We start from the raw sequence: 72,089 nt of genomic DNA, 5'->3' as shown, positions 1-72,089 counted from the left end.
TATGATAATACATTGTGACTGGCAATGCTAAGGTTGGTTTCATTTTATTTGCACTGGTGTCCCAACTGTGGGTTATTTTGCTGATGGACAAAAAAAAAAAAAAAAAGTGAAAAATTGAGAATCGAGTTGGAGCGCACACACTTTGCTACGAGGATTGTTCAACCTTGTCCTTACCAGACACACAGTCCACTACAACCAGGGCTCCATCAGTGACACGGAGAGCAGCAGTCACTTCAGAGGAGAAGTCAACGTGTCCTGGTGAGTCAATCAGGTTGATCAAGAAGCCAGAGCCATCCTTGGCCTGCTTAATGAACTCCAAGTCATTTTCGGCCAGCTCGTAGAATAGGGAGATGGCACTGCAAGTCAGGACAACTTGTTAAGATGGTATGTCACAATTCCAGTGTCACTAAACTTATTGATTCATAAATACTTTCCAGCCACCTCATGGCTCCTCCCAAATCCAGCAATGCTGTTCAAGCACAGATTGATCTGCACAGATCAATCTGCGCAGATCAAAGTACTATAGTATTTCCTTACAATTCTCAGCAAAATGCGTTTCGACTGGTTGAAAGGATTACTATAATGAGGGCGCCAAGGAAGGATACACCTACTTATAATGCAAAAACAGCAATGAGGGAGTGTAAGAATTTAAATAAATGATACTTACGTTGACTTGATAGTGATGCAACGTTCCTGTTCATCTTTGCGTGTGTCAGTGAAACGGGTCTCTCCAGCACGAGCTGAGGCGATGATGCCAGCCTTTGACACAAGCGAGTCTGTCAGAGTTGACTTCCCATGGTCAACGTGCGCAATCACAGACATGTTACGGATGTTGGCCTTCTTGTCCATGATGGCACGGATTTGGTCGACGGTAAAGTTCACCTGAGGATGCAAAATCAGATTAGGACCTTCCCCCCCAAAAAAAAAAGGACAAACAAGTGTACACATGGGTCGGAGAGAAACGTATTTTCAATTGATCTGTATGTCTGGCGCATATTGCAGAATTGACAATAAAGTTGACTTGGCAAGAACATTGCTTAAAATGCACTGGCTAACGTTAACTGCACTCAGCATATTGAAAATTGTTGCTGACAATGTTAATTGCTCTGCATCGTTTCCAAACAGGGCGTTATCCGCCATAATCACAGCTATGACGTTGCTGTTCTCCATTTAGACCTTCTATTTTAAACACAACCCCATGCATGTGTTCATCAATATCCACTGTAAAACAATGATATATTGACTAAATTGTAAATAACCCATGAGTCGTTGGTAAAAAGTAGATTTAACCAAGCAACACAAGCATAATATGTCGGCACGAATAGGCCACGTGTACAGACATTGACACTAGGCTAAATGCTAACATTAGCATGACAGCTAAACTAGCTAGCAGGCTGGGCCGGCAAACGCGAAATGCCGGTTTATTATTCCCCCAGCCTTTTACAACTGCAAAACAAGGCGATAATCCCACCACAGACAACATATTTAAAAGGGCACGGTAGCATTCAGCTACCATTCTTTTAAATGGGTATTGGCTGTATTTTCCGGTGTGAAGCGCAAAGAGCCGCAGTAAACGTTAGCCAACGCAACACCATAGCGTCACTTAATGTTAGCCATTTCAACCTTTACAAAAAAGTCGACTGGCACAAAACATATGAATGCGTTAGCCAACTTAAATGGCAAAAAAGCAAACAAATCTGTAAACAATTCAAAACGGGTTTTTCTAGAGTCTCAGTGACTCCGTAGGTTTAGCGGTACCGGTGACAGAATGGCTGCCATTTTGATCAAAGCACAATCCACAGAATTTACATGCAAGTACGTATATCATTCGTAAAATGTCCATAAGAATATTAATAATAGCGTTGAGGACACATTGAGTGCCTGATGGTTCATTAATAACTCAGAAAACTATTACAAACTTACCATTTTGACGGATGGTTTTGGATCCGCTTACTGGCGAAAAGACACAGGAAATTTTACGCTGCCCACCTCACGAGGTCATAGGCAGGGAAGAGACCGCTGACGTCAGAAAACAGGCATTTATACGACGTGCGTAAAAGGCCTGTGCGTCTTCACGTCCTGTTATTACGCTCATGACCATGTGACACGCTGCTGCTGGTGTCAGTACCCGGCCTGCACTGCACTGCAGTATAGTCCAGTCCACAAACGCAAGTTTACTTGGCGACAAAGTCAAATGAGCTTCATCATCATTCATTAAAGTAATTGATGAAGACCAGGCTAATTGTGAATTCTGCAAATAATTTAATAAAGTCCTCACTAATCATGTCTGAAATACCTTTTAAAATGTGTGGTTTAAAATAAAAGTATATCAGCAAAGAAAAGACCAGTACTGTATGCTGCACATTGTGGCATTCTTCACATCCTACAGTATCATATCCACATTGTTTGTACATTGGGGCATCTCTTTATGTGCTATTCTTTTTCAAACCTCTTATCAATACACCTTGTTGTCAATCATTGATTATTTACTTACTCTTTACTTTGTATTCCCATTTCCCCCCCAAATACCACTAAACCTTATCATAAATGAGCATTTAGTTAGCTTGGTGAGTGGCATCACAGAGCACCACAGAGGCCTTTCAAGCCTTATTTTTAATTACCTTTGTCATCACCTATAAAGAGAGTGTGATAAAATGGCGAAAACAATTTTTTTTAAATGAAAAATAAATACATAAATTAAAAAGACAAGGAAGAACCATGACATGACAGTTACCCATGAAAAAGAATGCCAAATCTATCTTTTTAATAATTTGTCAGATCATCAGGTGTTGGTGGACCACTGCAAGTCCGACGATCCAGTTTAAAATGTAGATAATTTTGACTTATTATAAGATCTGTTTTCTCAATTTATTGACAGTAGGCCTGATCAAGTCTCAGCGCTAAATGTGTAAAATTGGTAAATGTTACATTTTAAGTTGAGTGATTCTGATCTGCACAGCAATAATGGCACACACAGAACTCTTTGAATTATTAAAGCAAAGCCAGAATGTACTGTAGCCTACTTAAGTCAATTTTTAAAGTACATGTAGGCCTACTTTACTTGGGTATTTCTAGGTTATTATACCTATACTTCTACTCCACTACATATGAGAGGCAAATCATGTACTTTAGTTACTAGTTACCTTTCAGATTCATATTAGCCTATTTACACAAAATATAATCAACACATACATCCTGATGCATTCTCATAGATTAAGCTACCAGCAGTATATAAAGTAGCTCAAATTGGCCTCACCTTTACAGCTGCAACATTAAACGGATGCCTACACATGACTGCATCAATCATTACAATCCAATAATATATCGTGTATTATTATGATTATTAGAATACGTCATTCTGCATAATGAGAAGCCTACTTAGTGTTACTTTTGGTACTTCAATAAGTATATTTTTATTCTAATACTTCTTTAATTAAGTAAAAGTTCTGAATACTGCTTCAACTCCTTCAGAATGTTGACATGTGATGGCAGCATTTTAGTTTTTCATTTGGTCTGAATCATAATACAGTTCTGGTGCAATACAATAAATAAAACATTTTAGGGATTACATGCCTGTACAAAGCAATCTTCTCTTGCACCTGCTAGTCCCTGTACTTTGACTTCTCTGGGGGAAAAGGCAAACAAAAATAAAATTATTTCATAACTACATCAAATTAATATTAGAATAAAAATAATAACTAATGGATAATAATGTAGCATTCCAAAATAAAATATTGGCCCAAATTTGCCATGTCTTGTCATTCTAAGAAGTGGGCAGTGGACAAAAGATCTGAAATGTGATTGAACAGAACAGTCATCAACTATTTTTTTTTTTAATATATGCTGATGATAAAAAAAATACCAAGAACAGTATGTTTTCAACCATCAAAAGATTGTTGTATTTTTAGTGTTGTGTTGTGCTAGAGATTCCTCTGTATTGTAGTCTGATGTTTCACATCATGTTGTCTGATTATTATTTTTCTCCCTCCAGCAGATGGTGCTCCAGCTTCACTTCCAGAAACTCCAGCTTTCAGTACACCAGTCCCCAAAAAACACAGATAATACTCGACTGTGTTATCAAGATTCTCATCTCACCCTATACTGAATTAGGCAGTGATAATGTTGTATTCACAGAGATGCTTTAGGCTATAAATTAACATCACTTTTCTTTACCCTTAATGTCTTCTTTTGTAATGCACCGTTTGTGTCCAATTAAACTACCCCAACTACATTAAAAGACACATTTGATAGCCTATATTTTTCTTCTTCTGTTGATTTTAATTGAACCCTGTGTACATGTGCTTTATAGCCAAGGCTTTCTCCAACTGTGTGGCTTTTAAGTACATACGCAGAGAGAGAGAGAGACACACAGAGGGGGAGTAAGAAACAACAAAATAAGCTGTGAGAGAGCTAACATTTTGGTGGAGAGGGAAATCATTGAGCGCTGCTGTTCTGTTTACCTTCAAAGGACATGTTTGTTTTAAACTCTCTTTGGCAATGAAGAAAGGGAATGTGAATGATAAAGAATATTGTTCTATGTAAAAAAACCTAAAACATCCAGGGTTTTCTTCATAATTCACACAGTGTTCATGTGGATGGGTTTCCAGTACCCCATGTCATAATACTACATGTGTAGCTCCAAGGAAATATGCTTTCCCTTAACCTCCATAATACATATTAAGGATATGCTTATCTAATGAAAAATGGACAATTAAATAAATTGCAATCCATTTTTGAAGAAATATATTTTTATAAATAGATAAATACTGTATGGCTGCATAATACCCAAGGATGCATGCATGACAAAGGTCCTTGACTAAAATGCTGCCTAATTCAATAATAAACTAAATTACTTTAAAAATATTAATATATTATTAACTTTACTTGAGTCTGTCACCATGTAAGACTACCTTGCAGATGTGTTACTTTTCACTAAAACAGCTTCCGATGCCTCAAATTTAACCCTATAGCACATCCGTTTTAAATCCTTGTAGTTTTAAAATCCTACTTCACCTACACCTTTCCAAATTTCTAAAAAGTACACACCACTTTTTGCCAGAACATGTGCTCTTTTGTGTGACATTTCATTGCATCTGTCTGGTGCAGTTTTATATTAGAATTTTGAATGTCAGCTCTGTCAACATGCTACAGATGGATAGGTCCGAGAGACAAGATGACTCAATCCACCTTTCTACAAAGGGTATACTGGTGAATGCAGATCGTTATTATGTTGTCTGTACGTAAAGGCACACATCGCATTCACCTCCATCCCCACACTGTGCTGAAGTACCTTTTCTTTGCCTTGCTGGAATGGAAATTCTCAGTTTGATAACATCTTAAAGATTTACACGCAATTATGTGATGGATTGTATGGACATGTTAGTGTCACGAAATCACTCTCTAAAAAGCATAAAATTATTCATATTGTGGGTGAAAACTGCTGGTGGGGGTATGGGTGCATCAGGAACAGAATTAGAAACAATTAGGCCTATAATGAACACAGAAAAAACCACAGACACAGTAAATTGAACAAATTTGACGGTGTTAATTACCTGTGAGAACAAGAAGTAAACTGTGTTAAATGTTCTCATTTAACGCCATCACACCTGATCTGCTTGTCTAGCCTTGTGCTGTAGCTCTCGGTGTGTTGTCATATCTGAAAACACTCACACAGAAAGATTGACAGGGAGAAATGGCAGGCTGCTCAGCCTGAGTAATTGAATATGGATTGAAATGACACCAAACGTTTAGAGGCATATGATTTTTCCCCCAACAGCTATCCCTTGGAATGTGTTAAAATTCAAAGTTGTTGTGCTTATACTTTAAGAACAGTCCATGTTCTGCTTGTACTTTGTGTGACAGAAAGAGACAGAAGTCTGACATATCGTAGCTATAAATTTGCTTCAGTCTGATCCTCAAAATTTCTTGCAAGCCTGAAAATCTTCATCTGTGATTTATCCAGCATCTCCCTCTCCCTCTTGCCTTGATCCTTTCCTTCATATGAGACCCCAAACATCACACACCATACCCTATCATTGAAAGGGAGTGTTTAGAGGTAAATATATTATTTCTAATTAGTTTACAGTCAAAAATCTAACTCCTAAAAGCCGTAATAATACTTCACAACATTGCTGAAAGGATGTGCTACAAGAGCCCCTAAATATTTCATTCAAAACATTCAAAACACATTTGTATTATCTTGACTATAAATGAAAGAAATCCCAAGCACCTCGTCCCCTGGAGCCTCTCCAAGGTATTTACGGCAAACAGCAAGTATGTACTATAAATAATAAATGAAGAAAATAAACACAATTTTTTTCTTAATAAATAACAGTGTAATCCATTGTCATATTAAGTGCAATGTATGACTTCTTGAGACAAAAGTGACTCTTTTACCAGAAAACGATGGTATGGGTCCGTTATGCAAGCAGCTAACGACCCACAATTACATTTCTTGTTAGTTACTGTGAGAGCAAATGAGGAAGTGACATAACAAAGTAAAAGAGCGCCAGGTCGGGGTGGTGTATGGATTAAACAAACACACGACTTTCACCCTGGAGACCGGGGTTTGGGTCCTGTGTGAAACCAAAAGTCAAGTCACTTTTGAAATTAACTGAAGTTTACGGACCTTAGTCCGTGACGCTATGACATCTGTGACGTCACGTTACGTCCTTAATTTAGTCTCATATTTTTTTAGGTGACTCATTTTAAGCCAATTCCTGATGTTTTGACTAACCCTAACTGTATTTTTTCCTGTTTCACAACGTTTACTACTTGTTTTAAACTGCGCCTTTAACGTTAATGGTCGCATGAATACTGTCACATGATTAAACTGCCACCGTGCGGCAGTGAATACAACAGTCCTATGTGTCGCTTTGGGAGTCTTTGGAAATAAACCTATAATGTCGACCTATAAGGATGTGTTGTACAAAAAGAGTACAAAAGTATTAATATTATTTATGGGAATATCCAAATCAGAATACATTTTATTGCCCAGGTATGTTGACACATACAAATTTAGTTCAGTCACATAGCACCAAGAAGTAATACACAGGAGATACAGATATAGACATGAAGCTTAACAAAGTAAACATAAACATAGCACTTCTGTACCAGGAAGGTGGTTTATGTGTGTCTATAGAGTAGCCTATACTGTATGGGGCACTACATCACTAATACAGTTCTGTATAATGTTTAACTACATGCTTTAAGACATATATATATGAATTATAATTTGTGTCTAGCTCAAATATCTTGTTTAAAATCCCTCCTCCCTCATTTAAAAATCTAGAATCAAAAGAGTAGTTTACAAGATCTCTCCAACTTCAATGAAAAGTCCAGTGTGAAATGTGCTTGGGAGGATTCAAGTTTCCACATCACATAAAGCTGCATATCACTGCTTCCAAACTAGTTGTGATGACACAAAATCAGACTTAGGTAAATAAAGCAAAGCAAAGGAAAACTCCCCCCTGGAAGGCTATGTAAACATCATAATACACACATATAATACAACAATCTGCACAGTGAAGGTCAAGTGAAGTAACAATAAGCATAACACACATTTGACTTGAAGTCGTTACCTGACCATCTGCAGGTCATTCAGTAACACTCTCTTTGACCTAGAGCCAGAAAGAATTGGGCAAGGCTGTGCAGGGACCAGAATATGTTTATAAATTCATGCCATTACAGCTGTGTACAAGTACCTTTTGCAAGTAGCTTAAGGAAAGCTTTGTTAAAACCAGCATCCATCAGGTGCTGCTACCTCATGTAATTGGGGCACTGGGCAAGCATCACATTCATAGTTTCTGCATTCAGTGCAAAGCTCTAAAAATACAACAGGGCTCCACGAACCTCACCAACCCCTCTAAAAAACACTTCCCTAAGGAAAAAGACTCAGGCCCATCAAAACTCTGACATCCCGTTTCCTCAACAGGACTTACTACAGATCTATCCAATTATTAAATGGCTCCCCAATTCTGCACCAGCACTTTACGTAAACAAAGCACTAACTAATATTTTAAAGCACCAGACACTTTTATTTTGCACTAGACTTTCCTCTTCTAAAACACTTTGGGAACGATCTTGGTTATAGTTAATAGAAAAACAAATGTTATCACAAATAATTTTTGGTTTTGATAGGATGTAAACACTGCTTTACTGCATTTAAGTCAGATACACTACACACTCTTTAACCAAGTAGACCTCCACACCATTACTTCTGGCCTTGCTACATAGGCCTACTGTATGGGGCACAGTGATTCTGGCATTGGCAAGATTTATCCTGAAGATTCGGCAACCAGTTACAAGCTTGCTCTTCACTTCTTTCACAAGTTGACAAGCAGATTGTTGTTTTCTGTTTCTTATAATTGGTCTCAATGTTGTTGTTGACAAGTGTGCAAGGGTCCCTACCTCCAACTGCTTCTCTCTGTTGGTCACATGATGCATCTCAGAAGTGTTACAGCCTGGAGCATGTGTGGATGTGGCTCCTGTGACAAGGTGGCATCCAATTTAAAAACAAAAGGAAAAGAAAAAGAAACCACTCAGTATACAGCAGACCTCTGCCAAGACCTAATAGTGTCCTCAGTTAGCTGTCATACTCAAAGGCAACACTGGGTTGATGAAAGAATAGTTACTGTACATACTGTAAGTATAGCCAAAGTTTGCCCTGACAGTGGCACTGTGACTAACATGATGTTTGGGCTTTGGATGTATAGTCACAACCTACTTTATATATAATCTCTATTGTTGAATATCTATAAGATATTTTCACATCTAACTTTACCTACTTGCCAGAAGCCTTGCCTGTGGGCAGTCTTGGCAATTTGATTTATGAAATAATTTAATTAAAAACAGAGTCAGAATTTCGAAGCAGGAAACCTGAAGAACAGAGCTTGATAGACATTATTACCTACAGGAAAAGGCATAACATACTTACAAACTTACTTGACACTTGATATGTGGATTATTGCTTTGGCATGAAAAAAAGGAATGCAGCAGGACCAGATGCGGCTTGGTAAATGACAAAACTCTGGTCTCTGGTGTTAAAGTCAGGCTTTTTTGTCCCCGTTAGTTGGCTTAAGATGCTAGAGCAATAAACCAATTCTGTCCTCTGTCATTACTCAAACATACATAAAAGGGTACTTGTAAAATGTAAAAATGGATTTTTGAATAGGACTATCTGACTGTTTTTACAACAGTTTCTATTTCAGATAGACAGTAGATAATTATGTAGTAGTTATATTATAACTCATTTTATATACAGTTTAATAGTAGATCAATTATATCATTATATATGAAGAGTAGTTTAAAGTAAAACAGTGTACGTTTTTTTCAGAAAACAGTTCAATAATTTGATGTCATTGTTGAAGTCCTCTGATTACTCAGTCAAGCTGTAGCTACATCAGTAACTCAAATTATGATTGAGGGTCAGTGTGATGTTCCATTTAATCACCATGTTGTACCCACTGATTCAGCTTTTAGTGCAGAACAGCAGTTCATCTGAGTGTAGTCTATATCCTTCGCGTTCCACTTCCGGGAGTGCTCCGGTGCTGCAGGAGATTCCGCCGGATGCATGTATTTTCCGTTTCCTTCCGCTTTCTTTGTGTTGGAATTTTAAATTCGGTGGATTTATGAGGACTATGGTTAACTGCTCCTCAGATCTCTGCATAGTAAATTGAGACAGCTAGCTAGACTATCTGTCCAATCTGAGTTTTCTCTCGCATGACTATTTTGCAGCGGCTCTGTGCGGAGTTTAGCACCGCCCATGACGATTCTGATTGGTTTAAAGAAATGCCATTAAACCAGAGCATGTTTTCTTCCCATCCCCTAATGCTATGTGGAGTAGCCAGACTCTCCTTCAGCGCGCTTTGGAGGAGGGTCTGGCAAAGCGAGACTAACCTGAGTTTTACCAGCTTTAGATGTAAAATTATACACCCATGTGTGTTTTGACTGCAGTCATACCTACTCTGGTGTGAACATTTCTAGTATAGAGTGCATGCAACACTGCAGTCGAAGGCCCATTAAACTCATTAACATGTATCGTAAAGCCATTGATAAGGATGACCTTTAGGTTGCCAAATTCTCAAAACAGCATTTGATTGGTGTGGATATATCCTCTCCCAGCTTTGTCTTCTTAGCTTGCCCTTTATTTCATCCTGAAGACTCTTACAATGGACAGTTTGGCCATTTTACCATAAAAAAAGGCTACAGGGCATCAACTGCAGACGAAATGGTGTATAAGTCATTAATAAATGATATTGAATTTCTCTTATTAAAGCTGCAGTGGGTAGAAAGCAAAAAAAAAAAACACCAGAATTTCTTCCTGCAGCTCTCCCTCTCCCGTCTTCGTTGCACAGGCAATGCTTGCGCAGAACAGGCAATAGTAACACTTTCCCTCTCTGAAATGACCTGTGATTAACCAAAGTCAATGAAGTGCCTTCCACAGCTGGCTGTGTGGAGTTGGCATGTCCTTTCTGTGTTGATGTGGGTTTCTTCTGGGAGCTTTTATACCAAAGTCAAAACAGGTCAAAGATTTGAAACAGCCACTTTCATTTGGCTCTTCCTAAAGCACAGAAACAAAACAGTGAGATGATGTCTGATGTAATATGTGTTCTTTGAAAGAATGCAGATGTTGTCGTGACAAATGTTTTCATGGCAAATCATGAAATCCTGTTGTGGGATTGAAGAAAAATCCAATGAGAGAGAAAATGGACAGGGACAGACAGAGGATAGGATCAGAGAGAAGAGAGAGGATCATAAAGAGATGTATAGAGAAAGGGATGATCGAGAAAGAGGAGTGGAGAGAGGTGAGCGAATATAACAGCTGTTATGCCATGCATGTACTACCAGTTTTCATAAGTGTGATCAGAGGGAGAATACAGGTACTGGCAGCAGGTGGCAATGGTTGACAGCTTGTATTTTGTCACCTGGCTCTTTTATTTAGGCTTTAAGTGAAGTAACAAGCTTAAATAGGCAATGACATTTTGAAAAGGAGCCCAAAAATTCAAAATGACAAATGATCCAGGGCTTTTTTTTTTAGACAGCAGCACCAGCAAAACATTATTCAGTTATAGCTGTACAGCTCCTGGTAGTATCCCTCTGATAGCGGCAAAGGTGAAGGCGCTGCTCTAAATCACAGTGGCACTCACATCAATGAGTGTGAGGTCCAGTTTTATGGGGCAGGTTACCGATATGACATGTGATAGGGAAGTTTGATTAAAGAAGAGAAGTCATGGGTGTTGATTTTATTGTGTTGACAGTGTGTCATCATGATGCAAACAATGCCAACAGGGCGTTTAAAAAAAAATCCAAAAGCCAGCTTGGAGCCTGTTTCATTGACAGTAGGCGGCTTATTGAAGTGCTGGGGTTAACCATTCACACAGAACTGAAAGCTGCTGACATGCTGACTTTAAGCCAGCTTTTGTCAACGTTAAAACGGGCTTCGAAGTCATGGTATGCTGTGCCATCACATTTCTTTGACCCAATGTTTTTAAAGGTCTTCATGTGTATATTAACTTTCTACACTGATATAAACTTTGCTACTATTATTGCTGTTGATTCCCATATTCCACCTGTTTCAGTGCTATTTTTTCTATGTAGCCTAAAGGGTCTTTATTTTCAAGATGACTGCCTGACTGAGGGATTATTTGCAATGCCGCCTGCATGTTAATTACACAAGAGTACAACTGAACAGTAAAACTGCATCGCCATTTCAATTTGCAATATCTGCTCTAATAAGATGATTTGGCAATCTATCTTCAGAACCTTTTCCTCTGTTTCAAAGAAAATACATTGACCCTTGCCCAGCAGTAGCACTTCTTGGTATTGTGCCTGACTATTGGCTATCATTCTCAATTGTCTGAACACATCGGAAAAATTATTGAATCTGTTTAACTCCTGATTTCCACCAACTGCAGAACGTCTGCGGATCGGCTCCGCTGCGTGTCGGCTCCGTGCTCCGCCGTCCTTCAATACCCACCAGCTCTGGATTTGTTGCGCAATGGCTGCGGCCATGACTGACAGCTGAAGTCACGAGGACCCACGAGATCTTGCAAATTCAGGTATGGTGCGATATAACAGGATGTAGTTTCTATAAACAGAACCACAAAACCAACAGTTTGTTTCCATCCATTATGACTTTTTCAAGGTGTAGTGCAGGGAAATATGATCCGCCGTGAGCACAGTGTATTTTATTTTGAAAATGAACTGGATGTTTTATTTTGTTTCTGTGCTCGACTTCCTGTCCCGAACAATCTGCCATGTGCTGAATTGCTGCGGAGCTCTCCGGCGTCCAGCAAAAATAGAAGCTCTGCGTATCTGCTCCGTAGGGCTGCGGACCGCCGGAGCTGGGACGGAGTCAGTGAAAATACACACACTGACTTTAATGGAAACCTATTGACTCTGCCGATGTTCCGGAGCGGACCCGCAGATATTCCGCAGTTGGTGGAAATTGGGGGTAACTCCACTTAGGTAAAAGCTATTTTGTCTTCAAAACACGAGTTTATGTTCTCTGATTCCCCTGGAGAGCAACACTGTTATCATGTCTAAAACATCAAGTTTAAGTGAAACGCTATTGTCTTTTATGGTCTATATATGACGCTCAATAAGAAATTATCTTATGGATATCTAATTAACAGCAATAGAAAAAGAAGATCATCATGAAGCAGATTTTATCAATCTCTGCTACAGCTATCTGAACAATGTGGGACAATAACCTCTGAGGCATTTTCTCTCCTTTCTTTTTGGCCACTATATTGAAAAATAAGGATGATGGCACAAAATGACTGATTATTATCAGACTGCCAACATAAATGTAGAGCACATAGTTCTTTATCTAATGATGTGATTCATTTAACGTGTTTGCGTGGATGCGCACAGAAGCATACACAGACACACGCTACACTTCATTTTCATTTTCATATCTTGACAAGCAGATTGTTGTTTTCTGTTTCTTATAATTGGTCTCAATGTTGTTGTTGACAAGTGTGGGACAAAGGGTCCCTACCTCCAACTGCTTCTCTCTGTTGGTCACATGATGCATCTCAGAAGTGTTACAGCCTGGTGCGTGTGTGGATGTGGCTCCTGTGACAAGGTGGCATCCAATTTAAAAACAAAAGGAAAAGAAAAAGAAACCACTCAGTATACAGCAGACCTCTGCCAAGACCTAATAGTGTCCTCAGTTAGCTGTCATACTCAAAGGCAACACTGGGTTGATGAAAGAATACTTACTGTACATAAGTATAGCCAAAGTTTGCCCTGACGGTGGCACTATGACTAACATGATGTTTGGGCTGTGGATGTATAGTCGCAACCTACTTTATACATAATCTCTATTGTTGAATATCTATAAGCTATTTTCATCTATATATTTACCTACTTGCCAGAAGCCTTGCCTGTGGGCAGTCTTGGCAATTTAGTTTATGAAATAATTTAATTAAAAACAGAGTCAGAATTTCGAAGCAGGAAACCTGAAGAACAGAGCTTGATAGACATTATTTCTGCTAAATGATGATTTGATGAAATTATTGGTAGGAGCAAAGTTGGTCATCATACCCTTTGCTTTATTGTCATTGCTTCTCCCTGCCATCACACTGTAAGCAAAAAAGGAAAGTCGCTATCCAAAGAATTCTTTGAAAATTAACCTCAGTTTGCTTGACTACATGAAATTCAAGCGCCATTTATTTCTGCATTACGGAGGCAAGGCAAATGTTTGTCCATGTACAAGGACATGCATGCTATCATGGTTAAAACAGAGTAAAGTGATTCAGAGATTAAAATAAGAGAACACAGTGTCTGTCTTTCAGTGACTGTCTAGGTATTTGAACTCCACAGACGTTCAGAACAACAGCAATTTGTTTGCAAATCAGGCAGCGGGTCACACTCATCAATTTTCCTCGCCTCCATTCCCATCGAGGTAAGAATATGTTAACAATGTCTTTGAATTGCTAAAGAAATTGGTGATCCAGTCCTCTTGCAGTAAGTGGGTCCTTTCATACAAGCAGCCTTAAGGAAAAAAATGCACTCTCACTTTAGCACTATTTTAAACACAGCTATTTGCAAAGTTGGGTCCATTTGTTTTTTTATGCCGTATTTTTTATTTTTTATTCATTTGATTAAATTGTGTAGTTTAGACAATGTGGCTCCTGTGAAACTAGTCTGTACACTGGATTTGAAAAGCAGATCTTTTTCAGACTATTTGAAGCTACTCACTATACCAACAACTGAAGGCTTATTTCAAGACTTGCTTTAGTGTTTAACAGTCACCAAGGCAGAAATCCATTGTGCAGGCAGCAGAGATAACGTCTTCATTGATAATAGTCTCAATAGACTGTTGCAGGCTGAGGGAAAGTGGGCACAAAAACAAAGTGAGTACAAAAACACTTATTTTGAGATGAAGTGCAGTGAAAGCTGGGATGCACTGAATGTTACAAGCTGATGATTTCTAACTGTGGAGGAGGATGAAAACCTTTCATCATTTCAACATTTTACCATATTTTTGCATCAATAATAACGATGTTTTCCTGCATGGCTTACTAACATATCTTTTAACCCCAATAACCATCATCGTTATGTGATAAACAGTATTTTATAGGCTTCGTATTTGTATGCAGTCTGCTCTCTTTTGAAGCTGAGCTTTCACAGTGAAAGCTCTGCAACAAAAGAGCCATTCAGCTCAATTCCATTTGACTTGGCCTCTGATTTCACTCCAGTGATTTTACTGGCCACATTTGGATGGAAGCCGTGTGTTACTGGTAACACACTGTATTTTACCTGCTAGTCAAAGATCTAAAAATCCTTCATAATGAAATCAAATTAAAAACTGAAGAAATGCCAATAAGTGTTGTGAGGAATTTTAAACCTTCCAGATCCTTGTGATGTGAAGTGATAGCAGCGTCCAAATCTCCCCTCTTAGCTCAGTAAACAAACTGCAGGAGGACGTTTTCCACATTCCTCACTGCCTCATTTTTCACATTTTGTACCCCAAAGCGACGTATGAGAACTGAAGGGAGAGAACACATCTCATTACACAACAAAGATCAGGGTTGAATCAACACATCTCAAACACAGTCAGACACACACTGTAAAGAAGTTGCTCTTTGTGTGTGTAGTTTGAAAATCTAGGTGTAGGTTTTGATTAGTTGTCTTGCGTTTGATTGTTTGTTAAATTAGCTTTCACTGTTTTCCTCATAAGCTCAGTCATGTTTCTTTTTGGCACTGCATCTCTCGTCTATGATTACAAATATGTTCTTCTGGTCAACATAATTTCAGTGTGTACAAGAAAGCAGGTCTCAAACATTATCATGACCAGAGGGTTCAATTTTCTCCCATGCAGCCAGGCAGCCAACACCATCCTTGACAGGCTAAATAACAATTCTATAAGACACTTACCAAACACTTTATATAAATAGAAAATACCTACCTCTAATACTAGGCTGTACATGAAGAGAAATAACATTTGTTTTCATGTGAGGCACTCAGGGAAATGAAATGATTGGCTTCTCTTCAGATAATAGAACTTGTTAACACCAGGGTAAATTAAAGGAGTCAATGTTGATTCTGGCCATCGTAGCGCTATCTCCTTGATTCCTTTCTGTAATGACTCCATTTGCATTTAAAGTAAAGAATCATTCTTGAACTGCGGGAAATAAGGGGTTGTGAGAAATAATGGCATGTAGAGTGCCTGCTAGAGGTTGACTCACTGGAAATGTAGTGCTGCTGTTGATAAGTGGTAGTGTCCCTGGACACCCTGACAGTCGTTGATTATGGGTTCCTACTAACAAGGTATCAGTCCAACATGGCAGCACTCTGACGTTATCAGTTAAGACATTTCTCTTTACCGACATGCAGCTCACCACAACAGTTATCTGACAACCAAAACAATTCATCTCAGGATCAACTCTTCTACCAGAACACTGAAGACATTTGTCTTTATTTAATTAGCATTAACCAAGATTCCATTAAAACAAAAAGAAGGGCACTTCTTTATTGTATGGATTGTGCTACTTTACAGTATGTCACATAAATGAATCAGAAATACTGCAATATGCTTTAATAGGCTATTTCAATTAGCTATCTTTGCATTTCCAAGTGCACAAAATGAAACTAAATAAATTCCAGTAATGCAATACAAAACTATACTGTACATTCACTATACATACTTTTATTGAGGTGGGATGGGATTTATTTTGAACTCTGTGTAATTACTTCTAAATCCCTTTGACTGGTATTTATCCTCCTCCAGCAGGGCACTTGCTTTGTCTTTTATTGCTAACTCTTTACTATAATTAATCAGGAAGAATCCTGCAGTGGACAAGTGTTCTGGCAGCATCTGGGCCAAATTTAAATTATTAACAAGCTATTAACATTCACAACGGCAAACTTGATGTCTTGTTAGAAAGTGATTATTTATTAATGGATAAGAATGGTATTATTACGCTCAATGGTGTTTTAAGCTCCCAACGTCTCCTTCCAGGCAGCGCTGCGACCGTTGACTTCAAGGCACCTAACCCTAACCCTAACCATAACCATAACCATAACCATTGCCTAAACCTAGTGCCTTCCAGGCAATCTGACTGGAAGGAGACGTTGGGGGCTTAAAACACAGATAAACTATTATTACCAAATACAAAGGAAACACCAATCGAAGGAAGTTTTCGAAACCTGGCAACCTAAAAGTTGTTCTTTTTAACGGATTTTGACTTATCAATGAAACATGAGTAAATTATTTATTAACCATTTATAAAGCCATTAGTTACACCTTATAAACCCTTTACAAAAGGTGCCTTACAGTAAAGCTTATGACATTCTGAACATGGAGGCTTTGTATTATTCCTTACTTTGAGTTTATTATTTATGCAGATACTTAAAGAGTACAATAACACTGTGGATTACAGAAGTCATAGATGTCACTTTCTACAAAAAGGGTAGAACCACCAGCTGACCAGAGACAACACTTCGGATCTATGCACAACCAATTTCATGTCAAGTGACACTGGGGTGTAAAATAAAAAGTCTTCTCCTGTTCTACTGTGATGTCAGAGCTATCCATTCACTATACAGTTCCAACTTTGAAGGATTGCTTTTTATTGCATTGTAATAACTATAAAATAACTGTGTTACAGAGGAGGGATACAATAATGCTAAGTCTAGACGCTATTAAACAAAAACACGGTTTTACCAGAGATTTAAAAAAAAAAAAAAATGAAAGAGAATACAAATAAAATAAGTAAAAAAAATCTATAAACTATGCTTTCATTTTGCTATAGGGAAAATTTCAGATAACCTTTAATCTTCCTCTGTTGTTCCATGCATTTGCATTTTTGAACACAGCCCAACACAATAGATGAGATCATTACATTTTGTCATTACTAACCTTACAAACACAGAACAAAATTACGTTCTGTTTGTTGTTGTCTGTGAATCTAAATTATTTCTCTGATCAGTCATGCAGTCTTGCTGCCTGCTTTATCGCTTTTCTTTCTTTCATACTTTCGTTCTTTTTCATCTTTCATCCTTTATATCATGCTGCTTTACTGTAATCTTGTGAAATCTCATTTGCAAGGGAAAGTAATTTCCCACGTCTTCATATAGTCCTGGTCAGACAAAGGGGGGGAAGGAGGCAAGGGATATTTCTCTGCCATGCTGGTCGGTTACATTTCTGTCTTTTTGTGTTTTACAGAATACTGACTGTTGTCAGAAGGTGGAGGATGTGTTGAGAATGTTTACATTCTTAAACTTATGGGATGCTTTAATTCAAAGCATAACGCCAAACAAAGAGATTTAACAAGGATGAGAGCTCCCGCTGGATTTACAGAGTTGACTTGCTGTAATAAAATGCAAAACAGTTGCTCATTAAACTTTTTTAGACCTCTGTTGCTAGTACTAATCAGCATACAAAAACAGTTCACACAACTCTCTCTAGACAGATATACACTCACCGGCCACTTTATTAGGCACACCTTGCTGGGGCTGGAAACATTCCTCAGAGATTTTATTGACATGATAGCATTGATAATCGGTTAATCATTACTGTAAGGCTAAAATGCCAAAGATTCTAAAATGTGCTGAATATTTGCTTGTCTGCTTCAATGATACTATATATTTGCGTTTTAGACTCTTGGTCAAACAAAACCACCAATTTGAAAATGTTAATTTTGGGCATTTTACCTTGTTCTGATTTTATATGTATAAAATGATTAATCAAGAAAATAATCAACAGATCAATTGATTACTTGTTTATGAATCAATCCCTCACATTTAGATGTTGATATAATTATATAGAAATCCGACTGCTCAATGAAACACTGCAAACAGAATCAGCCCCCGGCTAGAGTGAGTAATGTGAAACATCATACAGTGACTGACATTTCTGTAAAAGAACACCCCCCCTGTTCTTGTAATCTCAGTCCACATCAAAATCCTTTTGCCTTTTGAGGTGACCTTGTTTTATCCCTCTAGCCAGTGAGCTTGGGATCTCTCCAGTTAAAATGCATTGCACAGCATAGTTGGTTGATCTGGTTTCTCTCAGTGACTGAAGATAAAACAGAGCGCTCTCTGGGTGCCTCTCAGTGCTCTGTGAGGTCTCTCTTAAGGCAAGGACAAACTGAGTTGACTCATATGTGCCCACTGAAAACCAGTAAGCTGTATTTTTAATCCACCTGAAATGTTTTAGTTTGAGTGTGTGTGCATGTGGTTTTTTTTTTACTATAATTTTTTTCCTGTAGGGAATGCTGATGTATCCAGATATGCTTTATATTGTCTTTCGCCAACAGAAAGGAACAGTAAGGTTTTTTTAAGCTTTTTCTTTTGACACTATAACATCTGTCCCACTACTTAGCTAGCTAGATAGATAGATAGATATATATATAGATAGATAGATAGATAGATCAATTTGTGCTGCTGTGTCCCATGAGGGAAATTTGATTCACAGCAACAAAATGCCTGACCTACATGAAAGTGCTTTCAGTCTCTGGAGAAATCTGACTTGTGAAGTGTTCTCTATTTAAAAATCTCATGGAAAACCTCATGTAGGCTCCCGTCGTCTTTTGAAAGGTTACAAAATAAATGTTAGGGTGAAGGTTAGGAAGCTCAATTTAAACTGAGTCAGTATGAATTCCATAACTCTCTCCAATCCTCTTGTCTTTCAATTTTAAAGATCAGAAGCGTATGTCTCGTCTGGCAAAGTCGAGGATGATCAGTGGGAAAATGTGCTCATTATTTTAGTAATTCATATTCATGATTCTGGGGTTTGGGATTTTCTTACTGGCAGCATTTATACATTACATTACACCAATGTAATGTATATATATTGGTGGATTAGTTATTATCAGATTCATATCAAAACCAAAACAGCTTCTGTTATATATCTGGAAATGAACAACTTCCACAAGTCTCCACAATAAAAACATTATATACTTTATGACATAATTAACATAATCAACATCTGTGTCGGAATGATAGGATGTGTGATACATTTCAATATTCTGTCAACACCTCAGTTCATCATGCTGTAAATATACAATAGGGTTGAGAGTGGCGAGAACATATTGTACAGTTATTTATCTGTCAGTCAGTGTCTGTTTCCATTTCTTGAAAATCTGAAAGCACAAAACTACAATTGAGCCACTAGGTAGTCAACATCTTTGACAAAGAACACATGCATCTCAGGACTGAAGATAACCTTCAAATGTTCAGTCAACAGCGCTCACACCTTGAAAAGTGCTGTGTGTGTTTGTCTGTAAATCCAGTATTAAATTCGGACCTTGACCCTTAACATGTTCACTAGTAAATAACATTACTATTACTACTGATAGCAGAGGTACAGTTACAAAATCAGGCTGTTGCAGAACATACATTAATTTGACAATTTTTTATTTGTAATTAAAAATTAAATTTGACTTCTTTTCTTTAGGTGCACTTAATACAAGTATGCGTTTTTTTAGGCAGGTACAATAGTGATGTCTTCTGTGGGGTGTTAATTTTACATTTACTGCAGTTTCACAGAACCAAAAAGTTTTTTAAATTTAGCTGTGTTGAGTGAGATTTAATCCCAGTTCCTTAGTGTCTAGAAGATTCATATTTAGGGTCTTGAAATAGATCACAGCCCTGAGGAATATTTTAGAGGCAGGGTACTTTTCAAAGTTTTCAGCTCTGCACTATAAGCAGCAACTTTTATTTGCAGATGTAGAAAGAGCAGCCATATCATTATATCTCTGAGAGGTAGCAGTGACCCGTGGTGCATAATGATGATGATTATGATGATGTTGCAAAATTATGATGACAGTCATCATCGTTAACAAATGCAATGCCTTGGTAATTGTGAGCCCTTGTCCTCATTTTAAAGACATTTGAGCACTGTGATGACATGGTTATTGTAATATAAAAAAGAATAATTTATTCTTAAAAGGCTGCATGTTTTAAATGACAAGACTAAAGGCCAATTTATGCTTCTGCGTTAAATCGACGCTGTGAGTGTGTAGGTAAGTGGAGATTCAGACCCTACGCACTTCCCCATACTCAGTTCCGGGTTCTCCTTCTTTGTAAACAACATGAAATCAAGGAGAGGGTTAACTTTTCCTACTACAGATTTCTGTCAGAAAGCACAGGGGAGACACTTTGTTTCTCCCACTATGCCTCTAGAGTCACTACTCACTCCAAAGCTAATCACTGTCACTCTCTCACTCGCTCTACCATACAGACTCCCCATGCACACACACATGTCGGCCATGCTATTCTCTTAAAGAGATCAACGCACACACCAATGCGCAAGTATAAACCTTAGGCCTCTTACATAGGCTACGGTGAAAGCTCTGCGTGGAGCCTTCGCGGAAGCATAAATCTCTCTGTGAAGCTTTGCTTGAATGCTAACATCAGCATGCTAATATACTCACAATGGCAATGCTAACATATTTATGTTCACCTTGTTCATCCATGTTGTAGTTTGGAGTGTTATGCTACCATTTGCTACTTAGTGCTAAACACAAAGTACAGCTGAGGCTGATGGGAGTGTTTTGCAGGTATTTGGTCATAGACCAAAGTATTAGGCCAACTGAACATTTTACCTGATGATGGTGCTAGAGGAAATGTCAAAGGATCCCCAAAGTTATTACACTTCATCCTAAGGGTGTCATGGATTTCTGTACCAATTTGTTTTTGACTCTATCCAATAGTTGTTGAGATATTTCAATCTAGACCAAAGGGTTGGACCGACTTGCGACACTGCCATCCATAGAGTCATGCCGATAGCATAGCTAGAAATATATTAATCTAATTATATTCCTTCATCATCATAATAATAATAATGCATTTTATTTATGGGCACCTTTCTCGACACTTAAGGACACCTTACATGTACAAATAATAAAATATAAAAACAGATGAAAGCAAAGTAATCACTTTCATCAACTGTTAAATAGTGCACTGATACAAACAGCATTACAAAATTACAAGGTGTAAAAAATGAACATTCGTGTTTCACAGCTGACAACCACACCTCCACGCATATGAGGTTGATCTGTGCTTAATCCACCTGCCTTCTCAGCTTAGCCTGGTGTGTGTGATAATAATGGCCCCAGATATGGATGACAGAATCTGTCCCGTTCTGGCTTGGTGTATCTAAAGCTTTCTTTGTCATGACCTGTGTTTCATTACATGGCAAAGGGACAACAGATAAAGGTTGAAACACTGGCTGGTATTTTAGCTAATCTATGTTCTTTGTGGCTGGGCGAGATGATCAACAACAGGGAAAGGTCAGCAAGACCGCAGCAGCCGATGAGGCTGATTTCATACCTGGAGCTGTTGCAAGTAACCCGAAAAGACTTATGTGAAATGAGCGCAGGTCACTGGAATATTGCAAAGGAACAGGTCTGATCAGCATCAATTAAAAAACTTCAACTTGTTTTATCTCTACAGCAATGTTGGTCTATCTACCTACCACTTTGGTCCACACTAAAGTATCTATTAAAGACAACTATCACATGGATTGCTATTACATTAGACATTTATGGTCCCCAGAGGATGAAACCAACTGACTTTGGTGATCCCCTGACTTTTCCAGCTGCTCAAAGTTTTCACTTATTTTGCGAAACCTCTCAACATATGACAATTTGGGAACACCGTGAGGTATACTGTACATTTGTTGTTTTAAGTGAAATGTCCCAACAACTATTGGATGAAATGCCATACGATTTGGTACAGATGTTAATGTTCCTCTAAGTATGAATTATAATAACTTTGATGATTCTTTAACTTTTAATCTCACGTCATCACCAGGCCAACATTTTTAATTGTTCAATTCTTTGGTTCATGACCAAATACCTGCAAAATTAATGACAGTACCATCAGCCTCAGCTATACTTTCTGTTTAGTGCTTATTAGTATATGATAGCATGCTACAAAAGCTAAACCAAGATGACGATCATGGTAAAGATACACCTGGATAGCACCAGAGTGTTAGCATTGTCATTGTGAGCACGTTAGCATCATGGGTGTGGTTAGTTTGCTGACGTTAGCATCAATCTTAAAGCACCGCTGTGTCTCAGTACTGATTCACAGAGCTGCTAGCGTGGCTGAACAGTCTTAAAGACCATGTTGCAGGTTAACCACCACTGTTGATTAATGGGTACATAAAGCACTCAACATATGTATATCATTGTTAAAAATGTCTCCAAATAGTGTTAAAGGCCAGTTTTCGCCGTTTTAGTCGTTTAGTGGGTTTTTTAACGCAATTCGGTGATGACGTCACGTTGGGGAGACGTGCCTCAGCCTAGTACTAGAACTATGGTGACTGACTGGGATGAGGAAGAGGTGTTTTTACTGTCAGTGAATAGCACCGAGTGAAAGTCAATGTTTTCTTTATATATAGTGACAATGATCATGTCGTTAGTTCAGATAAGTACCAGTAAACTTATCTAGATCTAGAAATAGAAGGCATCATGCTAGCTATGGGCTAACTTGCCAGTCAGTCTCACCTGTGAAATCCCCCGACGTTGTAAACACATTTTCAATTAGATAGATCACGTTTTGATGGTAGCCTACTAGCTCCAGTAACAACATATTTGCCTAGTGTTTATTTATTACTTGGATGGGGATGCTGTTCGGCTTTTCACAAGTTTAGAAAGCTAGCTAGCTAACGCTACGCCGACGTTTTGCTAACGTTAGCGCAACAACGTTAGCCTAGATGGCTATATCTGCGTCCACGTTGTCAATATAAGACATGTGGCGTTAGTGCTCCTTTTGTACCATAACTGTATTGAATGAAATGGTAAGCTTCGCTCCTACGAGATGGGTGGATTTTTGTTAGCTACGTTACACACAAAGTTAACTGGCTATAGTTAGCCTGTGCTGGCGGAATTAGCTAACGTTGCGTAGCCAGCCAGCAGCTTCGGCAGTAGTTTCGGCTAGTGATGGGCGAATGAAGCCTTGTGAAGCCTCTGAAGCTTCTTCCTGATTGTATCGCAAAATGATCCGAAGCATCAAAGCATCAAAAACAACACAGTGACATCTGGTGGTCAGTCAGCAGAAATGACAGCGGCTATGAACTCGACACATTCGACCGAAACTACAACATGAACATAGGAGAGACAGAATGGACACATGCATATGGCATGAGATGACCGAACTTGAATTAAATGACATGAACACGACATGACTGAATTAAAAATATAAAGCCTATGTTTGAATATAACATAATATAATAATATAAATTACTGTGATCAGGATTTGAATGTAAGTATGTTTAATTAGGCTAAATATGGATTCAATAAACTGCAGCAACAATTCCATCTTCTATCGCTACGTAGAATTATGTACAGGTGTATGTAAGTAGGCTAATTTCCATTAAAAGGCTAATCAAATAAATTGCAAGCCACACTCATAAACCCTGCGATGTTCCAGTGAATTGTAATGGGCCGTTGGTAAGCACCCAGCGACATGAATCCATGAATACAGCCAACCCTTCCGGAGTTTCAGTGACGTTCGAAGCTTCGGACGTCATCAGTCACGTGCTTATTTCAATTCGATACAAGCTCCAACACTGCTTCGAACCAGTGTGCTTTGCGGGAGTGATACAAGCTTCGGTGCCTCTGTGTCAAACGTCCCATCACTAGTTTCGGCGAGCTAACCACGACAGCTAACACATCCACAAGCGTCTCTATTTCAAATATCACTGCAGGTTGACTGCTTTTAGCAGCATAGGTTGATTGTGGGCAACAATACTGTCGTGGTTAGCTCACCGAAACTACTGCCGATTGCCAAAGTTGCTGGCTGGTTCCGCTAGCATACAGGCTAACTATAGCCAGTTAGCTTTGTATGTAACAAAAACCCACCCATCTCGTAGGAGCGAAGCTTAACATTTCATTCAATAAAATTATGGTACAAAAGGAGCACTAACGCAACATGTCTTATGTTGACAACGTGGATGCAGATATAGTAAACTCCGAAGGCAGTCGTAATATTTACCTAGCTAGCAGTCTAGGCTAATGCTAGCTGTTGTAGTATATGACCATTCTATAACTTTCTATAAACTTTGCTTAAAGGTTTGTTATAAGGGAGTCCTATGAACTTTACTCTACATTTACTGAGAACATCTGGAAATTGTTAACATGAGTAGGGGTCCCCCCAAGACAGAAGAGACCTTTTTTGGAGTTGTGCCAGATAACAGGCATTGATTGGTTAGTTATCCGTCCAATGATATACTTACAAAATTACGTCCTATGTTGATACAATGCATAGGATATATACGTTGCTCACACAAAGAAAAGTCAGAGCGACAAATTTTGAGGTTTGGGTTGGTCGTTCTCCAAGCTCTCTGCAGGAGTCTGTAAAATTGATGCTGAATCTTTGTTTGTAATAAACCTTTTTATAATCAAGAACAGTGTCGGCGGATTCCTCTTCATACAGCATCACAGCATTACTATTTAAGACACCACAATTTTGGCGACGAGGATGGGATTGGTTGCATCTCCCAGGTCATCGTTTCATCATGGGCACTCAGGGACTGACTCCCGCTTCATTGGTCGACTATGAGGTGAGCTTTCTCACTATTTGGGCGCTGGTCAGTTCATGTGTGGCTCTGTGTGTGTTTTGTGTAGTGATTGCTGTGTGAGGGGGAGGTTCGTCCTAAATTTATTTGCGTTAAAATCAACGCAGACAGAGGGAAGTGTGAGTTAACATATGAGAAATAAGAAGAAAACAAAGCAAATGCTTTAAGGAAGCTAAGAGAAATAGAGAAAAAGGAATATGAGACAAATGAAGCAAAGGCTTAAGGAAGTTAGAGAAACAGAGGAAAAGGAAATTTAAGTGAAGAAATAGAGAAAAGGGGAGAAAAAAGTAAGGGATTAAGGAATATTCACATAGACGATGTGAAAAGAGTTTAAGGAATAGGCAAATTGGATTAAAGAAAACAGTTTAACCCTGGCCAGGGCAATTTGGCTTAAACAACATAAAGAAAAAGGAAACAAGAGAAAATAAAAACAAGAAGTAATAAGGAGAAGATAAAAGGAATACAGAGAAAATAAAAGGAATACAGAAAATAACAGGAACAATAAAGAGAAAATAACAGGAACAATAAAGAGAAAACAACAGGAACAAAGAATACAGGATAACGCCGTTAATCTGATAAAAAGCCCTTTGAAAAAAGGCGATCATAGGATGGGCCGTAGTCTTGAACTTTTATTAGATGAAAAGTTTGAGCCAGTTCTGAGAACTGAGGTGTAGACTAACAGTTCAATGGTAGGCTTCCCAATCGATTCATTGTTGACGAATAATGTCCGAAGCAGACTTCCCATTGGACTTCTATACCTAGGTAGCAAAATAATAACAAAAAAAAACCAAAAAAAAAAAAAACCAATACGGCGGAAAGCAGACTCTTTTTAGGAATTACATGCATGAATGATGTCGACTTTTGTGTGTATGAGAGAGAGTGTGTGTGAACAGCGGTGTGTGTGAACAGTGGTGTTTCTGCTGTGTGTGATAGGTTGTGCATGCGTTATAAGGATCCTATATTAGATAGATAGATAGATATATACATATATGTTTTGGTTGAGAACAGGAGTTTTAGTTATCTGTAAGGTTAAGATATTCTCTTCATTATGGCTAAAAATATGAGTCTCTTTTTGAAGAGAACGTTTTCAAAGTGTTAAAATGTATGAGCCTTCTCTGGGAGGACTTTTGTTTAATAATCTTATGAGTCTTCTTCGAAGGAGAACGTTTTCAAAAATTGCTAAAAACTTATGAGCCCATTTGGAGGATGTGAAAATAGATTAGGCTAACCTATAGTAAAAATAAGAAGCTTCAAATTAGTATTTGTGTTTTATGTTTTGTGTTGATTTGTTTTGTCCTGTGTCATTGTTGTTTTAATGTGGTCTGTTGAGGAAAAAACGGAGGAACAGCTGGTCTGTTTGCTGAAGATCATTAAGTCCTCTCTGACTTTTTGTGATCATTTAAACTGCTTTGTGATAGCATATTGCTATTTGCATTATCTGCCGCTTTGAAACTAGTAAGATTAAGAAATTTTATGTTGAAGTAAGCTGAGTGATTCTTTAGTTATTCTTCTTGGTTGAGTGTGAGCCTAGGTGCTGTGGAGTTCCTCTCACTGTGAAATCACACTGTTGACTGATCTGCACATGCCCAAGAATGCTAGGAATTCAAGTTTTCACAGAAAGTTTAGGCCACTCCTTACCTGCACTGAAGGGCAGAGACGGAGCGGCTAAAGGAGAAGGGGGGTTGAGTGCAGCTCAGTAAAACATTAAAGTGGCTGTTGCTTGACTTTGTAACTATTTGATTGGGATCCATCAAATTTATAAATGAGAGTTATGTTGATAGATAAAAAAGAGAGAGAAAATGTCATAAACACCTAGAGAAATGGCATTAGAATTTGAAATGTCCTTCTAATTAGGAAGCCTTAACTATGCTTGCTTCTGAAGCATGATAAGAAAAATTGGGAGAAAGATTTGAGGATAAAAGTAGGATAAATAAGGCTCAGGCCTGAAAGAAAAAGGAAAAAAGAGAGATTAATAGCTGGCATAGGTGATTTGCTGGAACTCAAATCAGTGATTGATCACCCTGGATTAAGAAAAGTCCAGCCTCTATACCTCTATTGAAAGTAAGAGATGAGAGGACTGATTGATGGGCTTCAGGATTGTCACCTCTGCCATTTTAAAATGTTGGACCACTTGTTTTGAGTGGTGAGGCATCTAAAATGATTTTACTTTGAATAAAACAATTCAAAATTTGATAATACTATAAGGTTTTTGATTTTGCTAAAGTTCTCCACTGTCACATGTGGTTATGTCATTGCACCAAGGAAATGAGTGACATTTGTGAAGGTGGAAAACAGAATGAATGAATCTGATTCCTGTGAAGAAACAGCAAGTCAATTCAATCCTAATGAAACAACAGACTACAGAGAGTTAAGAATGGGTAACTATTGTTACAAAAGATGGTCAGGAAAGCTGAGAGAAGAAGTGTATGCTATAGAAAGAGAAAAGAAAGTTTTTTGGGACAATGGAAAAAAGGCATGACTTTAAGAGAAAGTTAAGGGTACAATAAGGTACTAAGGTGGTTAAAGACAGAAAGAGAGTGTTGTGAAAGTGACAGAAAGACAAAGAAAGAGATAAATGTACTTTTGAATTAGGATACTGGAGTTCATACTAATATTGTTGTTACAGAGACAACTGTAGCATTGGGGTTACAATCTACAGGAGGGTAAATGTTTAGATGAAAATAGTAAAAACTGCTATACCACAAGCACAAAACTTAGGGAAAAGAGATAAATTATGTAATTTTCAGGAATGACTAATGGTAATTTCCAAGACAAATTGCTTTTGGATTTTATTGTAATTTGACATAAATAAAAAATGAATTAGGATTTGTGTAGAACAAACATATGTTTCTGTGTTGTTACTTTGATACTTTAAGTACATATTTTATGATACTTTTCTTACTTAGGTAATATTTTTGTAGCAACATTTTGAATCAATGATGTCATAAGTTAGGATTAAAAGTACAAGTAATGCTTCTCGGAGGTGTTGTGTTTTGTGTTTATTCAGTGTGCCTCGATGGATGTCAGAGCAGACCTGTCTCACTCCTCTACAAGCTGATTTGGTAGTCAACTTTGGTCCCATCCCCCACCCACTTGCACCAGAAACTGCATCTGGAGCTGGAGCAGCAGAGGAGGGGCGACAGATTTACAACTGTCCATGGTTAAGTGACTGAATTGGACACCCAGATGGCTCTCAGGGCATGACCAGAGACTGACATTAAAGAAGCAACGTCACACATGCCTACAAAGTACTTTGGTGAAACATTCACAGATGAACAATAATTGAGAGAGGACAAGCTGAAACAACCATAAAGATGAATCCAAGCTCCAAAAGTAAGAAGAAAATGAAACATCTGGAAACTAAGGACAGACTGAGGTTTAGCAAGACAAAGGATGATGATGATGATGATGATGATCAGAGTGATTCAGAAGAGTGTTATGAAAGTGAAGATGGAGACAGCAATAAAGATTTGGAGAGCAGAGGAGCTACAGGATTTCATCCTGCAGCGATTAGCATAGAAGAGTTTGAAAGAGACATGGAGCGATGCATGTCATATTTGGAGAAGCTGAAGATACAGAGGGACAAATTGCTGAAAAAAGGGTCCCAAACAGTGAAAGAACAGGACCGAGAAACTCTTAGAAAACTCAATCAAATGCAGCTGGTTGAGAATAAGAAGGACAAGAAGCAGGTTTTGGTTGTGCAGAATCAATGCCCACCAAATCAACAATTATCGCCACAATTCCAGTCAAGCCAGTTGCTCCAACCACCATTAGTGGTTCCAGTTGTTTTATATCCAGTTTGTGGACAGATACAGAACTGGAGAGGAAGAGGACGAGGAAGCTTAGGCAGAGGAAGAGGAAGAAGATTTGATTCATACTCTATGCAATCTCCACAAGCGTGTTTTACTTGTGGACAGGATGGACACTTTGCCCGTGATTGTAATAGACCAGGAAGAAACTTCAGAGGAAATTACAGAGGAGGACCAGTGAACCCTTACAGGAGTCTGGAACCAGGATTCTAGAGATGCCCAGAAGATCTGAAAGGGGGGTGTCAGCTGGTGTCATCAGGACCGGACAGAGATCCAACAATTGAGGATCAGGACAGTCACAAGTTGGTACAGATCTGCACAGATGAGCGTTGACATCAGCAGACTGACCAGAGAAAGAGGGAGGAGTGAGAGAGATCGGATTTGCTCTGACGCATCGACGCATTGACGCATCAACACATAAAAAGGAGGTAATGCACCGACAAACACACAATTAGAAAATACAATTACTCTAAAGAAGTAATTATTTTTGCTTTTAAAATAGAGTTACTCCTATGTGAACACACCTATGTGAAGGGTTAAGACATCTAAATTAAGCAAATTGGTATGAAAACCTTACATTTTGTCAGTACCTGGTGAAATCTATTCTGTTAAATTTGTAATGATTTTCCTGTGACAGTTTCTAACAAGACTAGTGACAAATATGTTACTTTGGTTAGTGTGTCAGGAAATGTTAAAAGAACATTTCACTGTTTTATTTTTGTGGTCCAATGACATAGGCAACTTTTGAAGATGTTTCTATTATTTGAGTGTTGCCCAGATAATTTATTGGGAAGTAATCTCATGTATGAATTTGAATTGGATTGATGTAAAGTTGTTACAAACAGCAGATTGAGAGTGCTGTTCTCAGAATTTGGTTAAAAGTAAGCTTAGAACAATTGTGTAACTATAAGTAAAATAGGGATGCATAGAGAATGCATAAAAACATTAGCAGTGATAATGTGAGAAAAGATAAGACAACTCCCAATCACAGATATAGTCTACTCAAATTAAAAGTTGTTTGCATTGGTTTATTTGTTGTTTATAGTGTACCAGTCATTTGTTCATGATTTCTCTCTAAGATTTGCGAATGGAAATCAGTTATTATAGCCCAATGATGGACCAGCATCTTTTGTTATTTATATAGCGGTTTAGAAATCTGATTTGAATTTCACTAGTCTGCATAAGTTGCAGTGGTGTTATTGAAGTATGTAGGGTTAAAGGGTAAAAAACAAATAATAATAACTTACAAAAACTCCAGAGTGAAGCTCTGTAGTTTATTGAATTTTGATAGTGATTACAATTGGAGAGAACGATTGTTCTGCATATTACATTAGCAAGCAGACTTGGTTTGTCTTGTGTCTAATTTAAATAGGAATGTCACATAGATGAGGTTGACAGAGTTGGACATGAGGAGATTTATTACACCCACTATCTGGTAACCAAACAGTGAAGAGAGACTTTTGTGTGGTACTTTGTAAAAAGCAAGTAATTACATGCTACAAAATGATTGGCTAAATTTTGTTTAAAATGAGGGTTTGGTTTAATTTTTTTGTTTTTTACTGTATGCTTTTTTCACATTTCTTTGAATATTGTAGTGATATATAGTGTCTTCTTATTAGTCGAAGGGGGGAAATGGAATGTGATTCATATTATTATATATTATTTTTGATATTATTAATTTTTATTTTTATTTGATGTTTTTAATTTTCATGTGTTGTCTTGCAAACGATACTGGTCAGTGTTTTCTTTTCTTCCAGAGCATATGGGGTAATGTGCAGAGGGAGATTCAGATACAAATATGGACAATATGAAGGAACTAGGAGACTTCTGAACCAGGACGGTGTGGATCTGTTCAGATTTCACCACATCAACATTGCTGAGAAGCTGCGATGTAGTGGACTACATTCCTGTGTTTGTCTGATATATATATATATGTTTGCAGAGTAATACATACTATGTATAATATTCTTGCATTGATTGTTTGAAGAATGATGTTTTTGTCATGAAGTGAATATATGGAGACCTCAGATGTTTTTCTTTTTTTTTGACGCTTAGGGAAATGGGGTCTAGGAAATAGAAGTCCTTTTTTTCAGATCCGAAGGGTCGACCTGCCTGAATTTGGACATTGTTTTGATTTTATTTCATTTTCTGAGGTTTTCACATGTATTTGCTTAAACCATAATTCTACATAAATTGATAAAGATTTATTTTCTAATTGATCTGGAGTACTAAGGTGGTCGCCTAGGCAGAGGGACCGTGAGAGAGTTTTCCTATCTTGATTGATTGATGGTTACTTGAAAAGACAGCTGCCAGATAGGTTTTTCGCTCTCACACTCCAACGATTTCATTTTGTTACACTCTATAAGTTTGTTTACACTCCGAAAGTTATATTATAAGGAACATGTTATAATGAGAAATGTTATTCCTACTCTTCTTGTTTTTCGAGACTTTATTAAGTCTCGAAGGGGGGAAATGTAGTATATGACCATTCTATAACTTTCTATAAACTTTGCTTAAAGGTTTGTTATAAGGGAGTCCTATGAACTTTACTCTACATTTACTGAGAACATCTGGAAATTGTTAACATGAGTAGGGGTCCCCCCAAGACAGAAGAGACCTTTTTTGGAGTTGTGCCAGATAACAGGCATTGATTGGTTAGTTATCCGTCCAATGATATACTTACAAAATTACGTCCTATGTTGATACAATGCATAGGATATATACGTTGCTCACACAAAGAAAAGTCAGAGCGACAAATTTTGAGGTTTGGGTTGGTCATTCTCCAAGCTCTCTGCAGGAGTCTGTAAAATTGATGCTGAATCTTTGTTTGTAATAAACCTTTTTATAATCAAGAACAGTGTCGGCGGATTCCTCTTCATACAGCATCACAGCATTACTATTTAAGACACCACACTGTCTAAACTTGTGAAAAGCCGAACATCATCCCCGTCCAAGCTGTGTTTCACTTTCCCTCCAATATTATTATACACATAATAAAGACACATGGACTCGGTCGAGACCAAAAGCCATATTTTGCCACCACTACTTTGTCACCAGTGGCACAGACCGAGCCCATAGACTTAGGGCTTTCGGGGCTTTCGTCTGTCGTCTCCCCAACGTGACGTAATGCAATGCATTGTGGGGGAAAAGGGAATCATTGCAAACCGCTGTAAAATAGTACTACTTTTCGTATTTTATTCTGTTTTGTGATATCCATTGTATTTGATGTTGTTGGGTAACAGTTTAAATGTTTATTACCAACAAGCAAATTGCGCAAATTCATTAGAAAATAAACGTGTGTAGCCCAAAGAAAGTGGCCGCGCTAACTGCTTGATGGTGTTTTAAGCCCCCAACGTCGACTTCACAAACCACTAACTCTAACCATTGCCTAATCCTTGTGCCGACGTTGGGGGCTTAAAACACCAAACACCGCGCTAACTGCGCCTCCAGTTGTTCCACACTCTGACCTAGTTGGTGGCGTATACGTGATAAAAAAACATAGTATTTGGCGGCCAGACTTCGACATATATATATGTGTGTGTGCGTGCGGCTACTGTATACTAACTGACTCTGAGTTAGTGCTTAGCACTCATGAAACCTCCTAATAGTCAGAGAGATAAACACATTCTGTTACTTTGGGAGAGTAAATTGAATTCCGTGATGGACTTTTGAAGATATAGGCATGACTTTGCAACTGGATATGACCAGAAATAAATGGGGCCACTCACTGAAACTGTTCCCCTTCAACCTGCAAAAAATATCTTGGAAATGAAAGGTGCTGCTTTGAATGATTTATTTGTTATATGACCCAAGTAAATTGTGGCCTGGTGAGTTTGTGAAAAAAAAGAGAGGAAAGTGTTTTTTTTATTCATCAGTCATTTAAGAGGGTTGTTTAAAAGAGGATTTAATAGAGGATTAAAGAGTGATTTTAATTAATAGATAGGGGAAATTGATTATAGTAATTGAGAGACAAGGAGGCACAAAGAAAAGGGAATAATTAAAGTAATGAGAAATAAAGAGAGAAAAAACAGTATAATAAAGTGATTAATAGTGGATGTGGTTGTTTTCAGGCATTTTCTCCAATTCTCTCAGTAAGCACCCCACATCTCCTGCATATATGGTAACCCAAGCTCTCAGATCTATCACATAAAATCATAGGTATTTTATGTTCTCTTTTTATATTGCCTTGTTTTTCTTTTTTATCTCCTGCTTTAAATTGACTTGACGATGAAAGATGCATTGCAAAAAACTTCCGTTGCTTTGTCTCTTATGAGCTGCCCAACATGTATAGATAATCGATTTAGCTGTATGGTGTCTCTTTTACCTCAGGAGCTTTTGATGGAATTTATATAACCATAACACAAAAAAATGAAATCAATGTTTGGAAAAAGTCAATCCAAGTCTGCGCCCGTGCATCGCTAATGAGGGACAATTAAATATTCTAGAGATGTAAGTGTCATTAGGCAATCATAAGGCCTTAGAAGGTCAGCGCCAAGGGTGTCGTGCAACCTTCTACAACCACTTCCTGTCCCAGGGGAATCTCGAATGAGTATTGATCAAGCAGCCCAACATGAATGGTAGTTAAGCTGTTAAGTCTATTAGCTTACTATTAAAGCTCCATGAACTCCTGTTACAGCAGGGCACCTTTATGTGTGACATTTGGTTCCAATCATAAACTTATGAGAAAGTGAGAAAAAGAAATATGACCCTTTTAAATATACTATGAATTCAGATGTGAGTGTATTTTGAGAGAGGGCAAGGAAATCACTCAGTTCTTTGAATTACAGCCAAAGCATGGCGTAATGTAAAAGATAAACCTGACAGTACTGTAATAAAATAAGAGCTCAAAGTCTTTCTGCTGCGTTAGCTTCATTGTGAGTCAGCCAGTCCTCCATGTCATGCCCTACAGATATCTTTCCCTGTTTATTGTTAGAAGGTTTGGAAGTATGAGCTACATTTATTCTCAGGTGTTGACTTTAACAAAACATCTATTTACTTTTAATGGAAATATATTGTTTACACTGGTATAGCTCCTGTAATATATACATCTGTCTCTTCCTTAGTTCATTTATTTATATTACAAGGAAGTTATATTCTGTGGCACGCACGCGTGCGTGCGCGCACACACACACACACACACACACACACACACACACACACACACACAGTGGATAGGCAAAAATATAAGTCAGCTGTAATTACAGTAAATAAAAAAAAAAATCAAACTATGTATTCTCTTTTCTGTTTTGGGCTGCTATCTAGGGATAGTATACCTGAGAAGGATAGCACATAAATACTTAACAGTTTTTCTCTACATGGCACTTGTTCATTATCATTTTTATGAGCTTTGCATGCTGAGTTTTCATCGCGGGCCATTTGGCTGTTGGCCAGAGGTTCTGCCAGTTGTTATTAGAATTGCAGCAGGGTTTACAGGATGCACACGCTGAAGCTACAAATCTCAGTTGTGCAGGTATGGGTAATTACAAAAGCGATCCTCCACAGCTAAGAGTGAAAACAATTAACCAAGTGTATAAAGATAAGTCAGTGGTTGATACCATTGGTTTTTCATGGAGAATCAGCAGTGCCAGATTAACCCACTAGGGGGCCCTGGGGCTGTAAGAATGAGCTGTTGGCTCCTGTTGACCACCCACCTCCTACTCTTTGTGCACTGTGTATGTGCCAGGTTACCTTTAAGAGCAGCACACACAGCAGACCACCCATGGCAGATTAATAATATTTCCCCTAGAGCCCCAGAAACAAATCAGTGCTTCTTAGCTGGATTACTATCTGAGGGTTATGGTAATTTTATATAATTTTTATACAGGGGCATCATACAAGACTGAGTACAGATTAGGTCTTAATGAAGGACCCTTAAAGTTCTTGGTCTAGGTGGGGCATATTCTGACACAAATGTGCAATTTATTAAATGACAACAAATCAATTCACAAACAATGACTCTGGGGCCCTGGGGCATTTTTTTTGACAAAATAAATATCCCCCCATAATGTTTTTTTTAAATAAGTATGTTTTTGTTATATTTTCACTTCATTACGCAAGTGCTTTGATTAATTCATTAATTCTCAGAGATGATTAAGAAAAGATATTGTTAACAGCACTTTTCTCAGCACCTTTGTTCATAGGTTAGATTGTGTGGTGCAGTGCTGATGTTAGTGAGTGAAGAGGTGCTGTGCAAACACAGAATGAGGAAATGAAATCTCATTAATAAAAGAACAGAGGAGTGAGTCTCTGTATCACTGTAGGATTGTTTTACAACATTTTTTGTTCATTCTTCTCCCCATGTATGTGCTCTGAATTCTAACTTGCCAAATTATTCCAAGCAGTTCAAGCCGAGGGCTTTTAATTTAATCGTTACTTATTTGAAACATTCCATTGAAACATCAAATTAACACAGTTCTTCTGTAAAAGATCATGATTATGGTGACAGTCGTGACAGAATACAGAGACACATCACATTCACAGAAGATCACATTATCACGTCAGCTTTAGTCGGTTACAGGCTCCTTCAATAAATGTAACTGTGTAATTTCACAGAGAAGAAAGGGCTGGTGTTGACATCAATGAACTGTCCATGGTGAAATGCTTTAATTTGTATAAATGGCCTGGTTTGAATATGCTGCAAATATATACAAATCTGCATTTGTAATGTAAATTCTAAATTATTCATTATGTTGTTTAATCTGACACATCTACTGCTATGATACAACTGCACCCAGATATATTTTGTATGTGTGAGTTTAAGAAATAGTGAGCATAAATATTTCCATTGTATATGTGTGTGTACAATGCAGCATATGAGCTCAGCTCACATGCGAGCAGCGTAAAAGTCATTGCACAGGGGTATGAATCTCATCTGAATCACCTGAACTGATCCTCAGGACTCCTCCAGATTCATCTCACTAACTATACACTCCTTCTACTGAACCCTTTGATGTATTATGACATGTTGTCAACAGGAAATTGATTTAAGTGCTTGTAGCTTCTATTGATTTCTTTGCCTTTTATTTTTTCAAGTATGAACCTTTTCCACAAGACAATGCAGCAAGTAACTATTGTGCTATTTTTTGCTCCTGAATAAATTGCACGCATGTTGTACAGTGTTTGACCTTGCCATTTTCTCAGTTTTTAATAAATACATACCGTTAAGCTTTTCAATGACTTGGCTCTTTTATTGTCTTTTAGACATAGTAAATACTACTATTCAATATGAGCCTACTTTTTAAATAATTTGGTTAGGTTTCTTTTTATTCCCAGTCTGCTTTTACTGTATGGTACAACGTATACAATTGCACCATAGAACAAATATAAACACAGCACTGGGAACAACCTCATTACTCATATTCTATTAATGTTTTTTAAAATATCTTGGTCATGATTTGTCTTGTTTTCTCCGAGTAAATCCCTTGTCAATTCACAGTCTGAGAGTTTGATCAGTGAAGTTCTCATTCACTGTGAGCATAAAGAATGGTTGATCCCATTCTTGATGTCGATGCCGTGGCAAATGTCATTCGGGGTTGTGCTAATTTCAGAGTGTCTGAGTGCTGCAACTATTTAAATCTCATTTATGATTGACATCTATACAGAAACATTACCAGAGAGCATCACATGGATTGCCTGTCGGAGGCAGAGAGAGAGAGAAAGAGAGACACATATACTGTGCGGCGCAAAAGAGTCATTGTATAACAGGTCAAAAAAAGATTTGCCGAGTGAATATTGGAGCATGCAGTGAAAGTGGGGCACATCCCACCGGGTAGTCCGTTATGATTATGTTGTTTTCAAAAACCAAAGAGATATGGTGACAGGGTTGAGATAACTCCAGATCAATAGGCAATTTTCACTTATTTACTTTGTGAGTTAGTCATTCACTCCTTCAGATCCTCTGTCACAGTGAGCTTTAGTCATCCACATCAGACATCCATCTGGACCAGCACCAGAGCAGGCGGTGCCTCAGCCACTTTGGCCCTGCGATGCAGCAGATGAGTCAGGCTACTGAAGGATGGCGTGGCGTTAAGGAGAAGTTCCTTGAGCCCTGCTCGAAACTCTTGGCGAATCAAGCAGTAGAGCACGGGGTTGAGGCAGCTGTTGGTGTGTGCCAAACACACAGTCAGGGGGAAGGTGTAAGCCTGCGCATTGTAGAAGGCCTTGCTGAAGGGAACAAGGTCAAACTTTATTAGCACTCCCCACAGTGTCAGGGCCTGATTGGGAAGCCAGCACAGAAAGAAGGACAGAACCACGATGACAATGGATTTGGTCACTTTGGAGCGACGCTTTTGCCGGCCCTGCTCAACCTCTGGGCCCCCTGCTCCTGTGATTCGTCGGCTGAGGATTAGGCGGACTAGCAGCAGGTAGCAGACAGTAATTATGATCAGAGGAATAAGGAATCCCAACAGGACCTTTTGCAGCTGGTAGAGACCCAAAAGAAACTGTGGATCCCAGTTGCCTGAGTCCGGGAAGCGCACCAGGCAAAGCTCCTCATCTGACACCTGGACGCTGGTAGAGTAGATGGCATGAGGCAGAGTGGCCAGCAGAGAGACAGCCCATATGCCCAGGCTGGTCCACTTGGCTCTAGTGGCTGCCGCCCGTCGGCTGTGCATCTTCAGCGCGGAGCAGATAGAGTAATAACGTGCCACACTCATAGCGGTGAGGAAGTATACACTGGCATACATGTTCATGGTGGTGACAGAGCTGATGATTTTGCACATCACACGGCCAAACGGCCATCGGAAGTCCAGGGCTGTGTCCACCGCCCAGAAAGGTAAAGTCAGAACAAACTGGAGGTCTGTGATAGCCAGTCCCATCACAAAGCAGTTGATGGATGATTGCTTCTGCCTGTAACGTGAGTGCAGCAGATACAGAGCCAGTGAGTTTCCTACCAGCCCGAGTGCACAGACTATGGAGTAGACACACGCTATCATCACACGCACCACTAAACTGGAGTTGTCTCCTGGAAATTCCATGATAGATTCCTTGGTGAGGAGCTGCAGCCAGCAGTGCAGCGACAGGTTGCTGGTGGAACCGCCGCTACAGTTTCCAGTGTTGTCCTCCAGTAGTATCTGCTGCTCACATGGCTCTGGAGCCAGTGTTTGAACTCCAGTCTCATTCAGCTGCATGGCTGGACTCTCTTGCTCACATGTTACCTTGGACATTAGAGTTGGACAGCATTGTGTTATAAAAGAGAGATAAAAAAAAGTTTGGATGATGGCATTTTGAGCATTCCTGATGTATCTGTGTCAGGTTATCTCCCACTGCAGTGAATATGCTATCCTCTGCCACGATTACCCTCCTCTCCTCTCTCCACGACTACTCAGCTCTGCGCGCCACGTCTGTTTATAGGTTCCACGGGAACGCGCAGCGCTCAGTCGCGCGGTCGACGCTCATCTCCTCCACCAGTCAGATTATTGGACCAGCCACAACAAAGTCTCCCAGCACGTCGGTTTGGGGTTGAATGTGAATTTATTTTGACACGACACCGGCACCTTCGAGACAATCGTGTTTGTGCTATGCCGCTTAAAGACGTGGAAACAATGGCGCGCGTAAAAAATGAAAATATGTAAGGAGGACGCCTGCATGTGCTGAATTCCGACTGAAGATTAACACACACTGTCCTGGGTTTGAGGTTCTCACTTTACACATCTGATGAGGAGGAGCAGGAGAACGCTCGATGTTACTGGGCTTTTGGAAAAGAGCAGCATACTGCGCTGTGACTTGTGCATTCCGTGTAGACCTATAGTGTACATGTGCTTTTCACAAATTCCCCAGCAGTTGCAACTTTTTAAAAGAGAAACGAAACGAGGTCGGGAGCGTCTGTTATAATACACCATGTCAATAAACTGCGTTGTTAAAAGGAACACGCTGAAAATAAAGGTGTTATTGCAAATACTACTACTGCTAGTACTATACTATTACTGATAATAATAATAATAATAATAATAATAATAATAATAATGTAGGCTATATTGCACTTTTTAAAACATTACAAATGATCCTTAATATATGTCTAAATGTTTTTTTTATGTACGCTTATATTTACTTTATTTATAAATGACTTTGATTATAAATACGATCAAAGAGAGAGAATTGTGAAGATTTGTATTTGCTAATAATCATCAAGTTGTTTTTTTCATTTAGAAGAGTGAATGGAGTTATGCAGGAATTCGAAGGAAATCACTAGAAGTAAATATATCGAAAATAAAATCATACGGGAGTTCATTACAAACAAGCTGAAACATTTATAAATCCCTAAAATGTTTTCTGGCTCAGAATTTACTTTGCAGCTTGTTACAATAACTATCTGTGGGTTGCTGTTCAAATTGTAATGTACATGCTTCCACATGATGTGCTGCAAAAACCACAGTAATTTTCCTTCAGTTCTTGTTGGCTTCAAACTGGCATCAACAAAAACATGCTACGCCACCTTGTTGAAGCCGATGTTATATTTCCAAACAGCGAAGGCCAGGTAGACTTCAGAATAAGGGTAGAAACAGTTTTAAAGTTGTCCACATATACTATAACAAATATTACTGGTGTATTACCCTCTTACCTTAAGTTTTTTGGAGTCACTTCTCTTGTCCGTATGAAATCCCCCCTGTACGTTTTTGAGCAAACTAAAAAGACATGACTGGATAAAAAAATTAATCTGCACTGTTTTAATCCGTTGCGACCCAGTTCTTGACACTTTAACAACCCTTAAACCTCCGCAAGCACTGACAGCATGCCTGGTTTAATGTTCTAAGCGTTCAAATCTGTAATAGAGTAGGCTAAGTCTGAAAGGTCACCACAGATATAACCACTTTATTTTGATGTGTGAAAGTATGAACATTGCGTGAGAATGTATGCGTGTAGGTGTTTCTGTGTGTGTGTGTGTGTGTGTGTGTGTGTGTGTGTGTAATGTTAACGTTAGGGACTGTTCATTATTTATTTAAAGTGCCCATATTATGAAAAAATAACTTTTTCTGGGATTTAGGGTGTTCTTTTGTGTCTCTGGTGCTTCCACACACATACAAACTTTGAAAAAAATCCATCCATGCTGTTTAGAGTGAGATACGGTTTCTGAATGTGTCCTGCCTTCAGTCTCTGGGTGAGCTGTTCAAAATCGGCATGGCTTGTGAAGTCACAAGCCGAAACGAGCAGGCTAACCGAAACCATTAGCTCGTAGCGTTAGCATGCTAACGCTAGCATGCTAACGCTAGCATGCTACCTCATTCTCAATAGCAAAGCACTGCTACAACACACACAAGTTCACCCTAATCTACAAAAGAACTACTTACATGTGCGCCTTCATTTAGAAGTCTCCCAGCTAATCCTGCCTTGTAACTGACCGAAGTTGTAGAAACAGCCTTTCTTTTACTGTCTATGGAGCTAGCTAGCTGACATGGTCTACATCTGAGCTACTGCACATGTGCGAGTGCAATCAAAGATATTACAGAAGAAGAAGAAGAAAAGAGGTCTCACTCTGTAGCTAAAACAGAGACCAGCTGAAAAGCGGATCTGCAGCAGTGAGAGAGAGCACTGCAGTACAACAAAAATATGGTGTTTTTTGAAAATTAAACCATGTAAACCTATTCTGGTACAACCTTAAAATACAATATGAACCTGAAAATGAGCATAATATGGCTGCTTTAAGGGGCCACCGGTGGAGTTTTGGGACCTGGGAAAAGACTTGACCCTCCCCTCGGCAGTAATAATTTTTCTATGACCCTCCAAAATGATTTAAAAAAGTCGCATGACCCTCCCCTTATGTGCTAGTTTGCACTTAGCAAAGATGAACAGATGCCACTTGATTTTTACAGCCATTAACATACATGAGTTAACCTCTGCATTCTCATCTTACACATCATACTCCTCTGTTATGGTGTGGTGGCCATTTCAGTAGATTTACTCACTAACATAGTTGTGAAAACACAATAAGCATGGAAACTAAATGCACACTTCCTGCATTACTGCATTACTTCAAATACTAAGTTCCTCCTCTAGTAAACTAGTATTCATATGAAATAAAACAATAAAACATTGAGACCATTCAGCAAAGGACACTGGGAAATAACAAATTCAACACTGGTTGCTATGGACTCGTCACTAGGCTTCCTCAGTCATTGTATATTTTAGCACATAGGTAAAGCTGCCGAAGCTGAACATTATATTCCAAAACATATATGTTTATTTTTAAAGCAGATTTTAAATTACATTGTAACAATTTGCCCTTATGAAATCCAATCGCAGCACGGCTGTCTTGGAACGCAATAGACAGACGGTGGCGGAATGCCCCGACACTTAAATTCAACTAGAATGTAACAGTGAACAATCAGTGTTGGACATACATTCTGTTGAGATGCCTCTCCAAACGTAGAAACGAAGCGCAGTCACACCATAAAACGTTGAGACACGTTGAGAAAAAAGATCCGCATTTTGCCGTAATCCAATGACACGAAAAAAAAGTAATCCACAGCGATAAGTAGATCCACAAAAAGGTAAATGACACGGTGTATCCAGCAAGGCCTATACGAGCGTCACATTCACCAGCCAGCTCCAAACAGGTGAACGAGGCCTCTCCACTTCGTCGTTTAAACAAAGTGGAATAAACGTATAAAAGTCCAAATCTACACAAAACCCTCAATCAATTAGTAAGCTGACATCACATGTATATACATGGCATTTAGGAAACCTTTATTGCAACGTTGGCACGGCAAGATGTCCAGACATAGTGCAACAGTAACTTTCGTTTTTTGCGTCCTGCTGCTCCCATCGTCAGCCAGGTAATATTTTTTTTACTAAAGCAGTATATGAAATCTGATGTATTACCTACCACCATTTAGTTGTTTTGTGTTATTTAAGATATTTATAAAATATCTGGTCATGCCAGATATAATTAATTATTCCACTCATTTTTTTAAACAATGCAATTACATGTTTCAGCCACAAGGGGGGCAGTGCTCCCTCTGCCCCCCAGCAAACTCATGGGTCAGACCCATCTGGTAGCGAAGGAGGGCAGAGACTGAGAGCTACATGAAAAAATATGCACCAAACAAGCCACTTTGAAATGTTGCTTTTTTCATGAATACAAAAGTTAGGTGACCCCCCCTCCTAGACTAAACAATGTTGGGTGACCCTCCCCTCAACAAAGAATAAAAAGACATGACCCTCCCCTATTTTCCTCCGGTGGTCCATTCCATAAATACCGAACAGTCCCTTAGTACAACAAAAAAAACATGAATCAATCTCTTTCTTGTTCACTCACTAATTAAACTATGTATTTGCACGAGTGGGAGCCTACTAGCGGGTACGCAGTTTTTGTGCGTACTATGAAGTAGAATCCTGCCAGCCAGGAAGTTTAGTCAGGTGTGAATAGATGTGAGGAGAAGATCATTATTGGAGTTTCTGGGATTTTGTATGTCTCTTGACTCAAAGCTCACAGAACAATACAAAATGAAGTGCTGCTTGACACAAAGGCACCGAAATTGCTGGAGAGAGTCATAGATTTTTTGTTTAACAACAAGTCCTCCAAACCATATAACCATATAGGTTGTTTGTTTCTACCCTCTTAAATGACCAATAGGAGTGTTTCATAAATTTAGCACCTTCTAGGGGTAGCAGGTATATTACCCACAAGAGCCTTTTCCGCCCTCATATTCAAACCAAAGAACGTAATGGTCATGGTTGTAAACACATTAACATTTAAAGTGCTCATATTATGCTTTTTGGCTTTTCCCCTTTCCTTTATTGTGTTATATATCTTTTTTTGTGCACGTTATAGGTTTACAAAGTGAAAAAGCCCAAAGTCCACCCCAAAGGGACTTACCATCTTCCAGATAAAACACTGTTCACAAACTGCTCCAAACAGCTCTATTGTAGTCCAGCCTTTACTTCCATAACAAACGTGCGTCACTTTGTAACACACGTTATAATGCTCGCCTAGCTGCTAGCATGGCACTCCCTCATATGCTGGGGGTCCTTACCTAGGTACTGCTAAAATGGAGAGCTCAACACACAGGGTGAAAAGAGGAGCTGCAGCATGTGAAGTACAACAAAAAGATAGTGTGTTTTTTTTTTTTAATTAAACCATGTAAACCTATTCAGGTACAACCTCTAACTACAATTATGAACTTGAAAATGACCATAATATAAGCACTTTAAAACGGTTGCAGTTTTGTTAGGTTTAGGCAACAAAACTACTTAGTTAAGTTTAGAAATATAGAGTAGTTCCGTTTGTTCCGTAAGGTTAAAACTCGCCATTTACTTTGATTTTCAAATGGGACACAAACCACCATCTCCTGGGTGAAAATCCTGTGTTTGTTTGACCTGTCCACCAACCCAACCTATGTCCTTATGTGGAGTTTTGGCACTATACTGCTTTGCTCCTTTACGGGAGGCCACTAGAGGGCGTCGCCACTATGACTGTAAACATGAGTCCTAATTGTTGTTTGAACAAACAATGGGAGCGTTTCTTGGGTAAGGACAGTTTTGACTGAATCCAAAGCTGATTTAAAATGCTTCCAATTCACAGCAAAGTGTCTGCTCTGCTAACATTTTACAGTACTCGCCCTGCCTACACTTAGACATAGCGATTAGATGCAGAAGTAATTGAAGTGACTTCCAGACATCTTTAGACCATTTGTGCCTTCAGAATGTATTCAGAGTTCTCTATTCAAGCCAGGTACAGCAGCTAAGGTTTTTTTGTAGCCTACAATTCATGCCTTGGTAAAAATGTGCTGTCAGGGGTAATTTGATCTTTTTCATCAAAACATGAGCAACAAACCACTGCACCAACTGCCTATGTAGAACTATTCAGAAATGGTGAAAAACATGGTAATTACACTCCCTGCCAAGACATCAATATAATACAAGTTTGGGGCCTTATCATGCAAAAATGTAGTCTTCAACTTTAGCAAAGATCTGGGTCCAGCAGGTCTCCTTAAGAGGTGCTGTCTTGTCTGTCTGGGAAAGACCACAATGGCAGAACCTCTATTCCTAAAAGAAGGGAACAAGAAGCAACACCCTCCTAAAATGTGTCTCAAATGAGTGAACAGGAGAAAGATTCAGAAATGTCTCACACATAGAATAGTAATAGTAATGTTTATTTATGTAGCATTTTTCAGAAAAAACCCCCAACAAAGTCCAGTTAAACAAGTGTAAGTAGCAGAAAGTGTCAAAATAGTCCACTAACAAATCAACAGAGGCATTTTGTAGTCTGGACAGTCCGGTGGATTCTGAAAACCAGATCTGGTGTGCTTAAGACAGGTCTAACAGATGTATCAAGGATCTGTTGTGGTGGTACGGCCGCAGCAGGAGGGATAGTGTCACATCTAAAAAGAAGACAAAGACGACAGTTGACTGTCTAAAGCCTGGTTCACACGGCAGGATAATTAGGCCGATTTTAGCCCCGATTCACCCCTTCCGACAATCTCAAGGATGCTCCGATTATCATAAAATAATCTGATCAGATATTCCTGCCGTGTGTGGTGTGTTAAGACTGCTCTCGTCTGCTCGGAAGGACGTCGGGACCGCTCCGATCTGAAATCGGGGATATCCAACATGTTGGATTTTTTTGGCCCGATTTCTCCTCGTGTGTGGTGTCCCCCGGGGACAAACGAGCACGCAGCCTGTGGACTGTGGCGTGTAGCCAATCAGAAAGCGAGGCGGCGAGGCGGCGAGGCGGCGAGGCGGCGAGGCGGTGAGGCGGCGAGGCGGCGAGGCGGCGAGTAAAGCACCGGGAAACAAAATCAAAACAGCCGGCGGCATGGCGCACCAGAAAGTCCGGTGGACGTCGGAGATGGAGGACCAACTCGTCGACCTGTGATAACGTTTTTTTTTCCGGTTAAAAACAAACTACAAACTATCGCCACTGCATCCTCTTTGTATCCATCTTTCCATGATTGTTTACTCTGAAGTCACGTTTGATCTCGAGGGATTTTGCGAGATTTCCCGTCTGACCTGGGAATGCTCGGGAGTCAAATCGGTTCGTGTGTGATGTGTTGATTTTGCCGTGTGCTGCGCACCACACACTGTACAACCAAAACTGTTAGACCCGTGATTTTTTATCGCCGTGTGTGGAGTCTCTCAGGATTGGAAAATCGGCCGACAATTTTAAAATCGTCCCGTGTGAACCAGACTTTAGTTGTTGTGTCATTATTTTATCTGCTGAAAGGAAGTGAATGTGAGGTTAGGGTTTGACTATACAGCCGGTTCAGAGGAGGGGGTTGTTCGGATGGATCATGCCAATTTGAATGCAGTGAGTGAGCAAACTGTAGCGTCTGTATGACAAAACCTTTTTGTTTTACTACTGATGATACTGCAGTGACCCTTGTCTTTGACTGTTCATTCATTCTGATAGAATCATCATTTAAAAAAAATGAGAGAATGATTAGACGGATATGTTTTGATGTTTATTTTGCCTGGAGTGCTGCCTGTCTCCTTGAATAAATGAACAGTTTACCATCTTGTCCCAGCGGGGGCCAGAGATAATGCTAACTGCATACTGACCATTTCTTTTGATGGCATAAAAATCTCACGTTGGAGAGTATGGCTACCAGTTCACAGAGCTTGCCTCAGGCTTACAGACAGGATCACCTTGAACATGATTAATATAATAATAATAATAATAATAAATTGAATTTGTATAGCGCTTTTCAAGGACTCAATGTCGCTTAGTATTATGTGATTAGTATTCGAGGGTGGAGAAAGAACAATTTCAAATCGACATCTGTTAGGCTAATATTTGGTGTTGGGTTGATGCAATTCTGCTGTCAAATATTCATTTATGACCAGACACCTCCTCATTAATTCAGAGTGCTCTTTAAGGACAACTTATGTGCCTGCTTGTTTTTACTCTATCCACAATTCTGCCCTACAAGTAAACTCATTTGTTTCTGTCCATCTTTCAGAACATGTAGGGTAAGGTAAATGTATAATTTCATTTATAATTTAAGCGAAATACTCAAAAATTAGTTCACACCGAAATGGAGTACCAGACCTACCTTTAAATCTTGTCTTTATGCTCTTTGATACGTTTCTGCTACAATTCTCTCAGTGTAGGAATCAGTCAGCCTTATCCCACCTGCAGCCTGTTCAAAATGCAGCAGCAAGACTCCTTGCTGGTATCAGGAAGAGAGACATTATCTGCCCTGTACACAGAATTGATTTTAAGATTCTTTTATTTGTTTTTAAAGTACTGCGTGGGCTGGCACCAGGTTACATCTCGGAACTGCCTATTCCACCTCCCCACCTCCTAGATCTTTGCCCTCCATTGATTCCTTTAAAGGTCACATATTATGCTTTTCCGTGTTTTTTGTCATATCTACAATGTTAAAATGTTCAAATAATGAGGTAAATGTATTTTAGACAAATCCCTGTGAGCTAAAACGTTCAGATTTTAAACAGTTTTTTCTACTCTCGGCTAAGTCTCACGCAACTCTCAGCCGGCCTGCTTTGATTGGTCATCTGCTCCAAGTAGGCAGGACTGGAGTTTTTTTTTTTTTTTAAGCTACCGCGGTGTTAACATTGTCCCATGTAACTACATGCTAACGGCAGTAAACAATGTCACCTTGGCTGCCAGTATCGTTAAATTCTCCCCAATTCTGGGTCACATTACTCCTGAAACATTTTCTGGTAGTAGTATTTGGTTTAAAATCCTTTATTTACAATTTTTGACTGTAGAAATTGCTGCTATATTCTATTAGTGTCAACTGCTAACTAAAGTAGCTACATGGCTAATGGCAGTAAACAATGTCATCTTGGCTGCCAATGTTGTTAAATTCTCCCCAATTCCGTGTCGCATTACTGCTGAAACATGTCTGATTGGGAAGTATTTGGTTCAGAAGCCTTTATTGGTGATTTTTAACGGTACAAGGTCCTGCTATATACTCCGTTGCAGTAGCTCCAGCTTCAACTAGTGAAACACTGACGCCGCCTTCCCACTGGCACTTGAAATCAGCTCCGTAATACGCAATATGCCCCCAGCGGACGTCGTACTACACTGTAGAAAAGCTTCGGAAGCGACTCACAAAAATGGCGGAGAGACTAGAACGACTGATAAGTGTCTGAATGTACGATTCTCTATGACCTCTCTTATACAGATATAAATAGAAAGGCTGCTGCGTGGAGAAAATTTGCCCAGGACGTTGACATGTCACATCGGTTAAATGTGATATAGCGGTATAATGTCAATAGTTCGATGTCTGTTGCTAGCTAACTAATTAGCATTAGCAGGTTTGTTTATCAGTACCATAGCAATGCTGGAATTGTTGGATAGGAACCGTCCGTAGCCTTTCGCAAGAGTTAAATTTTTTGAACGCATCCGGATGACCAACTGACACGATTTTTTTCTCACCGCATTCGTTTGGACCCAGTTCGGACCCATTCGCATGCAGTCTGCGAATCTCCATAGGAAATGAATGACTTCCGGTCGTTTCGAAGCCGTATCGGAGCTGAGCGTGAGCGGAGGCTCCGAACATTCCAGGAAGCGCGCTGGCCAATCAGAGCAGACTGGGCTTTTTCGGGATGAGGGATTAAAGAGACAGGTGCTCCTACAGAGCGTCTCATACTGAGGGTGAATACAGGTGCAGCAGCCATGGGCAGAATGAAAAAAATAAAGTGTTTTTTTTAAACATTAAAGCATGTAAACATGTTCTAGTACAAACACAAAATTCAAGTATAATCCTGAAAAAAGCTATACAATAGTTGCCCTTTAAAACCTGTCTAAAGACCAATTCCTTTTCTTTAGCCTCTTAATTATCATCTTAAAGACATGCCTGACCACACGATTTTTTTTCGCAGGAGGTGGAGCCTGGCACTTTCTGGGATCCCACCTTTCTGTACAGCAATGTAAATGTACTCATTCTGCATAAGGAATTCCGTCATGTGTCGGGCAACGATCCTGAAAAATATCTTTCCCTCCACACTGATGACCCTGAACTGCTCACTTTTCCCCTCCTCCAGATGACCTTGATGATTTTCGCTGAAGGACATGAAGACATGAACATCATTAATAAATCAGAAGTCATGATGATTCAAATACCTTAATTTATGCATGAATTAACATATTGTTCCTGCATTAAGTCATGCATGAGATAAAAATAATCCTTGTACATTACTGATAGTTCATGAAGTACTACATGGATTAATGAATGCTTTTTCATGCATTAAGACTTCATGATAATTCATGTACCATTATTATAAAGTGTTACTGCTCCATTTGTTATTTATGAAGCTTTTTTAGTTTCAATCTTGATGCCAAGTGGAGCCACCACCAGCTGTGACAGAGTGCCCGGTTAAGGAAACCTTTATTTTTTTGCACTGTGTGTGTGTGTGTTTGTGTGTTGATTCACCCTCACCATCCTACACTTAGTCTCACATTGCCAGACCTTCCTCCACAGCGCTGCAGGCGAGGGTCTGGCTAGTTCACACAGCATTCTGGGATGGGAGAAAAACATGATCTGGTTTATTGGCATTTTTTTTAAACCAATCAAAATCGTCTTGGGAAGTGCTAAGCGCAGGACGGAGCCACGGTGCCGCTGAAAAATAGCCTCAGGAAGGAACTTGTTTTGGTGGAACATGTGTACGTTCAAAAGTTGTTTTAGTCGTGCAACAGAAAACTCAGATTGGACAGATAGTCTAGCTAGCTGTCTGGATTTACCCTGCAGAGATCTGAGGAGCAGTTAACCATACTCATAAATCCAACACGAAGAAAAGCGGAAGGTAATGGACATCCGGCCGAAAAGAGTGACATCCAACATTTATATGAAATTAAACCTAATTTTTTTGTTTAAAAAAAGCAAGATCATTAATTATAGACAAATAGTTAAGATCAGAGGATGTTGAGTGAATCACAGACTGGTTTATGTCAAAGTTTATTCACGATACTGTGTGTTTACAACACCCAAAGTTCAATTGAAGTAATCAATTTTTCAGGAATTTCCGGCAGCACTGGAGCAATCCCGGAAGTGGAAAATCGTGGATATATACACCAACTATACCTCAATCCAAATGCACCTTTATTGTGCTGCATCTGAGCTGACTGGACTAAGGTTTAGTCTGTTTTGTATTAATGTATGTATTAGTTTGCCCACAGGAAAACTAAACTCCTCTATCTGGGTGGTGTACTTACCAGATCATCTTAAAATGGGCAATAATTATCAATAAAAGCCCACAGAAATTGGTGTCACATTGCGATAAATAGCATGTGCCTTACTAAATTGAAGAACCAGAAGATTACAACTATGGCAAGAAGTAAAACAACCTACCCCTTCCAAATCCCATTAGGAACTGGGAACTGGGAAAACAAATTGTTATAAGTTGCAGATAGACGTTACATACTTTTGACATCAACAATCAAATCAGCCTTTCAGGAACAAAACTTGCAGGAGTCTCATTTATTTGTTGTGCTAAAGCACCCCTAAAAATCATCTCAGCACCCCTGAAAAATAAAGTCCTTATCATTGTGATTTTGTGAAATCGTTTAGTGCTCAAACCTTATTACTTTTGCAAACCTGATTTTAGCGATGGAATAGGATAAATGACGACAGGCTCAGCTCAGTTGTAGCCTAAAGTCAACAGCTTATCTGCGATTCCCTGAACAAGGACGCCTCAGCCTACTGTTCAGTCTGCGCAGATAACTTTGGGGAATTCGGTCGTCAGAGTATGGCTACTTTCAACCACTGAAAAGGTATGGCTAATGGAGTGAAAATCTAAATCTAAATCTAATCGAATGAACACGTTAAGTAGGCTACAGGTGTAGTATTTGTGGAACCAATCTGTGATTCCCTGATCACAATGATGGCAATCATATCTGAATTAGCCTAGCTTATTCACCACAGAGTCCAATTTTGTTGTGCAACATTAGAGACAAAATTGCTAACTGTAGGCAAATGTAGTTTAGGAGTAGCTTACAATGAGTTTTTAAAGGGTGCTATTAATAGCCTGCCTTAACTGCTTGAGCACCGCTAAAAATAGCCTAGCACCGCCACTGCAGTTACCTCCCTACCAGACACTTTCTTATTTTTAACTGTCAATGCCAATGAAAAATAAATAATTCAACCTGACGGATCATCAGACTCATTCATATCAGAACTGAAACACTGGAACAACAAACCCTGACTCACAGTCTGTTTCCCCATAGATGGATATACGTTTCTTTTTTTATTAAAGAAAACAGCCGGGTTCAGGTGAGAAAGTATAATGGCGTTTTTCCATTACATGGTACCTGCTCGACTCGCCTTGACTCGACTCGACACACTGTGCGTCCGTTTTCCTTTGCAGATTTTAGTACCGCCTCAGCGTGGCTGGTCGTACGCCGGCTCGACGCACACACCAGCGCACAAGTATAAACATCAGGCCACTTGAGTTTGTTTTACAGTTCTCTGGAGGCTCCACGCAGAGCTTTCGCCGTAGCCTATGTAAAAGTGGCCTGATGTTTATACTTGTGCGCTGGTGTGTGCATGGAGCCGGCCATGTGTGTGTAGTTAGGCTACGGCGAAAGCTCTGCCGAAGCCTCCGCAGAACTGTAAAACAAGCGGCGCCGCAGTAAACTACTGTGACCTAACGCGACACACACACAGAACGTCAAAGGTGTGTGTTGCCAGAAGACACATTTTGTTTCAATTTAAGCTGGAGGCAGCAAAAAAAACAGCTGGCTAAACTGTTTAAAAATAGCGGGTTTGTTCAGGACACCCCCGTCTGTCGCTTTCACGTCAAATTTTCGGCTCGCCTCAGCTCGCTTGGAACCTCGACTGAGGAGGTACTAAAAAAAGTACCTGTTAGCAGGTACCAGGTACTTTTTTTCGTAATGGAAAACCAAAAAAGGCGAGTAGAGTCGAGGCGAGTCGAGCTGGTACCATGTAATGGAAAAGCACCATTAGATAAGCCTTTAACATTATCCCACTACACTGAACAGCAACCCCATATTCACATATGTTATAAATAGGTGAATGTATAATCTTTGGTAGCCACACGATACATTCTCTGTTGATTAGTTGGTTACATTTGCCTTCTGGTTGACAGCACAAAGGAGTGAGGAGAATAGAGAGGGAGAAGGGCAGAGAGCAATGAGAAAATGGCTAGGTAGCCTATAAGACATATAGTAGGACTACTGTGTTTTGTTTTCTCTTTTATTTGAAGATTATTTTCTAGTTGATTACAAAATGTTTTGTATGTGACTGTCAGTGATACAACGGAGGGAGTGGGATAAAGGGAGAGAGGAGGATGGAGAGAGAGAGCAGGATGGAGAGAGAGTGGACAAAGAGAGGGACCTGGAAGAACCAGGTGAGAAAGTGGACATATATTGTATGGGCAAAACACTTAAAATATTCCATTCACATTATAATTACATATGCATTTCATGGAGGACTAGTTTTCTTCCCACTTTAAGTGTTTTTTTGTTGCTATATACATCCTATTCCTGTATTGCATAATATTGTTTTGTGGCTCATCATTAAAGTTGGTCTTCTCAGATTTATTGATGTCTTACTTATCATATAATGTAGTTGTTGTATTAAAGTAAATGCTTTTATTATCAGGCCCAGGCTCTTAAGAAAAAGAGATGTTGGATTTCCCCCATCTGGTTCAGAGGCATTATTAGATTAGATTATTCATCATTTAGCTGTATAATCATATCAGTTTCTACCAATGATGTAAATGAAAAAGTTGAAAATTAACAGCAGAAAAAACATGAATAATCCTGTCTAAAAATATGTTAAGGCTTATTTTACCAGTTCAAGGTATGTGCAGGAGTGTAGCTCAAAATTCTGGGCCCTGTAGAAAGGCATTTTCTATGGCCCCTCCCTGCATTTACAGCTATTCATTCTAGCATCTTTTTGGGCCCTCCTCACATGAGGGCCCAAAAAGATGTCCCTGGGTATGTGCTACAATAATCATGCTTTGTAGTTGCCATCTTTTTTCACAGCAGATGCCTTGTATCTGTTGATAGTTTGTCATAATTGCATGTCTCAATCTGTCTATTTCTTTCCCCAAAACTCACCAGAAGTCATGATTTAAGCGGTAAAAAAAAAAAATATCGTACAGGGGCGTGCCCCCGGACCCCCCTAGCTTAACTGCTATCAACTGCTCATTAGGGGCTGAGCCCCCCCAAAGGTCAGATCCTAGAATCGCCCCTGGTTTTGGCCTATGTTTTTTTTTTTTTTTGCCGCTTGGCAAAAAACAGGCATTATGTCACCAACTGGAATGGAGAGTGCATTTTCTTGGCAATTAAGGAGCAATGATTTGCCAAACCTGCTTTTTTCCAGTGTAACAAATTTCTTCTGATTTTATTTTGTAGTAACGAGTAAGAATTTATATTTTATATATATTTAGGAAATGTAGTGGAGTAAAAGTAAAAGTCTCCGGAAATATAAATAATGAAGTAAAGTACAGACACGTGAAAATTCTACTTAAGTACAGTAGCGTAGTATTTGTACTTTGTTACATTACAACACTGGCAAAAATTGTCATAAGGGGCATATATATCTTTTGTATTACAAGTTTTCTGGAATTTTATGTTTATAAATGGAAATGAAGCATTATCTTGTTAAACGTGCGCTAATTTGCAGACACTTCTGAACATTGGATAAAGCCAGGTTACAAATTCTTCTTTTATTTTGTTGACATATTAGAGTCAAAGGGTTTTACAGAGGGGACTTTGGATATCTCCTTTTATCACTGCATAAATCAGAATATGGTGTCAACAGCCGTAAAAAATCCATTTTCGCCACGTTTTTAGGTATAAAATGTTACATAAATTAGGCTATGAATGATATCTGAACAAACCCCTCTGTAAAAAACTTCAGAATATAGATAGAAGTGAAACTGGAAGGCTTGGTGCATGAAAGTGCTTCTGAAGTGGAGATTTCTGACTCAGAGTATGAGAAAAACCCATTTGGAAAAAACAGCCTTTAAAAATATGGATTATGAAATATCATACATTTTGCAAGACATTACAGGTGACAGGGTAAAAAAAATATCTAACAGATATCAATATAAAACTTCCCCAGTTAATTACTTACATTAAGACATATTTTTGGATTAAAAGTTTTCTGAAATGTTATGTTAAAATATGCAAATGAGGCATTATCTAATGCTAACTTTTGCTGAATTTAGGAGAAATTTGCAGGTGCAAATACATAAAGTGTAGTGAGATAAACACCTAAATGTGTATTTTGGATGTTTTTTCCCAAAAGTCTGAAAGAAGACATGCTATGGAAGTAAAATAGCCCAAAAACTCAAAATTGAAAAATTATGGTTTTGCCTGGGGTGTCTCCCCATAAGGTGACTGGATCCGAAGCTGTTTTAAAATGCTTCCTATTTACAGCGAGGTGTCTGCTCTTCTAACATTTTACAGTACTCGCCCTGCCTACACTTAGACATAGTGATTAAGGGCAGAATTAATCAAAGTGACTTTTAGACATCTGTGCCTTCAGAATGTATTTAGATTTCTCCATCCAAGCCAGTTACACCCAGTCCTTCCAGAAAAATGCGGAGTTTTGTTGTGATTGTTGCGGGCAAAAATCCTTGATTATGCGGCACGTTTTCTTAAAAAATGCGATGGAATATGCGGGATATTTATGCAATTTTATGCAATGAAATTGCGGGAACTTGCAAAAATTGCAGGAACTTGCAAAAATTGCAGGAACTTGCAAAAACTGCGGTTTCATCATGGCTTCATCGCGGGGTTTGCAGCTTTTCGATGATGTTCATGTCGCGTAATTACGTCACTTCATAACGTTCCCATGGCAACGGGAAAATGGCAGCTCTTGTGTGAAGTAAACGCAACATTTTTCAACTTTCTGCTAAGATATATGTGACTTTTTTGCAACGAAAATGCGAGGATTATGAAATCATGCAAGCCCCGCAATTTATGCGGCGAAAGTGCGGCGTATTTGAAAAAATGAGGCCCCCGCATGAATATGCGGACTTTGGCTGATTATGCATTGAATTATGCGATCGCATAATCATGTTTTTCTGGAGGGACTGTACACCAGTGCTTTTTTGTAGGCTACAATTCCTGCCTTGGTAAAAAAAAAAAAGTGCTGTCAGGGGTTTTTCAACAAAACATGAGCAAGAAACTGCTGCACCAACTGTCTATGGAGAAATTCTCCAAAAATGGTGGAATGCTGATGCTATTTCTGGCACAACTGTTGTTGAGACAGTTGTGATTTATTTATTTATTTTGGTAATGACTTGTATTTGGTTCATCCTTGGATACTTGCTTAGTGAAAGTTAATTTGTCAGACTGTCAAGCTAGAACTGACAGCCTGTTTGACCAAGGCCAGTCTGTTTACACAACTTACAAAACGGAGATAATTTAAACAGACAAACAAGAGACAAATATGTACTGTCTGTTGTGCTGTTTGCAGCTCTTAGTTTTTTTTCTAATTAAAAAGGAAGAACCCCATCCTCTTTAATTTACTTGAATGGGCACAAAGCAATTAACATGATTTACCTGTTTATCAGCCTTATGGTTTTAGATGAGTCAACAAAGTGTCTGTCTGCAGTAGTTTGCCACACAATGTGATGTGGAAACAACAACACCACACCTATAGATGAAGAGAATAAAGAGAGCATGAAAGTTTGTAGTGTCATATCTTCTGGCCAGGAAATACAATATATTTCTTATGGCAATTACTTTATTCATACATTCGTTTTTATCAGTATTGTATTACATTATTGTACTGGAAGAAGAAGCCAAAGGCAAATCTCTGTGCTTGTGAACAGTAAATGTAACCTGCTCTAAGGTAAATTCACACTGGCTGATCTGTTTCTGTGCATGGAAACTGCACACGTGGCCCATTTAATCCCAACATTTATTTTTTAAATCTAGTTCACACAATTAATCAATGCCAAATCGTTATGTGCAAAGATATTAAGTCACGACCACAGACTAATGTATGACTAATTTCCTTATCCATGTAGAGCTACACAAATGTCTGGTGTCTGCATATTTTATTAACTGGTGCAATAACTCTTTGTCTGATTCACAAATTAGTCACTCATATTGAGTAATACACCCTTACTATAAACTGTTGCAAACCGATTATGCTTACTTTATGTATGAATAACATGAATTAAAGGCACACTCTCTAAGATCAATTGTAGCCTACTTGTTTCTGGGTAACCAGTTAATGTAATTCACAGAGACCTTCATTGTCAGACAGTTCATCTATGCTGGGGCAATGTCAATGATAATTTCCTGTGCTGATGTGTGCCTGGGGTCGAGTGTCAGAGAAGTTGTCCAGAGCTGATATTTGGACAGCTGACAGTTTATAGCAAAGATGGAAATAAGTGGCATTAAGAGACTGCAGAAAATTGGGTAGTAGTACCAGCTCTACGATAATTCTACAAACTACAAAGGTTAATATATACGTTTGTAATTCATTAAAGGAGCTCGTCTGAGGCAAATCTTATTCTGCAGCTATAATATAGTGACATTGTATACATTCCATATATTGCTTGATGTTAGAGATTAAATTGTGTACTGTATGTTACAATTCTAAGGAGAGACAACCAGTGTATGTACACAAATCTTTTAAAGGAGACCTATTATGCTTTTTCGTCATATCTATAATGTTACAATGTTGGATGTTCATATCTAATGTGGCCAAATCTTCAAATAATGAGGTAAACATATTTAAAAGAAATCCCTGTGAGCCAAAACCTCATCTGCTCCATGCAGGCATGCTACTACATTGTTTACATTATATACACTGCTACATGTAGCTACATGCTAATGTCAGGGAAAGTTGTAATCTTGGCTGCTGATTGTTAATTTCTCCCCAGTTTCGTATCACTTTTCTGCTGGAACATGTTTAGTTGGCTAGTTTTTGGTTTAGAAGCCTTTGTTGGTAGTTTTTTTATACTAAGTTGCAGTCAGTACCTGGCTGTTACAGACGGTATAAAGACAGCTAGAGATGTGAAGATCTGGAAACGCTGACCAATCAGAGCAGACTGGGCTTTTTTTGGGAGGGGGGCTTAAAGAGACAGGCACTTTAACAGAGCGTCTTAAACGTGCGGTATACTCGCTGTTTCCGACCTATCTCGCGCCAGTGTGACCTCATGGGAGTGCCGTAACTATTTATACTCGCGCGTGGTGGTCGCGACACTAGTTGCAGTCTTCTCCTGAACAGAGGTGGTGCAACTGAGGAAAGGCTACTGACTTTGCTGTTTCTACGGACTAGAAGAAGAAGAAAAAGGTAAACAATGGCGAAGAGAAGAAGAGAAGCACTTTGAATACTTCAGAATGTCTGCACAACGATTCGATGACCTACTTCGTCGGATCAAGCCTTTCATTCACCATAAAAGAACTCATCTTAACTCAGTAAGTTTACAAGAGAGACTTGCAGTCACTCAGAGTCCTGGCATCCAGTTACCCTCGAACTCGTCCATGCTTCCTGTTTTTTTGTCGTGCGCCGCTGAAAAAAATAGAGTGGTGCACGACCTCTGGTCGCTCACTTAAAATCCTGGCGCGCTGGGGGTCGCTAGTGAGCAGCGTATGGAGTAGACGTGCTTTCAGGGGCTCCTCCGTGCCAATATTTAAAATAGTTATTTTGACAGTCTTGTACTTAATTTTATCAGCCTCGGGAATAACTTTACACACAAGGAGCTTAACCAGTTAAGTGTATGCAGCGATATGCCGAAGAAGCTGTTCAAAAACGTCGAGTCGTCTCGACCATCCTCAGCTTCTGCTAACGCTAATGCTAATGGTGCTAGCAATAGCCCGCCAGGCCATGACGACAGCGACAGCGACACGGAGCAGCTGCCGTTAATCTGGGAGAAAGTTTCCGACAAGATCCTTGACCACATCAACGGCAGGTTTGATAAATTGGAGCAGACACTTCAGGAGGTGCAAAGCTCTCAAAGGGAGCTATTGGAGAAGGTAGAATCGGTGGAAGAGCAAGTGCTGGACCATGAGAACCGCATGACCTGCTTGGAGAAGATGGTCGCTAGCCTGAAAGACGAGAACGACGCGCTCAAACTAAAAGTGGACGACCTCGAAGGCCGGTCACGTCGCAATAATATTAAGATTATCGGCATACCTGAGCAGGAAGAAGGGGGCAAGCCAACAGAATTCGTCGAGGCATTGATTCCGAAGCTTTTCGGCGACGACGGGTTTCAGTCACCGGTGGTTATCGACCGGGCGCACCGGACCCTGCGACCGCCGCCCCCAGTCGGAGCTAAGCCTCGCGCCATCATCGCCAGGGTCCACTTTTATCGGGAGAAAGAGCTCATACTTCGCCTCCGGAGGGAACGACAACTGGAGTACAAAGGCAACAAGGTGCTTATTTTCCCGGACTACACGCCAGAGGTGATGCGGCAGCGGCGTGAATACACCGAGGTCCTGAGGATGCTACGGGAGCTGAAGGTGGAGCACAGCCTACTCTCCCCAGCGAGGCTCCGGATAAAACACAAGGATCGGTTTAAGGTTTTCAGCACACCGAGTGAGGCAATGACTTTTATGAACACTGACTTAAAGAATTGATCCTAAGGCTGTTGTGGTCCCTTAGTGTATACGTACACAGAGGGCTAATAGCACTATTTTGATGCTGCTTTTCTCATTTGAACTGTGTTCAACATTTTGAGAGACTGTCAGTTTGATTTCTCTGACTTCGGTCAGGTATGTTAGGCAAGGGAGCCGGGCTAAGTTAGCTATCACAGCTTTAATAGCGAGTTACAGGTTTGAAAGCGGGTTTCAGCCGTGCGTGTAGTGGTCCCGGGCATGAAGGGATGTCTGTGCTTCGTTTGGGGAAGTGCTTGTGGGCGGGTAAGAGACATCTTCAGGTTCATGGGTTTGTTTGAGTTTGTTACCTCAGGTTACAAGGTAGGTTCTTTATGTGTCTTGTTTTATTGTGTTTTGTGTGCTTTTGAGAGGATATCAGATTTCAGCTTTTATTCCAGAGATGATGTCAGTATCCGATAGCATAACCCATAGCAGTATAAATGATACATTTACAGTGGTCTCATGGAATGTAAAGGGGTTGGGTCATGTGATTAAAAGGGGTCGAGTCTTCTCGCATCTCAAGTCATTAAAGCCAGACGTAATTTTTCTTAAGGAAACGCACATTAGTGTGAATGAGCAGCGCAGTTTGAGAGCGAATTGGATCTCCCAAGTCTATCAAACACCTTTTACCCGCAAGTCTAGGGGGGTTGCTATTCTTTTCCGAAAAAATATACCATTTCACCTTGATTGTATGACAGCAGATCCATATGGCAGGTATTTGATGATATCTGGGCATATAAATTCCCTTCCGATAACGCTGCTTAACATCTACGGTCCAAATATTGACAATCCTGACTTCTTCCGTAAAGCATTTGATTTGATACCGGCTTCTGCCTCTAATGTTATTATCGGAGGCGACTTCAATTGTTATCTTGACCCGGTCCTAGATAGACTTTCTACTAAACCACCTCCTGCAATTACCTCGGTGGGAATTCTGAATGATTTGATTAAGACAAGGAATATGGTTGAAATATGGCGACTGCAGCATCCTACAGATAAGGAATTTTCTTTTTATTCTCATGTCCATAAGTCTTACACTAGGATTGATTACTTTCTGATAGCTTCTGAATTATTGCCTAGTGTTACTAATTCTACTTATCATAATATTTTAATATCTGACCACAGTCCAGTTTCTCTTAATTTCAAAAATATCCTGTCTAGTCCAAAATATAGCTGGCGCCTCAACCCTCTTCTTCTTGAAGAGTCTTTTATTGAGCACATGAATGCACGTATAGACGAATTTCTTGTTACAAATGATAACGGAGAGGTCTCTGATTCTATTTTGTGGGAAACCTTCAAAGTAGTTATGAGGGGCCACATTATTTCATTTGAATCAGCCAAGAAAAGAGAACTTAACAGCCGCCTCAAGGACATTGAAAAAATGCTTCCAGTATTGGAAGAGGCCTATAGATCTTCCCTCTCAACCACTGATTAAAATAAGATCTTGAAATTAAAATATGAGTACAATACCATTCTTAATAAGCGTGTTGGTAGTCTGTTATTGAAAATGAAACAGAAATATTTTGAACTTGGAGATAAACCGGAGAAACTGTTAGCTAGCCAACTTAGAGGCGAAAGGGCTAAACAGGCCATTCACAGGCTAAAGTCCAAATCAGGCAGACTCCTAACCAATCCAAGAGAGATAAATGTTTGCTTCAGGGACATCTATAAGGAACTGTATTCTAGTAAAGTAAAGGCCACTGAAGCAGATTTTTGTAACTTTTTTGCCAATTTAAATGTTCCCCAATTAGATAGTGCAGCAAGAGATGACATGGAGGCCCCAATTTCTAAAACGGACCTTTTGAATGCTATTCAAGCCTTCCCCTCAGGAAAAACATCCGGTCCAGATGGCTTTGGCTGTGAATTTTATAAATCATTTCATGACAAAATAGTTCCACTCATGCTGAGAATGGTGAACGATTCTATGAGAAATAAGACGCTTCCTAGTTCACTATATGAAGCGAATATCTGCTTGCTTTTGAAAGGGGGAAGGGAAGAGGTTGATCCGGCAAGTTACAGACCTGTTGCTCTCTTAAACTGTGACTTAAAAATACTAACTAAAGTCTTGGCGACAAAATTAGGTAGGCACATTTCCACAATTGTACACCCTAATCAGACTGGATTTATCCCGGGTCGGTTTTCTTTTAGTAATGTCCGTTTGCTTTTAAATACAATATATTCATTGCACGGGAAGAATACACAGGCTGCTGTTTTATCCCTTGATGCCCAGAAGGCATTCGATCAGATTGAATGGCCTTACATGCTAAAGACACTAAAACAATTTGGATTTGGTGAAAATTTCATTGAATGGGTGAACATAATTTATCTTAAACCGGTATCCTCTATTCTCACTAATTCAGATAGATCCCAATCTTTTGAATTGAAGCGGGGTGTAAGGCAGGGCGACCCTCTTTCTCCTCTTCTTTTTGACATTACCTTAGAACCACTTGCAATAGGCATAAGGAGTCACCCAGGTATTAATGGGGTAAAGTTTGGTAATGCGGAAAGCCTTGTTAATCTGTATGCTGATGATTTATTGATCTGTTTATCAGATCCAGTGGTCTCAGTTCCCAACCTTCTGAATTATATAAAATCATTTATTAAATTGTCTGGGTATACAATTAACTGGGACAAATGTGAGTTCATGCCATTGACAAACATGTGCCCTACTTTCTTGAAATCTTTGCCATTTAAAATAGTTACTACCCACATTACGTATCTTGGCCTCAAGATCTCCAGAAACCCCAAACTTTTACTGAAATTGAATTTTCTGGATATGATGGATAAACTAATAGCTAATATTAGGAACTGGAAGTTGCTCCCTCTGTCAATGATCGGTCGCATCAATGCTGTTAAAATGGTTGCACTTCCAAGATTCTTGTATCTTTTTCAAAACCTACCTATTTATTTGCCATTATCTTTTTTTAAACAACTGGATTTAGCCGTCCTGTCATTTGTCTGGGCAGATAAACCCCCTCGTATTTCTAAAGCCCATCTGCAGAAGGACTTAAAAAGTGGGGGTCTCGGCCTCCCAGTTTTTAGGCACTATTACTGGGCTGCAAATGCAAGGGCTTTCATTTTCTGGCAGTGGGGTCCTCCTTACAATGACTGTTCCTCTCCGCTCTGGCTAAAGATTGAATCTATGTCTGTGTCGCAAACCTCACTCCCAGCGTTGCTCTTTTCAAAGACACAACCGTCTCACAAGTTATTTAGCTACAATTATGTTCTTAGTAATTCTTTGAAGATATTGAATCAAATAAGAAAATTCCTTGGATTACCAAATGTTTCGGTAAATGCCGAACAGGCAATCACTTGTTCAAACCAGGATTAACGGATGGGGTTTTTTTGGACTGGAGGGAGAGGGGCCTACGTTGCATTTCAGATTTTTACATAGATAACAATTTTGCTTCTTTCCCTATGCTCCAGGCTAGATATCACCTCCCTCAATCACATTTTTATCGATATTTACAGGTGAGACATTTTGTTAGGGAACATGTTTCTAATTTCCCAAATAGACCACACAATTATAATTTTTATGATACACTTCTCTTACAACCAAACTCCAAACACTTGATTTCCCACTTTATCACTGCCTTTGAGACACCAGCGGGTACCAGTCATCTCAGGGAGGCATGGGCAAAAGAACTGGGAGTTCCACTGTCAGAGGAATTATGGAAGGAGGGCCTGTCTGGTATACAGAAGTGTTCTATAAACTCTAGATATCGGTTAATTCAGTTTAAAGTCATACATAGACTGCATTATTCCAAAACTAAACTTAATAGAATATTTGAATCAGTGTCTCCCATGTGTGATAGATGTGGCGGAGCAGAAGGTTCACTTTCACATTTATTCTGGTACTGCCCAGTACTGGACAACTTTTGGAGTGACATATTTAATTGGTTCTCTAAGCAATATAAAATAAACATTCAACCAGACTGTAACCTGGCAATCTTTGGCTCCTCTGAAAAGACATCGACCCTCCCTTCCCACTGTAAGCAGGCACTTAAAACAGGCATGGTAGCGGCCAAGAAATTGATTTTACTCAACTGGAAGTCTCCATCATCTCCTTGCTTTAAAAGGTGGCTCAACGAAATGGTTTGTGTTTCTAGGATGGAACAGATTCGCCTTAGCAGAGGGGATGCACCAAACTATTATGAGAAAGCGTGGAAACCATTTTTGGCTTTACTTGATGAGAACCCTATATGACCAAAATATAAAACAGGCTTCTATGTATTTTTTCGGCACTGACTAAGGGTTTGATTCTCCTCTCTGGGCCTTTTTTTTTTTTTCTTCCTTTTTTTTGTGAGTGTGTGTGTGTGTAATTGTTCTTTTTGGTTTTGTTTTGTTTTCTATTTATACTCCTGACGGTATCATGAGACAGGAAGCACTGGACTACTATGGTTATTGTATATACTCTCTTATAGCCTCTGTCTTTCTTTTAGTACTTCATTTACTTCATGTAACAATGTCAGATGTTGTATACCCATCAGATTTTTTCTATTTTTTGTAAAAGTTTAAAAAAGTTAAAATAAAATATTAAAAAAAAAAAAAATCCTGGCGCGCTAGTGAGATCTACTTCATTTTGACGTCACATTGGCGCGCGACAGGTTGGATGCGGTGACTGTAAAGAGGCCCTTATACCTCTTTCACACCAATGACCCAGGTCAGGGTTATCTGACCGGTGTTCAGCCCCTCTTTTGTCAATTCAAACCAGTCAACACGGGTTGATCCCTGGTCATGACAATTCAGATACTGACATAATTTGTCCCACCTCGGTTGTTAGCGACCCTTGTTGTGTGAAATTCACATTGAAATTGACCCATGTCCGTGAGCATGTAAACATGTTCTAGTAGAAACACAAAATAATGGACCTGAAAACAGTAAATAATAGGTCCCCTTTAATATTTTATTTTTATTTAAAAATATGCAGCTGGAGTCTTATTAGCTTGACAGTTTTCAAACTAGTGCTGCTGCAGCAGAGGAGCACATCGCACTACACCTAAACAGAACTAAAGTATGTGGTTAGGTGTTTTAATTCCGTCTTTATTCCTTTTAAGTTGGAAAACACTTTTGTTAATAAGAAAATGTAGAGGTGCTCAGGAATCTTTCACCAAACAAGTAGCACACAAAGTGTAAAGCATCACACCTTGAAAGGTAAAGCCCATTTTGTAGATTGAAAACTCAGACACATTCCTTTATGGCTAACAAACTCAGCGGGAGCCATTTGCAGAGGCCTCCCGGCCCCCTAGGTGTTCGGTTAATCAAAGAGATTGGTGCTGATTGGAGATGCAGTTGGTCCAGATACTTTCACCCTGATTAAGGAGGACAGATGGAGGTCAGAGGTACGAGACAACAAGACGACCAGCTCACACATCATCAGTTCATGACAAAGAACATATTGTGTGATTATAAGCACGTGAAATGTGCTTATTACTTGCATATATAACTATTTATATCAATTTAACAATGAAATTTAATCTAATTAAGATATGGTTAATTTTAAATTAGTTGTTTTACAGAATACACAATCCTATCCTCTGCAGACGGTTGATACTTGTTAGTATGCAAATCAAAAACCTGACACAAGCCCAGAGCAGTGTCAGCTATTAATAAACTGAATGGTGACAATTAATTGGTTTTGCAGTGATTGGTGGAATGAAACCCTATGGCCACATCCTTCATTAATCACACATAAAAGTAAAAGAAAAATAATTCAATTTCCACAGAAAAATTATGTTGGGTGCGATGGCAGATCTCTATATAGACAGTGATGAGTTTCCTCAGTAGTAAGCACTTAATTGAGATGTCAAACACTTGGAAAACATTGTCATATTGCACCGACACAGGTGTAAAGTTTCACAGTGAGTCAGCTCCATGAGGGGAAAGTTATTAAAGAGCTAATAAGGTATTGTGGGGGTTGTAAAATTCCTTTTGATGTAAGGCAGTCAATTTTGATACATTTTGAAACACGGATCTAGTCTTAAAAAGCTTTCCATTTTTTTTAAGGTTTCCTGTTTTTAAGGTGTTTAAAATTGCAGAATTTTGAAATGTTATGTCTCTTTAAAGGCCAATGTCACAATAATATGTATGTTTTCTGTGCCTTCAAGGAATGCTATTAGAAATCCACCTGTCAGGGATGTTGTCTTCCAGTAGGATGAATTTGTTTTTATGTGGTTTATCCTTGTTTTTTTTACATTTTTTTTATTATTCTGTTCAGTTAAAAAGTGACCAGTCAGTTTCTACATTGGCTCATATAATTACAGAACTGAATCTCCGGTCCAGTCCTCCCTTGAAGTTAAGTCTAGCTGACCGAAAATGTCAATCTGAACATGTCAGACCTTAAGATAAAATTCTGGTTCCAAGTGGTAGTGAGGATGAAAAACACTTTCATCCAATTAATGTGTTCTCTACGCCCCACAAGCCAGTCATGGTGAGTGCTGTGGATTCAAGCTACAGCCTGTCTTCACTGGGTAAATACGTATATCAACATGTCAATTATTGGGTAAGGAGTCTGAGTCATGAGATAAGAGGTCATCTGTCCCACCTTTGGCCCAGTTTTCTGCCATCTCTCTCTCAGTCTCTAGTGACATCAAACCTACTGTACCTGCCCTTTGAGAAATGGCTTTTCTAGACATTGGATCATAGCTTTTCAGGCACTGTCAGGGGAAATGTTTCACCGTGTGCTTTGAGTGGCTTTTTAATCATTAAAGCTTAATGAATCCACAGCATTTTCAGCCCACTGATCTCGTTTTGACTTTTTTAATTTTAAGGCAGAATTTTAAGGCAGTTTTAGTAATTATTCTAAACAGTTCCAATCAATTCCTGAAAGAAAACTTTGTTTAAAAAAGCTTTAAACATCCTTTGTAATATTTTACAAATTATCTATTGAGATCAAAACTGTACCCATCATCACTTTTCTACCCAGTTTTTGACAGCGTCAAACACACTTATTCATAATGGCATTGAGTACAGCCAGGCAAAGGATACACAATTCATCTTGACAGGCAATTTCAGCATACAATTCAAATCCATATACCAATAAAAAACATTATCACAAATAAGGAAAAGACATAAACACTGAATATAGGCTATATATGAAAAAACTGGAATAATTCAAACCAACAGCAGCCCCAGATAATTCCCTGCTCTACTTGTAGGAGGAGGACGATTTGGGCAATTCATGTAGGGATAATTCATTCCTTTCTTTTACATGTCATCAGCATGTGGTCGCAGCCTGGCAGAGCGGTGGGGATCCAAGGTCAGAGTAGCGATGTGACCCGTAATTGGGTCTACATGGAAATGACCCATCCTTTCTTCCTGACTGCTGTTTAGAGACATGGGCTCCAAACTGGACTGGTCTTGGTTCACTCCAAGCTTTTCCATCATGGCAGTAATGTCTTCAATTCCCCGGTCTCCTGGGGATTGCCGGTGCTGAGGCTCTGATTCGTCCTCAGCAGAGAATGGGGATTCAATGACATGCAGCACACGGGAAGCCTGTAGGTTCTGCAGGGACCGTGACTGGACTGTGTGAGAATAAGACACAGAAAAGATTAACAAGTTCAAGCCTCTGTGGACATGCAGCTCTGCGTATTTATTACCATGTTTTCCATATGCTGGCACTGTAGTAAAAAAGTTTGCGTCAGCTTGGTCAGTTTGCCTTAGTGTGTTGTGAGCACAACAAATATTAAAAAAGACATTACAGACACTAAAACACGTGTAACATCGCCTTTAGCACCCAGGGAAAGTGCAGCATTAACTGCTTTTTTGAAGCTGTCAAACAGCTTATGGTAACAAATTACATCTTGGTGCTCTGCAATGCATGACCTTGCCTCATAATAAAAAATTGACATTTTGGGGGTTTGTGCCAATAAATCTAATAATGGTAATGGTAATTCATCACAAGCTGTTGACAGAGCAATAGCTTAATAACTCTAATGATAATACATGGCCTTGGTTCTCTGTGCACTGGCTCTAACCTTTACATTTTGAGTAGAAAACCAAATCCTCAGACAGGCGGAGCTGGCTGTGAGGCTCTGCAGGTGAGAACCCTTCCAGCAGTGGGTGAGACTGCAGTTCTAACGGCTGCTCAGATGTGACGGAGAGGTGCTGGATTAGTAAACGAAAGCTGAACGTAACTCACCTCTGACAGGACTGAAGTCTCCTTGGCTGACCTGGGTGTCAGAGAAGGGCTTGAGGTTGGGGAACAGGATTAGTGAGAAGGACAGCAGAAGCACCTGAGAATGCGATTAAAAATACAAGCAATGGAGAAAAAAAGATTTAGATAAAGAAAGGTGCTTGCAAATGTGTTCTACACGGTGGTGGGATGTAATTAAGTACATTTACTCAAGTAGTGTACTTAATTACAAATTTGACGTACTTGTAGTTTACTTGAGTCTTTTCTTTTCATGCCACTTTCAACTTCTAATATTGTAATTTTTACTCCACTACATTAATCCGACAGCTTTAGTTACTAGTTACTTTACAAATTAAGATGTTTGCACACAAAACCCATGTAGTTTATAAAATAAGATGTTTTATTATAAATTAAACTACCCAAAAATAGAACAGCCTACAAGTACAGTGGACTTGATTGATTGACAGAACTGTTTTGATCGTTTTCAGTTTCTAAAATGTGAGTTTTTCTGCATTGAGTCCATTTACTTTTAATACTTCAAATACATTTTCCTGATGATACATACATTCTTTTACTTAAAGGAGAATTCCGGTCGATTTCAACACGTAGCTCTGTTGTTTGTAAATTTGGAGTGCTGTCAGTAGTGAGAAAAACGAAAACAATCAGTGTTGCCTACAGCGTGTTATCCTCCTGCTAGCGTTAGCACCCAGGAGGCTGGAACAGGGCAAGTTGTGAATCTGACTGCAGTAGATGTGAAAGAAATGCATACAAGTTTTGCTAATTCAGCTCTGTTTAGTTCCGGTGTTGAGACGGCAAGACTTAGGGACCGTCTACAAACTACAACACCGAAGAGAGATACAACAAAAATATTTATTAATTTAATGATTACATAAGGTAGTGTCTCCAAACTTACCTTAATTTATAACTTGTCTCCTGCTAGTTGTACTACAGCACTTACTTAAAAAAAATAAAAAGCATATGCCTATTTTTGAAAATATTTCTGTATCTCTTTTCGGTGTTGTACTTTGTAGATGGTCCCGAAGCACTCGTCTCGCTGTCTCAAAACCGGAACTAAACAGAGCTGAATTAGCACAACTTTCATGCATTTCTTTCACATCTACTGCAGTCAGATTCACTGTGTTCACTCGGAAGGAATCACTTCACATGGGTAGGCACTTGTAATGACATTCTGAACATGTTAAGATGCTAAAAGCACGTTTAAAAGTTGCCCTGTTTCAGCCTCCTGGCTGCAAACTGTAGCAGGAGGATAACACGGTGTAGGCAACACCGATTGTTTTCGTTTTTCTCCCTACTGACAGCCCTCCAAATTTACAAACAACAGAGCTACGTGTTGAAATCGACCAGAATTCTCCTTTAAGTAACATTTTCAATTCAGAGCTTTTACTTGTAACAGATTATTTGTACAGTGTGGTAGTGTAGTGTAGTACTTTTACTTAAGTAAAGGATCTGAATACTTCTTCCACCACTGGTTCTACATTGTTGAACATTGTATGGCTAGTGGTTTGGATATTCCCCTTCTGTGAATAGGCTTTCTATGCAACGCTCACAGGAAACAGTGCACTGTGCTTTTCTTGCAAAGCAAAGAATTCTGTGACTGGGAACCGAGACTTGCAAAGTTAAATTTTTAAAATTCTTCTCCACTCGTGTTGCCTATGGTCTTGCACTTTATACCATTGGAGTGATCAAAGGCAATAAATGGCTTCTGTACAGACAGGGGAATAGGCGATTGTGCCTTTTATCTGTCCTTTGTGCTGTTGCGTTCATTGTGCACATATCTAGATTGGCCTTTCTCGATGGTTAATCCCGCTATAACAGTTCTTGCTATTTGGTTTGCTATGAGGTGATTTATTTTTTTAACAATTAGTCATATGGACTGGGTTTGCTAATCTGACTGAAACACACAGAGGACGTCCGTACCAGTACACATGTCCCAGTCTGGGCTGGCTTGTTAGATGTATTCATGACCATAGCCTGCAGTCTGCGCAACTGTTCCATTAGTGACCTGCGGAGAGGATTGGGAAAAAGAAAATGCAAAGAGAAAAGAAAAAAGAAAAGAATAAAAATGGAAAAGACAGACAAAATAATTGGATTAGCAAGGGTATGAGGGAACAGGAGGGAGACGCTAAAGGCAGTTTCTGAGTGGAAGAAATGTTATGGTCAGGAAACAGAAAGACAAGTCCTATTTTAAAGTCTCTCACATGTTGCATTTCTGCAGCTGGGACACCTTCCTCTGCAGCTCGTGGTTTTGTGCATTGCAGGCAGCCATCCTGGAGGAGATAGTACACAGTATATACAGTTTGTATGTATATTAAGCAATATATATTTTGAAAGCAAGGGAAGGCAACAAGTTCAGGGAGAGTTTTATTGCCTCTCTCATTCAGGAAGTGATATAAATACAAATGATTTTGCACATCTAGTGCAGTCCAATGTTTACAAATTGCATCCACTTTGCATTACTGACACATAAAACAGTTCCATATGTCTTAGATTAGTTTCCCCCGCTGTTCAGCATCTAACTCTCAATACTCACATGTATGTCCCTGTTCACAAATGATAACATATTGATGATAGAATGGATTGCATATCTGAAGCAAGTTTCGGATCTCTGCAAACTGAAAAATAGTTTCAGCCCATAATAGAGAGAGACAGCAAATATGAGGAGCGAGGTTAACAACCTATGACAAAGGTCAAAATCAAACCAGGGAGTCATGGTTACATGACTCAGCTGGCACATCAGGATGCCCAGGGTGACTTTCATAATGTACTAAAATTAACCTACCAAGGGCATTTAAAGTTTGCTTCAGAAAATGGTTAGCATATTGAATATGTTATCATCTTTTCTCTTGTTACTCTTGCATAAATGTGATTTTTACCTGCTCTCCAGCCCGTCAATATACTCCTTCTTCTTCTTCCTGCTTTCCTGAGCAGACTGCTTATTGCGAATCTTTCTGCGTATTTTCTTCAGAATCCTTTCTTCGAACTAGATTGACAGAGGAATTTTCACTTTGAGCCTCTACGATAATTGTAATAATTATTTTCTTTGTGGACGTGTTGTAAAAGCAGTTTACCTTTGTCAGAGGTAATTGGCTGGGCAGATTCACCCCTTCCTTTGCCAAAAGTTTCTTCTCATCTTCATTGAGAATCAACTCTTGAATGGACTGTTGGGATGGGTGTGGGGCCTAGTGGTGGGATATGAATACTAATATTTAAAACATAATCTCTGCTGTGTGATTAAATTTTCTCTCTGCCCCCAAACCTCCTCTTCTTCCTCCTCTCCCCTAGAGCTTCACAGGAAGTAGTAAAATGAGCGCAGACTATCAGGCCACCTTCATCACTTTAATTTCATGGCTACCTCAAAGCAATTATGGTGTGAGAATCTGCATTGCATTCTGCCACTCTCTCCTTCATCTTATTAAACTGGGCTGCAAAGATGAGACCAACACCCGGAGTGGGCTAAAACCCACACCACTGCACACCCTCAAGTTTTTAGGAGCACAAACACATTATTCTGCTTGTGGTGATCTTGTGTGTTCACTTGATAACATCCACTTTTAGGAATAGTTTCTTTGAGAATGAAATAATTGTGACACATTTTGTTTAATAGGGTGCAACATGGGGCGGCACAGTACAGTGGTGCAGTGTAAGCGCTGTAATGATGGTGCAACATAATACTTTCTCTTCACAAAATGCAATTACTAATCTCTCTACACTTTAAGGTGTACTAAAACTAAAAAAAGACGAAGGAACTAATAAATTATGAAGAAAAATGTAAAACTTAAATGTTTCTGTGTATTCCTCCTATCTGTGTCAGCATACAAACCTGAGTGCTGCTGAGAAGGTTTGGCATTATCAGCAAACCTTTCTTTAAATAAACGTTTTAAAATAGATATTTTATTTGCATTTCCAAAAGGCTTCACCCCTATGGGAACCCATCATTTCAGAAAGTGTAGTCAGTCACACACACACACACACACACACACACACACACACACACACACACACACACACACACGCACGCACACACGCACACACACACACACAAAAGATAAACAACAGGCCTGTATATGACTCAAGCAGCCAAAGGAAGATAGGCCTATACAAACACCCATACGACGCTATCACTCTCCCACCTACTGCTACTGTACCACCCCCACCATCACAAACTCCCATCACAACAAGGATACACTTACGGGCTCCGGAGTGCCAGACAGAAGCAGATCCTTAACTGTTAGCGGGAAGCCGGACGACAGCTGCGGCCTATGTACATCAGAAGGAAATTGTGTAATCTTCATCCTGCCAGTTGGTAATCCAGGCTCCCAGACATCTGCATCCACACAGACACACGCATACACATAAAGCACATGCAAACAAAGACCACGAGAAATTACATTTGGAGCCTAAATGTTAGCAAATACCAATTAGGTATTTGATCATTCCAATACTCTTGTACACAGTCACAAATAATCCTACTTTATCTTCTGTGACACAGGAGAACCAGGTTTCATGTAGATATTGTGACAAAAACAATTTGTTTTTGTCATTGATCATTCTCTGCTCACGCCAGAGGCTAGAAACACTATTTACTGTAATATAGTGTAATCAGAATTAAATGATGATGTTATTATCTGATTAAAACAAATTAGCAAACATTTTGATAATCAATTAACTGTCATTTGATGGAAAATAGCAAAAATTCACAGGCTCTGAAATGTGAACATTTTCTGTTTTTCTTACTTCTCTATGATTGAATGTCTTTGGGTTTTGGACTGTTGGTCAGATGAAACAAGACATTTGACGACATCTCTTTCGACTCTAACTTGTAACAAGCATTTTTCCCAACTTGCTGACAATTTACAGACGAAACAAGAAATCAATTAAACAAGAAAAAAAACCTTCGGATTAATGAATAAATAACATCATTGTTATTTGCAGCATTAGATGCTATAAAGTGTTCCATTATATAAAAAAAGAAAATGATGTAGATATTTGTGACTCACTGAGGTCAATGGAGACATTGGCTTCGAGTTCTGCCTTGGTTTGTGGTCTCTTGCTGAAATACTGGGCGTCCCCAGGGGGGCTCTCGGGGCGCTGAGGGCTGTCCATCTGGTCTGAGGGAGGGTCTTCACTGATCCCACTGTCACTGGGAGAAGGGGACCAGAGAGGCGAGCCTGACACAGAATCACTTCCACTCAGGAGGGCGTTGAGGAAGTCATCGTCTGCCTGTTCGGCGGGCTGCAGCATCTGCTGGATGAAAAACCCCTAAGTGCTATCATTATTCTGTCTGAGATGACAACGTGGCGAGAGACAGGACAGTCTTTTAAAAACAGACAAAGACCTACAGAGCATGTCAAAAAGGAACTATACAATACACTCGCAAAGCAAACAGCTATTTGTCTCATGTATGAGTGACATTGGAGATCCCACAGTCTCACGCACATTTGGGTCCTGGACTGGCCAGGTGTGATGGTTGCCATGGCGTCCTGTTTCCTCATGACGGAGAATCCCATCATTTTGATCAAACAGCCAATCGAGAAGCTCAATGCCATCCCAACCCTGAAAAGAGATCATGACATTTAATGATTTAATGTCTTTCGTGCTTTTAGAAGCAAAGATAACAACAATATAAAGGTTTCAGGTTTCCCTGAGCACACTGTACAGTACAACATGTTCACCCAATCTGCCTCGATATCTGTCAGTCTTTGTAACCATTATACTGTGATAATTATGTCCTTTCAATGGTATTGTAAAGCAGGCATTTCTCTGTAGATTTAAGATTTTGAAGTGTGGTTTGAATTTGCTTTCAAGGATGAACTTTGTCTTGCGGACTTCCCCCAATCACTTATAACTGGCAAACTACAATGCAAGGAAAAGGTTAATATTTGGTAATTTACCTGTTCTGGGTAGTGCTCCATAGCTCCCTTGCTTGGGTGGAACACCGAAAAAAGCCCCCCAAGAAAACAGAGATCCAGCAAAAATATCCAATTTACTTTGTTGTTGAGTAGTTTTGTCTCTATTCCTAAATAGCTTCTACTGTATCTCTCAGCTCTTCTTCTCTGGTCCAAAGTTTAAACTCCAACCTAGCACACCCAGCCAACTATAGCTTGCTTTGTCCCCATTGGCTACAAGGAGATATAATCTGAGTGGAAGCCAAGAGTACACAAATAAGGAACTTCACAAGTTGGTCTATCTGGAGACGGAGGACATTAAGTCTCCAGTAATATGTAAAACACCATGAGGGTCAAAGTCTGTTCTATCTTTTCCTCTTATTTTTTTGATAGCTTATTGACTGAAGGAAAGCTCTGACCTTTGGCATATATTTATAACACAAGCGGCATACAATGGCCAGGGTCTAAAAAACAAAAGTCACACTGGTTTTGAAAATATTGTACAATAAAAGCATTTCAACCGATTTGTAACACCACTGTTTATTAGGTTACACACACTTATGTGTGTGGCTCAAATCATATTAGTTAAAAAAATGTTACATTTAGTCTTTTTGTAAAGTAAATAAACAATGAAATAATTACACAGTTTGCATATTGGCATGTTATGACAGTTCTTGAGGAAACTGTTTATTAAGGGAATCATTTATTT

At 39.3% G+C, this 72,089-nt stretch overlaps 3 protein-coding genes across 4 annotated transcripts in view; all 3 read right to left on the bottom strand.

Moving 5' to 3' along the window:
• Positions 1-2,113, bottom strand: part of LOC116063297 (elongation factor 2-like) — a 7,243-nt gene extending 5,130 nt beyond the window's left edge. The window contains exons 1-3 of the mRNA XM_031318207.2: positions 1,924-2,113; positions 668-882; positions 175-356 (exon numbers count right to left, since the gene is read on the bottom strand). Coding sequence (XP_031174067.1) covers positions 175-356; positions 668-882; positions 1,924-1,926 — 400 coding nt within the window. The 5' untranslated portion in view covers positions 1,927-2,113. The remainder of the gene's footprint in view (positions 1-174; positions 357-667; positions 883-1,923) is intronic.
• Positions 2,114-36,235: 34,122 nt separating this feature from the next.
• On the bottom strand, positions 36,236-38,244 carry rxfp3.2b (relaxin family peptide receptor 3.2b). The gene has a single exon (XM_031318515.2). It carries the CDS (start codon positions 38,010-38,012, stop codon positions 36,774-36,776), a length of 1,239 nt encoding a protein of 412 aa, XP_031174375.1. The 5' UTR covers positions 38,013-38,244; the 3' UTR covers positions 36,236-36,773.
• Positions 38,245-64,115: 25,871 nt separating this feature from the next.
• Positions 64,116-71,687, bottom strand: creb3l3a (cAMP responsive element binding protein 3-like 3a). Of its 2 annotated transcripts, none has more exons than XM_031318440.2 (10): positions 71,387-71,687; positions 70,932-71,048; positions 70,493-70,739; positions 69,686-69,819; positions 68,564-68,674; positions 68,369-68,475; positions 67,694-67,762; positions 67,413-67,497; positions 65,481-65,574; positions 64,116-64,863 (listed from the first exon to the last, which is right to left on the bottom strand). In XM_031318440.2, exons 1-10 carry the CDS (start codon positions 71,405-71,407, stop codon positions 64,547-64,549), a joined length of 1,302 nt encoding a protein of 433 aa, XP_031174300.1. In that variant the 5' UTR covers positions 71,408-71,687; the 3' UTR covers positions 64,116-64,546. The 2 variants fall into 2 exon arrangements, with proteins under 2 accessions (XP_031174300.1, XP_031174301.1); XM_031318441.2 differs by having other exon boundaries at positions 70,493-70,736; positions 71,387-71,685.
• Positions 71,688-72,089: the final 402 nt, after the last annotated feature.

The sequence above is a fragment of the Sander lucioperca genome, chromosome 11, assembly GCF_008315115.2.
Source record: "Sander lucioperca isolate FBNREF2018 chromosome 11, SLUC_FBN_1.2, whole genome shotgun sequence".
Classification (NCBI taxonomy): Eukaryota; Metazoa; Chordata; class Actinopteri; order Perciformes; family Percidae; genus Sander; species Sander lucioperca.
This window is presented reverse-complemented; position numbering and strand designations above follow the sequence as displayed.

Bases quoted from the DNA above. Each gene is read 5' to 3' on its own strand.
- creb3l3a (XM_031318440.2), bottom strand. From the start codon at position 71,407: ATGGAGCACTACCCAGAACAG. The intron at 68,675-69,685 runs GTAAGTGTATCC...TCCCACCACTAG, and splicing joins TGTCTGGCACTCCGGAGCCC to GCCCCACACCCATCCCAACA. The intron at 65,575-67,412 runs GTACGGACGTCC...TCGCATTCTCAG, and splicing joins AGACTGGGACATGTGTACTG to GTGCTTCTGCTGTCCTTCTC.
- rxfp3.2b (XM_031318515.2), bottom strand. From the start codon at position 38,012: ATGTCCAAGGTAACATGTGAGCAAGAGAGTCCAGCCATGCAGCTGAAT.